Below are 68,486 nucleotides of genomic sequence, written 5' to 3' on the forward strand. Positions count from 1 at the left end.
TGGTAGACAAACTAGCGAGAGAGGAAATGGAAGAGATATTGTCGAAAAAAAGTAATACGATCATCTAAAATTTTCTACCACAACCATTTTCCCATCAAAAGGGTTTGTTGAAGGCTGGATCGTTGGTAGAATTATTTCTTCTCTTTTTTAATTTGGCACGGTGAAATTTGTTGTATAGTCTGCAAGTCTCTTGGTAGCACTAGATAGTATGTTTCCTAAATCTTCTTCATGTTGCTTTCTTTTAGTCCTTATGTGTTGTGCAATGATGTTTCCTCGAGGTTGGTGTTGCTTAGGGTGAATGAGTCTATTGCCTCTACATTATCGTGATGTTGTTAGTATAGAGGCTTGCTTGTTGTAGGCCGAGTTTTATTAGATGCTTCTGTTCAATCCTTTTCAGATCTTTACCACCACCATCACTTGGTTACTCGCATGGATTGGTCACGCTTGTCCACAACCACAACCTTATAAGCTGCAACCTTGGCCCGCCTCTAGCGAGACATCATCTAATTTTCAGGCCTTTTAGCCAAAGCAAGCTTCAAAGTCTTGAATTTTTTTTGTCACTTTTAAGATACAGTTCACACACAAGAAGGGCAGAAGGCATACTATTTGATAGAAACATCTTGTACTTGTCAATTCTTCCATTGCAAAGTGGACCTACGAAGTCAGTATCAAGCTAGAATACATAAGGGAAATAGTAATAATTTTGTGAAAAATTAGTTTATTGATGAAGAACTGATAAATTCATTCGTTTGTCCAAACTTGGCCACTCGTAGACCATCCATGAGCTTAGGCCGCCTTAATTATCAAATCAACCAAGAATAGGACGTTGCTGTCGCCGGTGGGGGAAGATCCGATCCCAGGGCATCTGCGTGCGTATAATCTAATCGAGGGAATCAATCGTATCTACAGTGAGGTAGTAAAACGCGACAACAACCTGCCATCCATCTGAGATGAGCACTCGCTCGTGTTAGTTGGGGCTCACCCATCAGATCACCCCAGGAATTCTATCGCCCTGTTTGTCTGTCCATCGTACGCTTCCTTCCCTGGCACACATGATCCACACCTGCTCCCGACTGAACACGAGCCGTATCGATGGTCGGATTGGGTTGCTTCGGCGTCGGAAAGCGTCGCGGCGTCCGCTTTACTTGAGGTTTACAGCGGCCGGCAGTAGTGCTGGGGAAGTAAAGATGCCGCCGATGCGTGGACGTGGCGGCGTGAACGTTTGCAGGCGAAGCAAGTGAGGTGAGGTGAGGTGCGGCGGGGCGACCGACCGTCGGAACTAGGAAGGTGGCTGCGATCGACCCGCCAACCGCCGCCCCACGCACTCGGCACGCCTCTAGAAATTCCAAAACGAGCACGGCCGGGCACGAGGCCGCCCTGCCAGTGCCGGTCCCTCCCTCGCTTGGCTCGGCTGGTGCTGGCCTGGACTGGATCCTCCTCCACTCCACGCCGCCGTAATCTCTCTGCTCCGCTCCGCTGCTCTCGCGTCTCGTCAGTGGTGGTGGAGTGCAGGCAGATCCGCCGGCCCGTACGCGGATTGCCTTTCGTCTTCGCCCATTGCTGTTGGTAAGCAAGCAAAAAGATCCCCGCTTGCTTTTCTTGGATGGATTGGATTCCGTTCCTTGTTCCCGGAGCTGCTCTTGTTTCCCATTCAGATCCAAATCTCTTCCCTCCCACCCTCTCCATTCAGATTGGGGATTGCTGTGGATTCGCGAGCTGCGTGTATCCATGGTTTGATTAGTTTCTTCTTCCTCTTCTCTCAAGATCAACGCCACCAGGACTTGTTGCGGGTTCGACTGAGCCCAGCTACTGGGCCACGCAGATTTAGGATGGCTAGCACCCGCCACCATTGCTGAGCTTCTCCAGTAAAGACTAAAGACTGGATTTTTCTCGCCGCCCCAACCTGTAAGTGCCTCACTGACAGCTTGGCTTTCTCGCGCCGCGCGCCATCTATTTCTGCGATTTTCGATGGTCTTTTAGAGGGAAATTGTTCGTAGTACTTATGGCGACTGCAGTTTTGGCTGTTTCTTCAAACCAAGCAAGTAGGGGGATCCGTTGGCCGGGTTAAATTTGTACTCCGAACCGACAATGTCTGCTACTGTAAATGCTCCACCTTTTAATGTTTTAAGGATTGTTGGTGAGGTATAATAATTTGTTGGATTGGTCTAGGGGGAATTTTGACTTCAATAATCTGGCTGCTTCGGTTGATGTTTTCGGTTGTGGAAATGCAATCGCTTAAAATTAATAAGGGCCCGTCACCCCTCTGAATGTACATGGAGACTTGGCAGAGGACTTTTGGTTGGTCTTCTTCTTGGCGGTTACAATGTAGCTTTCTCCTTATTAGTATGTCAGCATTATTACCTGTTCAAGGAACAGTTGCAGCGACGCCTTCACTAGGACTAGGACTGGCTCAGCCTATACCAGGGTTGCAATCATGTTAATTGTTATTTTCCGAAGAAAGTAGTTATTTCCATTTGTTCGTGACATGTTCTTATCCTCCACTTGCAGGTGCTTGATGTTCAAAAGATGTCATCAAACTCCAGTCTAACCGAATCTCTACATGAGAAAACAATTGTCTTTGGCCTCAAACTATGGGTTGTGATTGGGATTGCTGTCGGAGCGTCCCTCTTGGGTATTCTTCTCATTCTTCTCATATGCCTCACCATCCAGAGCTGTATCAGGAGGTCACGCAAGCCACTCCATGACCGTCCAATGACCCAGATACCTCCTCCTTGCAAAGATATCAAGGAAGTGAGTAATGATTTTGTTATACATGATGGGCTTCTACTCACTATTCAAAATGAGCCTGAGCCTGGTGACCCAGTCGATACAGATGCGATTCAGTTGACTCAGGAGGAGAAGTTGAAACAAGGAGAAGAGAACAATCTTTCTGGTTCTTTCCGCATTACGGATGGCTGTGATGGAATTCAGATTGTTTCCCTCGATGAACAATCTTCAACGCATGCTACTGTCGACTCTGCGCCATTAGCGGGCTTACCTGAATTTTCTTATCTTGGTTGGGGCCATTGGTTCACCCTTAGAGATCTAGAGCTCGCAACCAACCGTTTTGCAAAGGATAATGTGATTGGTGAGGGTGGATATGGTGTCGTGTATCGTGGCAGATTATCAAATGGCACCCCAGTTGCTGTCAAGAAAATCCTTAACAATTTGTGAGTTTTTCTATAGCAGTTTTGGATTGATGCAGTGGCAGTCCATGCCTTTACCCTTCTGCCTTCTTCCTTATAATAATATGACTGCTTGTTATGTGCAGAGGGCAGGCTGAGAGAGAATTCAGGGTGGAAGTTGAAGCAATTGGCCATGTCCGTCACAAGAATTTGGTCCGCCTTTTGGGTTACTGTGTTGAGGGTACTCAAAGGTAAGAACACGGAGACATCATTGACATCTTTTGCTAAAATAGGATTTCCTATGCATTGGTTCTTTTGATAATAAAAAGCAAAGGGAAGTCATAACATGAATTACTTGATGTGTATATGCAACCAGGATGCTTGTGTATGAGTATGTTAATAATGGGAATCTCGAAAGTTGGCTTCATGGGGAATTGTCCCAGTACAGCTCTCTCACTTGGTTGGCTCGTATGAAAATTCTTTTGGGCACTGCAAAGGCGTGAGTAACTCCTTGACTGAATATGATCTGATTTGTTGATTATTTTTGGTTCAGAAATGCAATTTTTGCATCATTCTCCCACTTTCAAGATTGTAACAAGTGTGACCTGACTAGATTTGTACTATTTAAGCCTAGGGCTAAGAAAATGTTCGATCTGTTTGGTACACATGTTTCAATTATCACAGCCTCTTGATTAGTTACTATTCTTACTAGTCAGTAAATATCATCATCCATACTACAACAACAACAACATAGCCTTTTTTCCCAAGCAAGTTGGGGTAGGCTAGAGATGAAACCCGAAAGAAATAAGTTCAAAGTTCAGGCACATTGATAGCTAGTCTCCAAGCGCTCCTATCCAAAGCTATCTCTTTAGAGATATTCCAATCCATAAGGTCTCTCTTAACCGACTCATCCCACGTCAGTTTAGGTCTACCTCTATCCCTCTTTACATTATCGACCCGCTCAAGAACCCCATTACGCACCGGCGCCTCAGGAGGTCTTCGTTGGACATGTCCAAACCATCTTAGCTGATGCTGGATAAGTTTCTCCTCAATTGGTGCCACCCCGACCCTATCCCGAATAACTTCGTTCCGGACTCTATCCCTCCTTATGTGCCCGCAAAACCACCGCAACATCCGCATCTCTACTACACTCAGTTGCTGGACATGTTGTCTTTTTGTAGGCCAACATTCAGCACCGTATAACATCGCCGGACAAATTGCTGTCCTATAGAATTTGTCTTTTAGCTTTTGTGGCACCCTCTTGTCACAAAGGATGCCAGAAGCTTGCCGCCATTTCAACCAGCCAACTGAAATTCTATGCCTAACATCTTCATCAATGTCGCCATCCTTTTGTAGCACCGATCCTAAATACCGAAAAGTATCCTTCTGGACCACCACTTGCCCATCTAGACTAACGTCTCCCCCCTCATGCCTAGTCGCGCTGAAATCGCACATCATGTACTCGGTCTTGGTCCTACTAAGTCTGAACCCTTTCGACTCTAACGTGTGTCTCCACAGCTCTAACTTCGTATTAACCCCTGCCCTACTCTCCTCAACTAGCACCACATCATCAGCAAAGAGCATACACCAAGGGATCTCACCTTGTATATCCCTTGTGACCTCATCCATCACTAAAGCAAATAAATAAAGGCTCAATGCTGACCCCTGGTGTAGGCCTATGTTAATAGAAAAGTCAGTGGTGTTGCCATCACATGTCCGGACAAACGTCGTCGCATCCTTGTACATATTCTTAATGAGGGTAATGTATTTAGTTGGGACTTTGTGCTTCTCCAAAGCCCACCACATGTCATTTCTCGGTACTTTGTCATATGACTTCTCAAGGTCAATGAAGACCATGTGCAAATCCTTCTTCTGCTCCCTATATCTCTCCATCAATTGTCGTATTAAGAAAATCGCCTCCATGGTTGACCTTCCAGGCATGAACCCAAATTGGTTTTGGGTCACACTTGTCACTCTTCTTAGGCGATGCTCGATAACCCTCTCCCAAAGCTTCATCGTATGGCTCATCAGCTTAATCACACGGTAGTTAGTACAACTTTGAACATCGCTCTTGTTTTTGAAGATAAGTACTAATATACTTCTCCTCCATTCTTCCGGCATCTTGTTTGACCGAAAAATGAGATTAAAAAGCTTAGTTAACCATACTATTGCTCTATCTCCTAGGCATCTCCACACCTCAATGGGAATACCATCAGGGCCCATCGCTTTACCTCCCTTCATCCTCTTCAAAGCCTTCCCGATCTCTACCTCCTGAATTCTCCTCACAAAACGTCTGTTGGTATCGTCAAAAGAGTCATCTAACTCAATGGTAGGGCTCTCACTCTCCCCCATTAAACAATTTGTCGAAGTACTCTCTCCATCTATCCATGATCTCCTCATCTTTCACTAGCAGTCGATCTATCCCATCCTTAATGCATTTGATTTGGTTGATGTCCCTTGTCTTCCGCTCGCGGATCCTAGCCATCCTATAAATGTCCTTCTCCCCTTCTTTCGTGCCTAGCCGCTGATACAGGTCCTCATACGCCTTACCCTTTGCTACACTCACAGCTCGCTTTGCAACCCTCTTCGCTAATTTATAGCCCTCGATGTTGGCTGCACTCTTGTCAAGGTGGAGGCGCTTGAAACACTCCTTCTCCTTAATAGCCATTTGCACCTCGTCGTTCCACCACCAGGTGTCTTTCCCCTCCTGTTTGCCTCCCCTACTCACGCCAAACACCTCTGAGGTCACCTTCCGAACACATGTTGCCATCTTTAGCCACATGTCATCTGCGTCTTCTCCTTCCCAAGGCCCCTCACCTAGCATCCTTTCCTTAAACGCTTGTGCCGCTTCCCCTCTAAGCTTCCACCACTTTGTTCTCGCAATCTTGGCACGTTTGTCTCGGTGGACACGTACCCGAAGACGAAAGTCCGCCACCACAAGCTATCATCATCCATACTATTGTGAAAAAAAAATAAGTTTGACTCGGATCATCTCTGATTAGATGAAAGGCTGAGACTACGAACGTTTGAAGCAGTCCTTGTCTGTCTCGTGACTCGCACAATTTTTTGGGGGCCATCTTATGATTCTTATCATTTTCTGGGACCATATTATCATTTGCATCATGATTACATTAACCATTTCTATTTTTATTTGGAATAACATAGCCATCCTCTGTTTGGCCATGATATAACCTATTTTCTTAGCTATTCTGTCACTGGTTGTAAAACATTAAAATTGATATATCTACAGCCTTGCTTATTTACATGAGGCAATCGAACCAAAAGTTGTTCACCGTGACATCAAGTCCAGCAATATCTTGATTGATGATGAGTTTAATGCCAAAATATCGGACTTTGGTTTGGCAAAGATGCTTGGTGCTGGTAAAAGTCATATTGCTACACGAGTTATGGGTACCTTTGGGTAAGTTTTTTATACCTTGGATATTTGAGGCACTTTCGCTTTGTATGTTCATCAAATATTTTCCATTGTAGTTTTGAGAATATTTGTTGCTACAACTCATTACTTTTAACTCAACATGTATTTAATTCCTTTTACAGCTATGTTGCACCTGAGTATGCTAACAGTGGACTTCTGAATGAAAAGAGTGATGTCTATAGCTTTGGGGTTGTTCTATTGGAAGCTATTACAGGTAGAGATCCAATTGACTATGAGCGTCCTCCAAATGAGGTAATACTTGTCAAATATCTTTTTCCATCTTCATCATCCTTATTGGCCATTTATCTTCTATGAATTGGCATTGTCTTCATTTCTGGAGCAAATGTTAACTATTCAATGCTAACAGCATAGAAAGTTTAGTAACATCTCTTATCAAACAAGACTGTCTGCGCATAGATCTCAATTGTTAGTGTTTCTTTTTGGGTAGAACTTGATGCAGCAGAATGCGCAACCAAAACTAAGAAAGATAAAAATAGCCGACCCCTTGGGGGGGGGGTGCTGAAATGAGTTTTGAATCATGGTTATAAGGCTTAGCGAAAAAAAACATTCTGTAGTTACATTTCATTCAAATGTCAGCTGATCTGCAGCTTTATTGTGGATGGATAATAGCTACATATGATTTTTTTTCTGCTGCTTGTTACTTTCATAAAGCATAATAGCTACTGTGTTTTGAGTTTAGGGGCACTTCTCAGCATAATGATGTGGTTCATATTGGCAAATGCATAGGGAATCTTTTCTGCCTGCAAGCATACTTCAATATTTTTTATATAAAAGTTGCATGTAGATTTTTCAGTAACAAAAATAGCATACAACTAGAATCAATCACAAATTACTGAAGAAATAAGGTGTCAATTGATAATTTGCAAACTATTTTATTGTTTATCCTGCCCCATGTTCTAATACACGGCTGCTCACCTGTAGGTAAACCTAGTTGACTGGCTTAAAATGATGGTTGCTAACAGACGTTCTGAAGAAGTGGTGGATCCAAACCTGGAAAGAAGACCCTCAACAAAGGAGCTAAAACGTGCCCTTTTGACAGCCCTGAGGTGTATCGATTTGAATGCTGAGAAGAGACCTAGCATGGATCAGGTGGTCCGGATGTTGGATTCTAACGAACCCATACCTCAAGAGGTTTGAATTTATTCATTTAATTCGGTGTGTAACTTTCATGGTCCAGGCTTGTTTTTCATGCCTCACTAAGTGTTGGTGTTGAACAGAATTTTGCATAGAAGTAGAATGCCGCTTTGGTACAATTATCTTATTTGGTTATCGTATAGACATGCTAAATCAGCTTTAGTTGAACATTGACGCTTAGCATTTACCTAGTGAATGGCTGTCTAATTAGTTTTGTATACAAGAGTGACACTAGTCTATTGGATTCAGGAAAGAAGACACCGACAAAACCGAACCCCTGAGAGTTCAGAAACCGAGCCATTGAGGGGCAAGAACAACAGTGGCAGGAGTGATGCCCCTGAGCATGAAGCAAGGCCGCCTCGACCTAAGAGTCGAACATTTTCATCCAAATGAGGGAAACCAGAAACGAAAGGAAAAGGCATAGGCGATACGATATAGTCAACTGGAGTGCTGCATGCAAAGCACACATCGTGGGAAGCAGGAAATTACGATACATAACCAATTGATGAATTTTTCATTCTTGGCTGCAATGGTTGATAATACATTTTTGTGTTCCTTGACACATGTACAGTGGTGTATGATAGTTGAAGGGTGTATAGTACTAGTAGTTTGTAAAAACTTCAAAAGAAGAATGCTTTCCTACCAAAACAAGGAAAAGGAAAAAAAAAAGATAGGTGGTCGGTGACAGTAACTGTTGTGTGGTTGCTGGTATGAACTACAAAGTGCGAGGGGAGATCAGTGTAACCTTGGATATTGTTTGTATTGTATGGTTTACTCGAAGAGTATAAAGAGAGAAAAGAAGAAGAAGAAATGACTTCATTTCCTTAGCTGCTGTGTCTCTGCATCGATGAATGGCCCTGAACTTGGTTCAGTCTCTATTGCAGAAGCTCCATCACCTGATTAACTATACGCTGAATGGTAATCATGTTTGGGAATTGTGTTGGGTTAATGCCATTGATTGTCAACGCCGTAATTGCAGCATGATCTGTCATGGCACTTGCAATGCCACAAGATTATCACAGAAGAAAAAAGGATTTGTTGAGAGAAGGCGATGCTACCATGCCTTGCCCAATCAACTCTTTCTCAATCATACTGCATGTCAAGATCATGTGCTGTGTAAATTCAGTAAACAAAATCGTGTACATAGTCTACCCGGATACTGCTAATTAATTAGTGAAACGAGATTTGCATTAACCTAGTTCGCCAAGTCTAGGATGGAGGGGTAGGCGTAAAGGCCATTCAGCCAGCCGTTGGCGATGTACTTGTAGGCGGCCTCTGTCAAGTGGATGCCGTCCCAGTGCACATACGCGGACGGGTCGCCGCAGACGGTTGCGCCAGGTGACCCACAGGCTGCCTCAGGGTTGTAGTTGTACGGCCCGCCTCCGCCGCAGCACGCACGGTCGCACGGAGAGGCTCCTCGCTGAACCCTGCAAACCAAGCCAGACCAACAGTTAACAGCCCGGTTGGCCGTGATGTAGGTGCGCAAGATTCACAGAGGAACTGAAAATGTTGCTCACTAGCAAGCCCAGCAATCTAAATGTGCATGATCTGCAAGAGAAGACTGCAAAAATATCTCAGTTCAGTAACCGTGAGGTTACAAGCATCACTGCAGAACAGCTCATGGGAAACCACCATTAGTCCCATTTTCTATACTCTGTTTCTAGTAAACAATACATGAGTGAGTACTAAAACACTAGTTCATTCACATACTTTTTTTTTAGAATCCATTCACACACATATATGACTTACCGTCAATACTTGATACCAGCTTATCTAAATAAGTGTTAAATTATACATTTCAAGGCCGTATTGCTGTCCAAAACGTATAATACTTTATATTATGATTGGAAAGAGTAATAAATCAACCGAGCAGGGCCAAGATAGCCTGCAAGGTGATAGGGTTTTAGCCTAGGCCCAATTTTCGGTCTCCATTTGTGCAAGGGGGTATGTACGTATGTTTTTTTTAAAAAAAAAAAGAGTATGTATGTATGATGTATGAGGGCATGTACAGTGCAAGGTGTTTAGACCCGAGTGCTCAAAGAAATAGAATGTTGTTGTAATATTAAGCCCACAAGGCCTTTTTTAGAACAAGGATCATGCATGCGGACTGAAGTCTGAAGCTGGATACCAGTATACCACGCAGCTGTAACTTAGACCTCAAGTTTGACCTTACAACAAGCTAGTAATTTGTTGGAGGAAATCGATAAAATCGCTACTGCTTGTGTACCTTAAGATTCCAAAATTTTCGAAGATCGCAAAACTCTTGGAACCACATTAAGCGCTGTCAATGGCCTCATTGCTTTAGATGTCATCAAAAGGTTTGACTTCGTTAATCTATACAAGTATCTACGCGCTGCGCATTGTCTTTATGGACATTGGTCGGACGATTTCACGTGCACTGCCATAATGTTTCAACGATAGATGCTTGGGTTATTAGTTTAATTTGTTGCAAACTCTACACGTCTAACAGCCTAGATAGGAGAACTGAAATTGTACGACGGGAGGAATCAACGAAACAGCAGTGATATGTCAGAGGAAAACTAGAAAGGAGCAAAATGTGATAAGAAGTGAGCTGTGTGATAGCCGCCGGCGTTTCAGTTTCAGAGCACTCACCGAACTTGCTGGGCCGCCGGACGAGCCGCGCCACCGGGCGGTAGAAGTCGGCGTAGACGAGCTTGGCGGCCGGGTACTTGGCGCGCATGCTCGCCACGGCCTCCCGCAGCATCCAGTTGTGGTACTGCGCCAGGCCGTTGAGCCGCCGCAGGCACCCCGTCCGGGGGTCGTACTCCGTCGCCGTCGCGTTCCCCGCCTCGCCGCCGTACTTGGCCAGCGCCATCGGCAGGCACCCCGCCGGCAGCGTGCCCGACACCACCAAGTACCTCGCTCCCTCCTCCACCAGCCTCTGCATGCACACAAAAGAAATCGATCGATCGTCAACAACCTGTGAACTCGAATGATTATGAATCATATGTCCCGACAATGTACAAGGGCGTGAATCGCGATGTGCCTGTGATCGTGATCCGAGGGAGGAGTAGAATGCGCGCGCACCTCGATGCCTCTGCAGATGGCTTTCACGACCTCCGGGACGAGGGACTTGGCCGCCTGGAGGCTCTTACCGCCGGCGAGGAGGTAGCCGTAGTCGTTGCTGCCGAGCTCGCCGACGACGAACAGCGAGCTCGCCACCAGGCGCTCCCCGCACCCCGCGGCCGCGGCGGTGGAGTTGCAGAGCGACCGCCTGAGCCTGCGGAACCACCCGATCTGCGCGCGCAGGGAGCTCCGGAACGGCGGCACGCTGGCCGCGTTGTGCCGGAGGAAGAAGCCCACCTCCAGCGCCGTGCCGCCGACGATGGCGAAGTTGGCGCCGCGGCTGAGGTCCTGCGGCTGCCGCGACAGGAACGGCGCCACCAGAGGAAGCTCCAGCGCCTCCGCTGCGCGCATGCCAAGAGAAGAGAGCAGACAATGCAACAATGGCGCCGGTGGGGATCAACCTCATGCGTTGGACATGCATGTACGAGAGACTGCTCCTGCTCGAGATTCATTCTACGATGCGTGTGGTATGCGTACCGATGAAGTCGATGATGAGGCGGCCGTCGGAGGGGCGGCCGGTGGGGCGGCGGAAGAAGGTCTCGCCGTAGGGGGAGTGGTTGAAGGCGACGGCGGGGAGGCCGGCGCACTGGTGGACGAAATTGCCGGTGTCCGCGTAGGAGTTGCCGAAGCTGAAGATGGAGTTGAACCGTGAAGGCGTGCCGGCGGCGGCGCCTGTGCAGTGTAGGAGGGATGAGAGGACGATGACGGCGAGCGGCAGCACCAGCGGAAGTGGCTCCATGAGTGACGACAGTTGCGGACAGTGGGGAGAGAGAGAGAGAGAGAGAGGGAGTGCAAGTGACGACGGGTCAATTTGCTTGCGGCGCAGCGCAGCTTCAGTGTGAGAAGATGGGTTCGTCACTAATGACTAATCCGAGGGACTCTGACTAGCAACTGTTGTGACCAGACTACTGTAGCAACTAGCAACGCTCAGAAAATTGCTGAACCTCACATCACATGAGTGTTCTGAACATCTTTAGCACCTGAATTGTGGTAGCCATGTTTTGAAAAAAAAAATTGCGGTGCCCTGTATGAAGATGTATGTGTTTTGATTACACCTGTTTTTTTTTCACGTCGCAGTTACTAGTTTATATAGGAATCGCGGTTACTTTAATAGCAGTAGGATTCGTTCTTCATCTCTGGGTGTGCACTTCTACTTTTGTGTGCTTGCCTGCTTGGTGTTTAGGCTGTCCGCACCGGTATCTTTAAAGGGATCTGTAAACAACATAGAGTACAAACATAGAGATTTTTTTGCTGCAGCGGCCACTCCAAATGGCTCTGTATCTTTGCGGACGGGGCGGGAGCACTCGATTTCCAGTTTCCAGCGCGGTACGGGCGGAACGCAATACTCTGTGCGCGGGCCCCCTTCGTCATTCGTGCCCGTCCCCAACCGCCCAGCTCAGCGCCGCACGCCCGCCCGCCACGGCTCGCCCTGCTCCGCCCCGCCCTGTGCTCTAGCGCCGCTCGTCGCCGGCGCCCCTGCCTCCCGCCCTGCTCCCCGCCGCACGCCCGCCCGCCACCGCGGCCTCTACTCCGGTCGAGCTCGGTGCGCCACCGCGGGAGGAGGGAGAACGACCGCCGGGAGCCGTCCGCGGCCGGCGCGCGCGCCTGAGCTCGAGCTCCGCCGCCCGTCCGGCGCGCGAGCCGCGCCTCCGCCCCGCACTGCGGCCGCCATGGCCCCCAAGGGAGGGAGCAGGAAGAAGGGAAGAGGAACTCCGCTACCGCCTCCCCTCGCTTTGCTTCGCGGAGTCGCCTCCGCCGCTCCGCTGCCCGCCACGGGCCGGCCTGCCCGCGCGCGCAAGGACGCGCGGCAGGGGGGCCGCGGCGAGGCCCCGCGCGGAGGGAAGAGGGAGGTGGAGCTCCGCCGCTGCCTCCCCTCGCCCTGCAACCCCGCAGCGCGCGGATCCGGCCGGCCGGCGGGCTTGAGGACAGAGCTGGAGCCGCCGTGTGCTGCTGCCCCTGCCGCCGCTGGGTGTGGGGCCCCGCCGCGCACAGGCCGCCGCGAGGCCTGCTGCGCGCACCCGCCCCCTGCTCCGCTCGCCCGAGGCCCCGCGGGCTGCTCCGGCCATGCGCGCTCCGCGGCAGCTCCTTCCTCCCGCTGCGGCTGGAGCATGGAGCTGTTGCCGCCGCCCGCGCGAGGCTCCGCGCCGCGCCGTCCGCTTGAGGGCCGCTGCGGCGCCGGGCCACCGAGCTCGATGGATGGAGGAGAGAGAGGGGGGTTGGACGGGCGGATGGATGGAGGGGGGTTGGACGCCGCGGCAGGGGAGCGCCGAGCTCGAGTGCCGCCGGGATTGGCCACGGACTGACGGAGTGTGGGATGGCCGGAGCTCCGGGGAGGGCTGCGCCGGCGAGGGAGGCCGGAGGAGGGCCGCCACCTGGGGCAGAGGGAGAGGGGCTCGCGCAGGCCCGCCGCCGTCACCGCCATGGTCCCACACAGGCCTCCGCCTGGATTCGACGAGGGAGAGAGGGTGGAGGAGCCGCCGCCCCAAATCAGGCCGAGCTCGACACTGCCGACGGCGAGGCCGGCGGAGCTCGCGGCGGAGGGAGGAGTTTAGGAGTGCCGGTGAGGGAGAAGAAGGGGGCGGCGTGGGGAGGGAGGAGGGAGGGGCCTGCGGGGAAGAAGCTGGGGGCGGCGTGAGAGGGAGGTGGCGTCGGTGGTGGGGTATAAAAAAATCTGATATGCGGGTCCCGCGGATGGTATTTGATATAGAGAAGAGATATAGAGAATGAATGAGCGCAGAGAAACTGGATATAGAGAAGAGAATCTTGATGACCAGGACAGAATATTCCTTTTAGAGAGTGAATTTGGAGTACCACGAGTGCGGAGAGCCTTAGGGGGCTCCCTTTCTCCGATTTCTGTGTGGAGGCTGACGTGCCATAATAAGAGTGTAAATTTAATCCATTCCTTTTGTCCTTTTTTGTCCTTAAGATTACAGTACAACTCAAACACTTATAACGTACGGACACACACTTCTATGGACACAGGTAAATAAGCATCTGTGAAAACTGAGCTGGCAATCCTCAAGATTGACTAAGTCAACGGAAACATCGTCTACCACTGAATACACAATGTCATTAATGCTAAAATATTATGGAGGAGTCGAACTCAGGATCTGAAATACTACCGAAACTCTTGTAATCACTGGACGTCTTTTTCGCTACTATATTGGGTTGCTTGCATGTTAGGATAACCCATTTAAAAAACAAGGGCCTGCTGCGGAAGGCGCAGAGGACTGTGGCGTGGCCCAAGCAAGGTTGGCACGCCCATCTCCATGTAGCCCATAAAACGGAAATCAAGCGGCTTATGTAGGCCACGCATGAAGGATTTTTTTCATTTTTATATTTTTAAAAAATTAAAATTTCAAAAATATATGGCGGTTTTGAAAAATTTCAAAACTATACCCCTGTCGCCCAGGCCTGTCGCCCTCTGGCTGGGCGACAGGACCTAAATGTAAAAAAAATTTACATTTAGGTCCTGGCGCCCGGGACGCACTAAACAGCGAACTTGTAAAATAGATATAAAATCGTAAAAAAATCGGAAAAATAAAAACTCAACTGTTCTGGATTCTATGAAACAAGATCTACAACTTTTGTTATATAAAGTTTTTAATTTTATCAATGTATCTTGCTCTATTTTAAATACTAGTTTAATGCAGTTTTATTTAAATCTCAAGATCCATCCTTTGGATTCATGTCATCTTTGGCCAGAGTGTTGCATATGGTAAGCATAGGCTTGTACAAAATTGGTAGGCCCAGAAAACATTTATAGAATAAGTTTTTAAATTAAATCTTGCAATATGTCTAGTTTAAACGAGTTATTTATCCATGCTGCTATACTGAGTTTTAGAAGCCATAACTTTTACAGTACCATTATTTTATTTCCTAAGAGCTAAAAAAAAGTTTGGTAAATTTTAGATAAGCACAACTAGGCCAAATGAATTATTTCAAATTTTTCTAGGTACAAGAACTATTTTTCTTGATTTAGTGCATTTACCTTAGTCATAATTCATTTGGTCTAGTTGTGGTTATCTAAAATTTACCAAACTTTTTTTATAACTCTTAGGAAATAAAATAATGGTACTGTAAAAGTTATGACTTCTAAAACTCAGTATAGCAGTATGGATAAATAATCCATTTAAACTAGACATATTGCAAGATTTAATTTAAAAACTTATTCTAGAAATATTTTCTGGATCTACCAATTTTGTACAAGCCTATTCTCACCATATGAAACACTCTAGCCAAAGGTAACCTGCATCCAAAGGATGGATCTTGAGATTTAAATAAAAGTGCATTAAACTAGTATTTAAAATAGAGCAAGATACATTGATCAAATGAAAAACTTTATATAACAAAAGTTGTAGATCTTGTTTCATAGAATCCAGAACAGTTGAGTTTGTATTTTTCCGGTTTTTCTACGATTTTATATCGATTTTACAAGTTCGCTGTTTAATACGTCCCGGGTGCCAGGACCTAAATGTAAATTTTTTTTACATTTAGGTTCTGTCGCCCATCCAGGGGGCGACAGGCCCCTGTCGCCCAGGCAGGGGGGCGACAGGGGTATAGTTTTGAAATTTTTCGAAACCGCCATATATTTTTGAAATTTTAATTTTTTTAAATATAAAAATGAAAAAAGTCCACGCATGAATGGATGCCGAGGCCCACTTCGTTGAGAGAGGCCCAACTCGACCCAAATCCAGGACGCGACAGAGGCTGGTGCGCATTTAACGCGGCCGCGGAGACGGCGCCGCAGAGGATGCAGGCAGGCGCGTGCGGACAGCCGCCCGCACACGTGACGGCTTGTCTCGGGGCGGCGCCGCGCACATGCGCCGCACTGTCCCCTCGGCGCGGGCGGCGACGGCGTCTCTTCTCCCCACTTCCCAGGCCGCCACCTGCGATCCTCCCTCCGGCGCGCGGCAAGGGTACGTTAGACTCGCTCGCCGCCTCGCCGGCACGGCCTTGCCGAGCATCTCATTCTCATCTGGACTTGTGGGTCTTGGCGTCACGCTGCTTGCCGGCCGGTCACCGTGGTGGTCAAGCGGCAATGATTCTGGCGTTGTTACGCCCCCAGGACTGCGCTTTTTCCAGCGCGGCTTCGCTTGCATCGCGTCACCTCCTGTCCGCTCTCCTTCCGGGCCATCGGCATATGTGCGTTGCTTGTTGCCGCAACCTGCTTGCCTCTTTCTCTCCAATCTCCTACGCCTCCGTCCCTCCCCTGCGTGCGGTTCCGTGAGCAATCTTGGAGGGATCGTACCGTATCGTGTCGGTCTGTTGTGCTGTGTTGTGTTCATCACGAACGAACGGCGCGGCACGGAAGCCTGGCGCTGAAAGCTCTTTTGTTTGTCCCCGCCGCCTGACCTATCCGTTTGCACCATCTTTCGAGCTAGCTCCATTTATCAATTGCAGGTTGCTGATCCTGAACCGTCATCAACAAAACACTAGTTTCTTCATGGCTCCGATGTACTGTATGCCCCAACAAGAAGAGTAGTGGGGTGTTACACTCGCCCGATTCGACGGAACGCGCACAAATGGCGCAGATGATAATAAAAGGAGGAAGCAGCCAAGCAGGAAAACCTAAGCACCGATCGATTTCACTTACTTATCCCAACCAAAATATACACTAACAAATGGAATGCACTCACTCACTCACATCCGTTATACCATTAGCACTCTCACTATCATCTCTTCTTCTTGCAGGCAGCAAGCGCACACACACTCGCGCGCACAGTGACACACACACGGTATCACCAGGATGGATGGATGGATGGACGGTGATCATGAGTCAGTCGACCATGTCCTCGCGGACGACGGTCGCGAGCGGCGGGTGCGCGTAGGGGCCCTTGAGCCAGGTGTTGGCGATGAAGCGGTAGGGCGCCTCCGTGAGGTGGATGCCGTCCCAGCTCACGTGCGCGTCGGGGTCCTCGCACGTCGTCGACCCGGGCAGGCCGCAGGAGGCGCTCATGTTGTAGTTGTACGGCCCGCCGCCGCCGCAGCACGCGCGGAGGGCGCCGCGCTTGTACCCTGCACGCGCACAACCATACATCGTTTTTGTTTTTGTTTTTGTTTTTGTTTTTGTTCAACAAACACAGGACGATCGACAGGATCATCAATGGCAAGTTAAGCAATCAGCAGCTAGCGATGGATGATGGAGAGAGCGAGCAGTCGATGCGCGGCGTACGGGCACAGGCTGTGCCAGTGCCAGTGCCGGTGCCAGGCGAGGCAAGAACCCCCCCCCCCCCCCCCCCCCCCCCTCTCCCGGTCCCCTGCAGCTCTGCTGGTAGGTGAGCTCGATTCGATCACAACGATGTTGCCCTGCCCACCCCTGAGGCCCTGACCGAGCCGATCGAGTACCGTACCGACCAGCAGAGGAGCAGCATCAAATCGACGGGGCAGGCTCCTGGCCTGTTGTGTGGTTGCCTACCGAACCAAACAAGCATGCCAAGGACGGCGCCGCAGCGCGGCCCCAGCCCTGGCTGCTGACTGCTCGGAAACCACCACCTCCCTCTCCAATCTCCATAAAGGAGACGCCCCCCACTGCTCTCTGCTCGCGCCAGAGCAGAGAGCAGAGCCGACAGATATTCCCCTGTCCCCTCCCTCTCCCTCGAGATCGAGAGCTGCTGCCTGAACAGTGACTGAGCACATGAACAAATAAACCAGAAGGCGATCGAGGACTGACCGTAGAGATGCGGCGTGCGCGCGAACTGGATGTAGGGCGTGTAGTAGTCGGCGTAGACGACGCGCGCCTCTGGGCGGCGGCGCTGCAGGCGGTCGAGGGCGATCCGGAGCATGGCGTTGTGGTAGAGCGCGACGCTGTTGTAGCGCTTGAGGCAGCCCGTGCGGGGGTCGTACTCGGACCGGTCCTCGGAGGGGTACATGGTGAGCGTGATGGGGATGCACCCGGCGGGGAGGTTCCCCGGCACCACCACGTGCCGGGCGCCCTCGTCCAGCAGCCGCTCCACGCCGCGCACCAGCGACGCCACCACCGCCGGCACCATCGTCTTCACCTTCTCCAGCGACCACTCCGCCTTCCACGCGAAGCTGTAGTCGTTGCCGCCGAACTCGCCGAACACGAACAGGGACTTGGAGAAGAAGGCGCGGCACTCTGCTGGGTCCGAGCAGATGGTCTGCTTCACCTCGTCGAACCACTGCAGCTGCACGTTCATGGAGGTGTTGAAGGGCGGGATGCTCCACACGTTGTTGTCCTTGAAGTACTTGAGGTCCAGCGCAGTCGCGCCCATCACCGCGAAGTTGGCGCCCTGGCTGAAGTTGGTGCCCTTGTTCGCCGACGGAGGGAGCAGCGGCAGACCGAACGCCTCGGCTGTAATTAGCCGGATGCGCCATCGGATCAAATTCAGTCAAACCGAGTTGCCTTTTACTATCGAATTCAATCAAATTAATCGACTTCGTCGATCCACCGGCCAACCAATCGACTCACCCAGGAAGTCGATGACGAGGCGCCCGTTGGAGCAGCGCGCGTACGGCGGCGGGAACTTGGGCATGTTGGGCAGCTTGCCGGAGTTGATGATCACGAAGTTGCCCGTGTCGGAGAAGGAGTCGCCGAAGCTGAAGATGGCATTGTAGTACTGCGGCAGGGGCTCGCCGGACGCCGACAGGCACCGCAGCAGGACAACAACCAGGCACGCCGCCGCCACCGGCAAGGAGAAGACCCTCCTCCTACTCGCTGCCATGGCCACGAGGACCTCGCCTCGCCTCGCCTCGCCAATGAGAAACCAGCAGTGGCCTGGATGGTGTGGAAGGAAAGAGGAAGAGGAAGAGGAAGAAGAGAAGCGGGGGGCAGCGGAAAGAGGGCGGGCACGGCGGCGAGGGGCCTGCACCTGCTACACTGCACCACGCTGCTTAGGGGATTGGGGATCGCATTGTTATATAGCAGGGGCACATGGATTACACCTTGCAAAGGGTGCTGCTAATTATGTCTCTGTTTGGTTGCTTATGGGCCCCTTTTTCTACTTTTTTTGTTTTCCTCTCTCTCTGCAGTCTATACCCTTTGATTTGATTTGTTTTTGGATGGCCTATGGTGGATGGTCTCTGAACTGTAACGGCGCATGGTGGATGATGGACGGTGATGAGGAATGGAAGTTTTGTTTGGTGACTTTGATGGGAAGGTAGCAGCTGGAGTAGTGGGGTGCTGGACTGGGCATGCCACACATGCCTTGCTCGCTCGCTCGCTTGGTGACTCTGTCTGTGCAGGCCTGCAGGGCGGCCTCCTGTGTCATCTCAGCTGGGACACCCATCACTGCCAACCCGAATGAATTAGTACCATATCTATTTTTTTTAAAAAAAAATAACATCCATGATCCCTCTATCCTGTGCTGATAGCAATCAGCTAGCCGTTGAGGTGACAGGGAAATCATTCATGTCAGACCGGTTGCAAAAAAAAGGTATAAATAAAATGACACAGGGACTGTATATATGTATATATGTAACTTTTATTTAAAGGTAGTTATTTTTATAATATTATTGGGTAAAGATGAAAATATCTGACTTTAATCAAATTTAAGATTATTATATTTTTGAGACCGATGTAGTGGCCAATGCGGAGACGCTAAGAAAGGAAGTGTGTGATCTCTCAATCTCACTATTTCTGGCCAGCAAAGGTGGCACCCTAGAAACAAAGACACACGTACTCGATCCGCGCCCCAGATAGCATGCATGCTCCCGGCCCCCAGATAGCCGCGCGAAATTGTATGGCAGCTCAGCCGGGAGATCCGACAGATTCCGGCCGTCGCCAATCCATCAGCAAGCACAGGCCGGCACATACGGTACGATCGCGTAACGCAACGGATCGAGAGCGAGCAGCAGCAGCCCGCTGTACATGTACCCCCGGCCGCCTAACCGCCTTTGGCCTGCACAAGCCAACAAACACGCCCGCGCAAGGAAAAGGCTGCGTGCGCATCCTTTCCGGTCCGGCCGCTGGCTTTTCCACTGTGGTCTCGGCGCTTTTTCCTGCCGGAGTCAGGCCGGAGCTCGGCGGCCACCAGCCCACCACCGCAAGGCTCGCCGGGGAGATTCCGGTTGGTGGAAGCGGACAAGGGAGAGAGGGGAGGGGGGGAGGGGGGGGCACGCAAAGGTGACCGCCCCCGTATGATTCCGGCGGGGCCGTCGTCCTCCGGGCTCAACGGCTCGCTAACTGCAACTTCGCGTGAGGTGAGAATGAGATCACTGCCGCCGGGACGACGTCGACCGGGAATATATATTCTGTTTGCTGCTGATGCGCCGCCTGATCGGACGATGACCGGCATGTGCGCCGCACCGGCGGTGGCTGGGGAGCGAGCGAGTGGATTGGGATCAGAACGTTAGTGTGTCTTTAGAGCATCTCCAATAGGTAGCAAAAAAAAAGTTAGTGGTGTCAGCCTGTCAGGTTGATCTTTTATAAAACCTACGTAGTATGGAGTAAATTGTTTGGAAGGCGATAACTGTCACAATTCGTGCTGGAAACATGCTATACTGTACCACTGTTTAGTGACCGTTAGTAATGCTGGTCTTGGCGCGTGACAAGAAGCTCGATCACAAGCTAGAAGCAATCTTCAAAAAAGAAGAAGAAGAAAAAAAAATAGGGCCATGGTAACCAATGAGCTTGATATTCTGACATGATGCAGTCAAGCCATCACCGATCAGATTAAACTAGAGGATCAATGGCGCCGATCCACGGCGATCAGTTTTCGTTTTCTCGCATAGTCGCATCCCCCTAGGACAGGCGCATGGACTTTGGCGAGAATCGGCATTTGATTTGGAGCCCCGAGCCCTCGGTTCCCGCGCGCGCGGCCACCATCGCGTTCATCGCCGGCCGCTACTAGCCCCGCATTCCGTGGCGATCGCATCGTCGGGGAGGTTTTTTTTTTAATGGTCACCGGGGGTATCTCCACCAATAGTATTCAAAAGGTATGGCAGACCACATATCAAAGACCTCATTTTTAGGAAAAATAAGACAAAACCCACATTACTCGGTTAATTTGAAAAAACCGGGCTAAAACCTCAACAACCACCTAGCTAAACTAGGTCTAAACCAACTCCAGAGCCCAAGCACATGTGCAAATTTGTGGCATAACCAGGCGAGGTGGGAGGCGAGGAGGAGGACGACGGCGGGAGTGGCGCCCGCGCTGCACAGCGGAGGGAGCGGGCCAGGACCTTGGAGTCGCGGAGCCTCGCGAGGGCGCCCGGGCGGAGGAACCATGCCCGGCACCGCCACGAGCCCGCCGGGGGGGGGGGGGGGAGCCACCGCCGCATCGCGTAGATCAGCCCCCGGGGCCGCCGGATCCGGTCCCCAGGATGCCGGATCCGCAGCCCCGAGCCGCCGCCACCGAGCCCGGCACCCGGCGCTGCTCGTCGTGCGCGGCTGTGCTTGCTCGCTGTACAGGAGAGGCCCCGCCGCCGCTTTCCCCGCAGGTGCACGGCTTCCGGCGCCCTGCTCCGGCGGCGGCGAGGTGGAGGGGGTGGGCGCCGCCTGAGTCGCCTCCGAGGGAGACGACGCGGGGGCGAGTTTCAAAACCGTGCCACAGCGTGGACCTGAGTACTCCATCGCCGGGGAGAGTTGATCGAGCTCATTACCGCGTCGTCCTAGATTTGATTAATGTGCGCCGCTGACTGACTCTGACGGATTGCTCTCGCGAGGGCAGCCAGCCTTTGGTTAGATGCTTCCCAGAAGAAACTTACTACTGTTTCTTTTTTTACAGTACATGCCTTCTTCAGTTCTTCTTCCTGGATGGGTGCTCGCTGTGTGGGTAGGGGATCGGTTTTAATTACCCAGATGAAATGAAACTCGTTGTTCATAGGCTGTTGACCTCGCATTGCATTGGCAGGCTACGGTGTAGCTCTGCTCAAATGGAGGTCTCTACATCCAGGCTCTCGAATGGTGCGGTGGTGCGGTGGCATCCTCAGAAAACCAACACAACTTTGGGCGTGGAGGCACGCTGAGGATTCAACGCCCACCGGAAGTAGTGCGGCGCAACAACGGACGTGTCAGGCGCCTGCAGTTACAGTGCTTCAGAATGTTTTGATGCGCGCACACGCAGAGCGAGCTTGATCCGAACATGTTCCACCATTTCGCTGTCTACACCCGCGATGGTTGTGCTCTGTTCAGCACTGAACCACCTGCCGTGCTTGAACACGGTTTCAGAGCATGTTGCCCTGCAGCGGCTATCTCGCGCTGCTCGAACCTTGACGCGACGGGATGGGGATGGGATCGTATCAGCTGCGCGCTGGAGCTGGAGCGTGCCCACTCCGCGTCTCCGTCCCCCCGATGCGCGGCGAGGCCGGAGGAATGGTGCTGGTGGTGGGCAGCCCGCCGCAACTTGCGTCCCGGCCGTTTTGTGCGCCATGTACCTGTTGCTATCGCAATCAAAAGCGGGCATGTGCCTCCTCACTCTCTATGTCCACCTGATCTACATCCAACCACGCACCAACGTTCTTTCACTTTAGTGTGTTTTTTTTTTTAAAGTCTGTTACTCTCCACATTCTAGAAAATCTTTTTGAAATCCTAATACGCCAACAAAAAACGAAATGATCGAACAGAGAGAGTATACTAGGCTGAACCCTGTTCCACAGGAGTAACGTGAGCGTTTGCAGTAACAGGTTGACTAGTTGCTGACGATGGCCGCATCAGGCCAATCCAATCGGTGGAAGCTTTTTTGTTCTTAGGCTCTGTTATGATAGCTGCTCATGTCATGATGTCCTCCTCCTCCTCCGTGAGCGGAACGTACGCGATCCGTTCTCCAAGGGGGAAAAGGTGGCTAATGATGCGACTCCTTTGGCCCTCGCTAACTAACACCCATGATGATGATAAGGCTAAGTGCGTCGTCGCGGTAACACGCGCTAAGAAGGATCGGAAGGAAAAGGCGGTGTGGGTGGTGCCGTGGTGGCCAGCAGCGGCTAAAGCTGGGGCGGCCGGGCGGGTGATGAAAAGGCGCCAACCAACCGTGGTCACTGCTGTTAGTGGAGGATCGAACGGTGTGGTGTCCGAGTGTCTCTTCCTGCTGTCTCCCGCATCATCATCGTAGTGTAAAAAATCTTTCAGATGAAGGAAGAAAGCTTTAACGATAAAGTCTGGGTCCAAGATCGATCTGCAGAACAAGCCGCCATAAAACACGAAACCTTTTTCGTTGCCATGGCGCAGAGGATTGATTTCGAGACAGTGTTAACCGAACATCATCCTATTTGAACCAAGAGAACGTTAGCAAGATTTTTCCTGTCCCGTAGTCATCGCTCTGCTGCTGCTGCTGCTGCTTATTAGCTGTAATCATGGGGCCAACCAAACGCCCCCAAAAGGAAGCGAAGCGACGCTGATGATGCTCTGCTCTCGGATGGATCACCGGTTTGGACGTGCGCTGAAATCAAGCGCGCCGCATTGGCCGATCCCGGAGCAGCAGCAGGGGTTGGCGTTGCCCGATGGGGCAATGCCATTGCCATGAATCCATCCATGATGGTTCCGGCCGCGGCCGTCTGGTGAGGCCACTGACGAGCATAGTTGCGTTCTGCGGGTGTCAGTTGGGCAGTTGCATGTATGCTCTGGTTCTCTTGGAGCACTCCTACATGCCATCCAAGCATGGGCGCATGGGTCGGAGCTGGCCCCCTGCACAGCCCGCTCCAAAGTCCAAACGCACGCCCCAACCGATTTTGAACCCCGTGCAACGAAGTGACACGAGGTACTGCAGGAGAAAGTTCCAAAACGGGAGGCGTGCAGAGATTCCTTGTGTCAGACAGAGCATCCTGCTGACAAGCCGGCTGGCGCGGCCGCAAGTGAAGCGCGCGAGCGGCAGCCTCGAACGGGAAAAAAAAAGCCGCGAGAGGCAGCCGGGTTCCCGTACGTGAACGCGTACATGGTGCCGGCGTGTACGCGATCGGCAACAGATGAGCTGGACGAGTCAGGTGATCTGGGCAGATGAGATCCCCCAAGAGAAGGAAGCAGGCAGCGGGCAGGTTGGCGATCCAGCTCGCGTACGTGCGAGGAGCTAGCGATCTGGCCAGGGGATCCGTCGGACGACTCCCTGGCGCAGTCAGGCGCGCACGTACACTGCAGGCTTCAACTACGTAGCTTGCTAGCTCGTCGGCGCCCTCGCCAGCTCGATCTGCACGTACTAGTATGGCCGACGACTGGTCCCCCTGGTCGTCTTGTTGTTGATTTGGAGAGGGGACGGACGGGGCACTGCGGCGGGTGGTGGCCAGCCAACGGCCCTGCCGGCCGGCAGGGGCAGAGCGGCATGGCGACCACCTGGCCGGCTTGGCCGCCTGCCCGTGCCCCGGATTGCCGCCGTGCATGAGGACGCTAGGACGTGCGGGGGAAGATGCCTGGGCTGCCAAAGGTCTGCTCATCCGTGAGCGTGCGCTCCAACCGCTATGGCTATCTCTATCTGGGTCTGGGTGGGCGGCACGCGGGCCGTGGAATGATGGGGCGCGACGCGGTGAGCCCCCCATGGTGGTGGTCAGGTCGGTCCGTCGTGCCCGTGCCTGCGGTGCCAAAGGTTGCCCCGCCCATGCACCAGCCAGCCGGCCCCGCTGCTGAGGCTGAGCTGACAAGCCTGCAGCGCAACCCGGGGGCTACTAAAACTGCTTGCCGTGAGCCCGTGAGTGTACATCAAACATCCGTTACACACACACACACACACACACACACACACACACACACACACACACACACACACACACACACACACACACTTACTGTACAACACTCTGCCGCCTAACAATAATCAGTTAATCACGGGTAGGGAGTATCCAGTAGATCGCGGCATGCATGCACGATCTCCTCTTCCCTGCTTGCATCCAGACTACTAAGTTTTGGCACCGACAGACGCACGACCACGTCCAACTAGTACTCCTACCTGCTAGTTTCCCCTGCAAAAAAAAAGGTCAGAGAGAGAGAGAGAGAGAGAGAGAGAGAGAGAGAGAGAGAGAGAGAGAGAGAGAGAGAGAGAGAGAGAGAGAGAGAGAGAGAGAGAGAGGCAACGTCGTCAACATGCTGCTCCCAGTTTCAATGCAACCATGGCATCGGTTTGCATTGCATTGATCGACTAGCTACCAAGTTTAGTTTAGTTTAGTTTAGTTTAGTTTAGTTTAGTGCCCCCAAGAAATTGGATCCATGGTAAACGGATGCTAAGCTTGGGCTGGGACCTTGTTGTTGGAGAGGGCGATCTGAGATCTCCTGCCCCTGCCGCGCTGACTCTCTCAATTATTATCGCGAGAGATTCTCCTTCCTAGATGCACGATGATACACTGCACAATCTGATTACTACAAAACAAGTAGTCGTGCACCCTGGTTTTCTCCACAATTATAAATTAAATTAATTTTATTATTAGTGGTCAGGAACCATGGCTAACAAGGGCATATAATCAAAGTAGTATTGATCTCCATCTCATGAGCATCGATATTTGACTCAACAAAATGGAGTCAAAGCACTCCGCTTTGTGGTAAGCACGTCGCTAGGTAGCCCCTCTGACGATGGAACCAACGAAATATGGTCCGAATCGGGTGATTATATGCAACCAAAACCCGGCAGCTGGCATGCTCATTCATGGCAGCATTGACAACAGCACGCTGACACTTCATGCATGATCACAGGACTAGAAAAAGGACTAGTCCTGCATCCTGGCTTAATTTATCCGCAATTGACAATTGCAAATTTTATTTCATTATTAGTGGTCAGGGGCCATGGCAAACAAGGATAATCAAAGTGTATACATCGAACTCCATCTCATGAGCATCGACGACCTTCTTTGATCCAACAAAACGGAGTCAAAGCACTCAGCTTTGTGGTAAGCACGTCGCTAGCCCCCTCTGATGGAGCGAAATATAGTCAAAATCGGGACCAAAAGCCCGGCAGCTGGCATGCTCATAAGCTCATTCATGGCTGCATCGCATTGGCAACACCACGTTGACATTTCATCCTACATAGTATTCCTGAAACTTTCCTCCTTCCTTCCTCTTTCGAATCCAAATAGCCTTTTCACTATTTTCCCAAGCTATCTGTTCTGTACCTGTCACTCCTGAACAACACTATCGTTTTCTTTTTTCTTTCAGTTTATTCAGGCATACAAGGAGAACACTCCTGCAACTCCGTTTACAGTTTCTGTATGTAAAGACCGAGTCGATAAAGACGCTTTACCTTTCTTCTCCAAAGGACGCAGCATTGTATTGCTGCCTGTGAGCTGTGATTAACTTTTGACCACCACGAGTTAATCACAGAAAAGGGCGTTGAGTTTTGCATGTACTGTACGCGGTTTCAGAGCTGTCTAGTACTGCACACCTAGTACATGTTTGGCACCAACTACCAAACTAGTATTATACAGTACTCATCGCAGTGGCCACTCACACACACAGTGACACCCACATGGCTGTGCATGTACAGTACAGTACAGTTTACAAGAGTATCTGTACACACGCTTGGTACCAGCATGACCGGCGCAGAACTGCAGTCCAGAGGATTGGGATTCAGGACTCGCAGGGACCCCGTCTGAATCGCTGGATATCGATACCGGGCTGCCCTGAATCGGCCTTGTCCTGCCGCTGCTCATCACCAACCGATGGAGCCTTTCGACCCTTTCACTGTTTGGCCCCAAACAGCTGCGCTCGTGCATGCCACAGAATCTAATTTACCTTCGCTTCTACGCAACTCCAGCCGAACGGCCATGATCATTCATTCCACGGCCTATGTTGTACTAGCGCTAGCTCGGCAGTGGCGCAGCAAGCCAGCAGCAATAACGAATAACTGTCTCATGTGCCTAGGCCAATCAAATGAGTGATCAACCCTGACTATCTGATTCTCATAACAAAAAAAAACTGAGGGTGTGTTTAGTTGGTGAAAAAATTTGGATTTTAATATTGTAGCACATTTTATTGTTATTTGATAAATAATATCCAATTATAAACTAATTAGGCTTAAATTAGTCTATCAACCCGTGCTCTCGCACGGGCTAGTTAGAGACATCTAATAATTATCTATCTCACACTCTTTTTAAACAATTAAATATTCTAATCCAGTACTGTAAAGATATATATATTTATCATTCTATAATTGTAATAAATGTGATAGGTTTAGTTACTAACAATTTTTTTCTCACTTCACATCACATTTAATTGAACACTTTGTTTGATCTATGTGAACAACATGAAAATTGGTATTCTTATCTTACAATGTCATAAGTGGGTAATTTACATGAAGATTAGGGGGTTATTTGATATTATTTTACAATGGTATAAGTGGGTAATTTACATGAAGATTAGGGGGTTACTTTAGATTAGTTCTTTATAATGGCATGGGTGGGTAATTTAGATACATATTTAGGGGGTTACTTTAGTCTATTTTCATAATGACAAAGGTGGGTAATTTATTAAAAAAGATAATATATCTAATGGCTATTATGATTAAAGTTGCCCAATTGATGGCCGGATGTTTCTGATTTTTGTGAAAATTTGTAGGATTTCTCTATTTTTTCAGACTGTCCACTTAGGATCCTAGGTGGCTTCACCTGAAGGCTTCAAAAGGAGCCTCCAATTAGTAATAGTAAAAAGATTCATCTCGTGCTAATCAGTTAGACTGTATAATTAGTTATTTTTTCAACTGTATTTAATGCTCCATGCATGTGTCTGAAGATTCGATGTGACAGTTACTGTAGGAAATTTTTTGAAAACTAAACATGGCCTGACTATCTGATACTCCCTCCATGTTGTCTTTTGCAGGGCTGCATGTTGTGCAACTGGCGGGCTGGCAGTGATAAGGATGGAACAGTTTGTGCCAGTCAGGTCGCTAACGATGAACATGTCCTCCCCTAAAAGCTCATAACTCACCTTTCTGGAGATAAATTCTTCTGAACAGACGAACAATTTAGCATCATGCGAAAATCCCGTTTGATCGAGAATTGTGGGTTCATTAAGTGTCAGTTGTCACTGTCTGATCAAGATCGCTCTCCGATCCAATCGCCATAAGAATCTGGGTTTATCGAGGAGAAAAATAAGCTACAGCATCGGGACTGTCTTCATTCTCTGCTTTCCCCCACTGTACCTCCCCCCCCCCCCCCCCCCCCCCCCCCCCCGTGCCAAGTGCCAACTCGTGTACTGTTTGTCCGGCAATGCCGTCGCTTGCTGGCTTTGCAAGATAGCAGCTCTCCATCTTTGAAGCAAGGAATTAGCAGGAGGGGCCGGCTGTGGCCGCGCAAGCACGGATCCAACCACCAGAGTGGCCAAAGTTGCGGCCAAAGTTGCTGCGATACTGTTACTGTCTTTATTACTTTAATGATGCGACAGATTGTTGCCCACTACAGCTGTTTTTCTCCGGTCATTTCTTATTAGCGTTTTCATCGGATCAAGTGTCTCATTTACCTTCGTATTCGAGCCAGTACAGGCGCGCTGCAGGCCCCACCCCACCTAGGCAGCACCAGTACTGAAGAGTTGGTTGGAGATCATCAGGATGTGACGATTCTCTGTCGACAAGGATCGCGTGTCGCCGCAACGATTGATCTTGTCCCGTTCGAGTGACTTCGCAGCGCCTTTCTTCCGCAGGCTTCCTGCCATAGAACGCGGCTCCATTTTACAGAAGGTCACACAAATTCAGAGGAAACGGTTCAATTCCCATGAATGAATAGGAAAAAAACGCGCATTCATCTGGTTACCGTTTCTTCCGTTGCAATCCTGATGGAGACCGAGAGATGGGCACCAAGCTGAGCTCTCCAAATCCCTCGTAACATGGGTTGGGTAGCGAAGCGGTCACATGGCTACCTTTATGGCAGACGCTAACCATCACGCGACCTTGCATTATCCAACCAGAAGGGCCATCACGTCAATCGGATCCATCTAATCCGCCGAACCGTAACCGTATCTTAACTGAAGCACCATAAATGTCGGCTCTTTACTCTGACAGCAGCAGTTAGCTAGCCTCCGGTTTTCAAGTATCTGACGATCCACAAGCGTGGCCGCCCTTCACTCGCAGCAGACATTTCCTGGATGCATTAGCATGTGCAGCACATCACACAGTCTGATTCCATGGGATCTACTTGAATCTGACTTGTCAAGCAGTAAGTACCAATCCAGCTCAAGTGCTCAACTCACATGAGCTGCTACTTACTAGTAAGTGAGCTCACCTCGCGGCCTTTGTGCCCAATAATCCTATGCTGTCTGATCTAGAAGCAACAGCACTCATCACATGCATTTGCTTCTAAATTCAAGCTCTAGTAAGCTAATGGATGCCCCGGCACGAGCAGCGTTTTGTTCGCACCCTCCACATGACATGGGCACCGGCTGACCGGCGGCCGGCAGAGACAAGCCAGCAATGATCATGCGTGGCGAACCTTCAGCGAGTTGCCGAGGCGAGCATGTGCTCCTGCGCGCGCGGCGGCGTTTTCTCCTGCAACCGTGCGACATGGACGTGTGTTTTCTTCTCGGCTGATCTGGCTTTGGAGGCATCGATCGTCGCTGCGCATGAATTGGGGGGCAATGGCATTGGCATGGCGCCTTTGTGATGATTGAGGTGAGGTGGGAAGGGTTTGGCATGGCGCACTTGCACTCGGGCATGTTGCTCTACGGGTGTTCTGCTTCTGCAGGACCATTGGGACCCCGCGGAGGGATTTGCAAGTTTACGGGCGACCGTAGGGAGCGCTCCCTTTGGTCGCTCTCCGACCAAATGTATTTCCACTTTTAGCTATCTTAACCACCCTCTGTCATTTCCTTTATGAACTCTCACCGCGTCCAGCGTCCCGTCCAATCCGTCTCATCGCTACACAGCGCACCCCACGCACTACCAACCAGCGCCCACCAATTACCGTGCATCGTGTTTTTTTTTCTCGAGACACCGGTGCACACGTAAATTATATAGAAATATTTATACACATGAAGTTTGTACTATAATTTATTTAAAGATTTTGTTGAAAAAGACAAACTTTGTGCACGAGAAATTTATAAGAAAAGATATATAAAAAACTTAGGAACAAAAAATATTTGGAGAAACTTGGATCAGAAAATTTTGGGGACAAAAATTTTGAAAAAAAAAAACTTAGAAATCAAATTCAGGTGACACTAAAATCACGGAAAAAATTTTACGAACAAAAAAAGTCAAAGAAAATTGTTAATAAAATTTCAGCTAGAAAAAGTATTTTGTGACAAAAATTTTATAAAAATTTTTGGAGAAAAAGTTTCGCAACGTTGGAGACAAAATTCTACTAATTTGGAGAAAAAAGTCCAAGAAAATTTTTGGAGAGAAAACTTCTACTAAGAAAAAGAAAAATATTAAAAAAATAAACTGCATACGCAGCTGTGGTCCGTCCACACCCTTTTGCAGCATGGAACGGTGACTCCTGCGGGGTAGAGGAGCTCCTTCTGCCCTATGAGTGGGCGTGTTGCTACACGGCGTGTGGCCAGCCGGCGCAAAGCTCCGCCACACTGCTCTAGTAGCCACGCGCATAATCTTGCATCTAGGCCATCCGAGCTTGGAGTTAGGAGGACAAATGATGCATGTGTGTGCAGCGAATTAGAATTTAGGCGGAGGTTGAGTGAGATAGCGGCAAGGGAAGGGGAAAGAGAAAGAGAAAGAGAAAGAGAAAGGGATAAGTTTGGAGACAAAAAAAAGGAATGGGCGGAGCAGCTAAGGGCTAGCATGTGGATATGCTGTGGGATCCATCCCAACAGCGCATCGACCGCTGTTAAAGCTGTGCACAGTCGACCGCAGAATCAACTTCGAGCCCCGGGGATTGCAGCGACGACGTATCCTGTGCTGTTTGTGCCCATCTGAAAATCTAGATTTTCTAGTTATAGTATTTTTTTAATAAAGAAGAAATAAGACAATAAAACACAGCAGTCAGGTCACCTGGTTTCTGTTTCCTTTTCTTTTAATTGGCCCAGCCCACACCTCCACGGGCTAACCAGCAGCTGGGCTTTGTTTCAATTTTCGATCATCGGCCCATTACAGCCCACTCTCCCCCGCTGGTTAGCCCGGCCTGTTCTTTTTGCCCTTTTTTCATTGGCCCATAACTTCGCGTGCATTCTATTGTATTGATGAATGAAACAAAAATATAAATTGTTCGGCTCAAATTCAAAGGAAACCATGTTTAAAACGCATCGACATATCCATGCCACGCTTATTCGATCAAGAGCTCGCTGCTGTCTCGATCAGGACTCGGCGCTGAGCGCGTCGCAGAAGGGGCGGCCATGGATGGCGGTCAGGCCGCACTCCGCCTCCGTGACGACGGCGGGGGCGAACTCGGCCTGCGCGTGCCAGCAGACCTGGCCCCTCAGCCCCGCCGACGGGGACGTGCCCTCCATCATCACCCGCAGCGCCTTGCACCAGCACTCCGCCGGGACGGCCTCCAGCTGCCGGCAGCACATCGCCTTCATCGCCTCCGCCGGCAGCCGCGGCACCACGCCGCCGCAGGTCCGGCTGGCCACGTACCAGCGGCAGCCCCGGAGCGGGCGGAGGGGGATGGCCTGCCCCGGCACGCAGCAACTCGGGGACCTGACGGCTTCGGCGGCGGCGGCGAGGACGGCGAGCAGGACCGCGGCCGAGAGGACGAGGTGATTTCTGGATGGCATTCTTGATTACTACTTTAAATTACAATTTCTTGGAATGGAGCTTGGCTAGATGCTCATAGGTGCTGTGTATATATTCCTGCACTGGGAGAAATTAAAGTTGAAGGGGCAAGCCGCCATTGCCAAAGTGTTCACTGATGTACGTGCTTGCGAAACTGAATTTGGAGGAAACCGATGATGATCAACTAACTAAGAATCTGTTGGAACAGAACTTGGGGGTACACTAAAACTTTGCGCTTTGCCTGGCATCATGTGAAAACTTTACAGCCATTAAAGGTTTAACTTTTTAACCATCCTTCAATTTGTCTAATCATGTAGTATGTGCTTGGCATCATGGATATTCAGTGTGTGTTTCTTTCGACATCATTTGATCGGCACTGCACCTGCGCACAAATGTACACTGCACTTAAAAATGAACTTTTGATCAAGTGCTCAGCCCAAGAACTACTCAACCAAATTATTGCTCAGCCCAACAAGTATAGCGCCTACCCCCCACACAACTAGAAACACCAGCTGGACCTTATTACACGAGCAGCTTAATTAGTGAGGATGTATGCAAGGTTTGCAAGAGCAATTGAACTGGAAATGAGCAGCCGGACTTCCCATGCACTGTCACCAACATTTCGTTTCCATTTTCCCCTTTGAACTGAACATGAACTCGATCATTGTTCTCACTGCAGCTAATTGCAAATAGGAAATGCACAACACCTTTATTCATCCTGCCCCAGCACACCCCAATTAAACAACCTATATTAAGCCCCATGAATAATCAACAACCGAATCAAACACACCGATCACTTAGCTATGAATCTAGGATATTATAAATGAAGCACATGGAGATTTTCCCTAAGCAGACGACAGTACGACACACACACACACACACACACCGATGACCAATGCAACTGGTTCTCATACGGATCATCAGTGCTGGATGGGAGGGTTGCAGTAGGGGCCCTTGAGCCAGCCGTCGGCGATGGAGCGGTAGGCCGCCTCCGTGAGGTGGATGCCGTCCCAGATAAGGTAGTTGCCGGGGTCGGCGCAGGCGCTGGCGCCGGACATGCCGCACCGCGCCTTGTTGTTGTAGTTGTACTTGCCCTGACCGCCGGCGCCGCAGCACACCTTCAGGCCGTACTTGAGCCCTGCGGCAGCAAGTGTGTCACTAGCTATAATCAGCAGGCTTAACACCAGCAAATTGTAAATAAACCGGCCTTGTAATGCGTGCTCATCACGTGAGGCAGTAAGCACTAATGACCTTTGTTTGAGGGTAACATGCATGATCAAGGTGGTATATCAAACAGTGCATAGAAAGAAGGGACTACTGTAATTGTTATGAACATGTGGCATGTATTTATTGTTATAATAACAATTTTGCTCATGAGCTTTTGCTTTTGGCATCTTTGCTGATTATTAATTGCAGGCAGCTTGGCACAAATACTATAATATACTGTATTGTGATTTTTTTTAGAATATGCCACCAGGCTTTCACTCTATTTTATATCACACCCTTACTACCTCATCAGACTAGTCGAGTAGTACTAGTTGGTTGTATGATATGATTGTAGATAAATAATGTGACAACTGGATTTGAAGGAGGTATTGATTCCCAAATTATTTGGACAGAGGTCCCCGCAGCATGATTGACCACACTAATTAGGAGGCGACGCTTAAACATGCTAACTATGCATGCACGTAGCTTTCTTTACATCCATCCATCAGCATGCACAGTGGAGTGCTTTGGATCTATCCCTGACGTAGACACTGACCCGTGGGCCCCGTCCCAGCGGCTGCCTGTGCTACGCATTCCGTGATCACCGAGACTTCAACTCGCTCACGCCAACTGGATTCGAACTAGTATAGCTAGGACACAAAGCTAAAGGTCTGCTGACCTATAAAAAAAAGGGGAGCTAAAGATGTGCAAAGGGATGATTTTTATGATCTTTGCCTTGCTGCGTGCTCGATCTGGACTGCTTTCAGGGATGTCAGAAAAAATGGAGCATTGTTCCTACTCCAACCAGATGGTTTTAGCACACTAGCTAGTGACAGAAGATTTTAGTATGAGACTGTCATGAAACTTTGGTATGGTCTCCCGTCTAATAAAACTTAGTACAGCAAAGCTCTTGCTGCTGTTAACTTATTTTAAAAAAAAAGAAGAAGAAGAAACTTTAGCCTCTCAAGAAATGAATAAAGACAGAGCAGGGATCGATAGACCAAGTGAATGAAAAAAAATGCAGCATGGGATTGGGATAGAAATCAAATTTTAGCTACTCACCGAAGTTCTGAGGGGCCCTGATCATGTGGGTGACCTGGGAGTAGAAGTCGGCGTACATGATCCTGGCGTGGGGGTAGGTCCTCTGCAGGCTGGCGAGGCTCCGCTTGAGCAGGGCGTTGTGGTAGGAGGAGAGGCCGTTGTAGCTCTTGAGGCAGCCGTCGCCGTCGTAGTCGGCGCCGTTGGAGGTGCCGTAGAGGGTGAGGTAGATGGGGAAGCAGCCGATGGGCAGCACCCCGGGCACCACCACGTCCACCGCCCCGGCCCTGACGATCGTCTCCAGGCCGCGGATGAGCTTGCTGACGACCCGGGGCACGTAGCCCCTCACCTCGGACATGGTCCGCCCGGAGAAGAGCGCGGCGTTGTAGTCGTTGCCGCCGAACTCGCCGACGACGAACAGGGACTTGGACATGTAGTTCTTGCAATCTTCATATATACGAACAGCAAGCACAAATGCAATTGATTAATTGATTACTAGTTTACTACGAACAGCAATCAAGGGCCTTTAATTTCACGGATCGTACCTTTGCCGCAGACGGATGGGAGGAGCTGGCGGAACCACTGGATTTGGGTGTCGAGCGGGCCGTTGTTCCAAATCTTGTCGCTGAGGCCGATGGAGTTGAAGAAGTCGAAGTTCATGGTGGTGGCGCCGATGATGGCCATGTTGGCGCCCTTCTTGAAGTCGCCGCCGGCCTTGGACGCCGGCGGCAGCGGCAGCCCAAAGTGCTCGGCTGTGGATCATCATCATCAGCATCGATCACGAATTCCATGGCGCATGCCAACTCTCTAGCTACAAAGCTTGGTCGTTACGTACCCAGGAAGTCGATGATGACGCGGCCGTCGGAGCACCGCCCGGTGGGGCGGCCGAAGAAGGTCTCCCCGTAGGGCGGCTGCCCCGTGGTGAGCCACGACGGGCACCCGCCCACGCAGAGGTTGCCGGTGTCGGAGATGGAGTCGCCGAAGCTCCAGATGGCGTTGTACCGCTGCGCCGCCGCCTCCTGCCGGAGCGCGCACAGCACCAACACCACCAGCGCCGCCGCCCTGCCGATCGCCATCTCGCCGTCAGCCGTCACCTCTCTACCTACCTACCTAGCCAGCAGCCAGGGAATGAATCCACGCTACGTGTGCCGCGCCCGGGACGGCGACGCTACCAGTAGTAGTGTGTGCGGCAGGGCAGGGCAGGGCAGCCAGAGTTAAGGCGCCAGGCCGTGCGTGCTCTCGCGCGACCCGTGTCTTGGCGGTGCGGCCATCTGGACGGCCGCACACGGGGGATTTATAGGCGCCGCGGGACGGCGGTTGCGGCGGCATCGCTCATCGCTGCCACATTCCTCTTCCCTTCACTGACGCCGAGGATGGCCCTTCTCATCCTCACGGACCGTGAAATTGGTTAAAGCTAGCTCTTCCAAAGTACCGTATTGATTTCTGCTGTGGCATCTTCAGTTCAGAGTCAAGATTTAACTTTTCACCGGTGCATGCAAGGTTTGGATATCGATTTGTAGCAGATTGGAGAATGAGAAGGGTGATTGTTGGAGATGGAATCTTCAGACACTTGCATTACATTGAGACGACAGTTGATTGGTTTCTTGACTAACGAATGGAATCGATCATCATGATATGCAGTAAGCAGTATGCACATGAACAAGCAGCTCAGGCTGTCTGTCAGGGCTGAACCACATGCATGATGTGTCCGTCCAGGTCATTCATCATCCAGAGGGACTGATGGAGAAAGAACAAAATGCTAGCTTGCATTAGGCAAAAGCTACTATGGGGTTGTTTGGTTCCAGGGGCTAAACTTAGTCTATGTCACATCAAAAATAATCTTAATATTTAGAAGGATTAAATAAAAGTTAATTATAAAATTAACTGGAGAACCCTGGGGCTAAATTGCGAGACGAATCTAATGAGGTATATTAATCTATGATTAGTGGATGGTCACTGTAGCATCACTATAGCAAATTATGGCTTAATTAAGCTTGTTAGATTCATCTCGCGAATTAGCACTCAGCTGTCAAAAAAATTTATAAACAGATTTTATTTGATACTCTAAAATAGTAAGATTTTTTTTGATGTGATAGAGACTAAAAAAAGTCTGTAAAAACAAACAAAGTCTATATATGCCGAGCGAGGGAGATTGACGACCTCTACACGTCTCTAGCTAGCTACTTTCTGAGCTGCAAACAGGAGATCCAAGTTGAGTAGTCGGTGACTCAGATTACATATATATTGTGTGTGCTGAAACGTGTTGTTCAGAGTGAATTGCGATTATCGTGTACTACGAACGAAATCTTACTATTACTAATTGGAGGCTCTTTTTGAAGCTTTCAGATGAAGCCACCTAGGATCCTAAGTGGACAGTCTAAAAAATAGAGAAATTCTACAAATTTTCACAAAAATCAGAAACATCCGGCCATCAATTCAACAACTGTAATCCTAATAGTCATTAGATTTGTTATCTTTTTTTAATAAATTACCCACCTTTGCCATTATAAAAATAGATTAAAGTAATCTTCTAAAATATATCTAAATTACCCACCTCTGCCATTATAAAAAATAATCTAAATTAACCCCCTAATATTCGTGTAAATTACCCACTTATGCCATTATAAAATAATATCAAATAACCCCCTAAATTTATATATATTATATATATATATAATCCAATGATAACATAATAAAAATTAAAATCAACCCCAAATATGAAACAAAATTATGTTATTATAATAAAATCTAAATTACTATTCTTATCATTATTAAAATATTATTTCTGTTAGTATTTATATAAACATATATATACTAACCATAAGGTGTTTGTCACCATATATTCATGTACAAGAGAAGAGATAAGAATACCAATTTTCATATTATTTACATAGCTCAAACAAAATGTTCAATTAAACACATATCAAACATATATGGAGGTGTGATGCAAAGTGAGAAAAAATTGTTAGTAACTAAACCTATCACATTTATTATAATTATATAATGATAAATATGTATCTTTGCAGTACTGAATTAGAATATTTAATTGGTTAAAGAGTGGTTAAAGAGAGCGTGAGATATAGATAATTATTAGATATATCTAATTAGCCCGTGCAGGAGCACAGGTTGATAGACTAATTGACCAAATTTGGTGAGAAGCAGTTGCGCTCAGATTCTTACCTCCGATCTGTTACTGGCACGTTGCTATTCATGTCACTGTTCAAAACTTCATCCATACACGGCCGTGAAAAGGATGTCGGAGAAAATACGGTTCCTACGCTACGCCCGTACGCCGACCCATTTTGGATAAGGGCGAATTCATTTTGACGTGGATGTCAGGTGTAAGAAATTTTCAGCGGCGATAGGAAAAAATGAAGCTTCAGACGGTGCTTTTTCTTTTTTAGTTTTTTTTTTTTGTGTGCGACACAAAGTACACTCAGAGCTATCATGCTACTGTTAATGTTGGAACTAGTGGCCAAGCTACTAGATTGTGCACGCACTCATGTAGCGGGAAACATATGGTATCTTATTTTTGCAACTATTTTTAACTTTCTTCAACTGGGCGCTTAGAAATGCTGCAATAATTTATTCAGAAACCAAGCATCTGCAGAAGTGTGGCACTAAACAATTCGTCCATTTCTGCAGAAACATTGCCCACAAATCAGGGCCAAATAAAGAACCTTCCTTGCAATCTAAATCATGCATGTAGCCTCAAACAAATTAAAAAAGCAATTTCTTTTTTTTTGGCGACGAACTTGTAAAAACAAGATTGATAAGAACCCAAGTCACCATCGACAATACATAATTCAGAAATCAAGCATCTGCGGAAGTATGGCACTAAACAAGTCTTCCATTTCTGCAGAAACACTGCCCACGAATCTGTACCAAAGAACCTTCCTTGCTATCTCAATCATGCATTGCAGCCACAACCAAAAGCAATTTCTTCTATTTTATTTTATTTTTTGCGACGAACATGCAAAAGCAAGATTGATAGGAACCCAACCCAGGTCACCTTCAGTTCAACAATGCACACACACACACACACACATGTGCGTGCATCCAATTATTTCATCCAGATGGCATATTCTGCATAGATATCACACATGGACTGTCCATCGCCACGGGAGATAAACAACGAAACAGAGTGATAGCAAAGCCATTGGGTGACCTCAAACTCTTTACCTCTTCCAGTGAACTGTAGGTTGCGAGCTCACATCATCTTTCTTGAAGTAGCTCTAGCGTGCACCCGTGTTAGGCATAGTGGCGTGGTTCACAGCACCTTGCAGCAGGTAGCTTTTCATGCAGACATCCCCTTGCATGTATGCCTGGACCAAAAGCTTTTCTTGACAGGAACTTCGGCAGGCTTAGCGCTGGCCAGAATAGGTTGATTGAAGCATGAAAAGTCCCGGGCATACAAGAATTGTGAAAACAGAGTAAAAGGTAAGCAAAAGCTACAAATCACATTGTTACGACATTTCGTTAAAAAAAAACATTATTATGTCATCACTGGACCAAAAACCTGTGAATGAGTACTAAGAAGTATGATCACTTAGTTCCACCACATGACTACAATAGATATACACAATAATAGGTGAATATAAAGGTCAGTAATCATATATACATCTCATATCAAATTAGTATTACTAGTCTGTCAACCCGTGGCCCCGCACGGGCTAGTTAGCGATATCTAATAATTATCTATCTCACGCTCTTTTTAACCAATTAAATATTCTAATCTAGTGCTGTAAAGATACATATTTATCATTATGTAATTGTAACAAATGTGATAGGTTTAGTTACTAACATTTTTTTCTCACTTTGCATCACACATCCATATGTATTTGATATGTATTCAATTGAACACTTTATTTGAGTTATGATGATGACACACACATTATGGTTAGTATTTTATATAAATAATAACATAAATAATATATTAACAATGACAAAAATAGTAATTTAGAATTTTATATTGATACACATTAAAATTTTATTATAATAATATAATTTTGATTCAGATTTTTGGGTTTATTTTAACTTTTATTATGTCATCATTGGATAATATGTATAAAAATTTAAGGGGTTATTTGATATTATTTTATAATGGCATAAGTGGGTAATTTATATGAAGATTAGGGGGTTACTTTAGATTATTTTTTATAATGGCAAAGGTGGGTAATTTAGTTACATGTTCAGGGGTTACTTTAGTCTATTTTCATAATGGCAAGGTGGGTAATTTATTAGAGAAAAATAACAGATCTAATGGCTATTATGATTAGAGTTGCCGAATTGATGGCCGGATGTTTCTGATTTTTGTAAGAATTTGTATGATTTCTCTATTTTTTTTAGACTGTCCACCTAGGATCGTAGGTGGCTTCACCTAGAGGCTTCAAAAGGAGCCTCCAATTAGTAATAGTAAGATAAGAATCATCTTTATTCCTTGACAACCACAAAGAAAAGCAGGACTCCGAGATCAAAGTAGGGAGGTAATCTTGAAGTCATGCATTAGATTAACAATGACAGCTAAGGAGTTCATTATATCAACCAAAAAGTCTTGGCACATTCACACTAAATCAAGGTTATTAACTTAAGGGAACGTTTTGTCAAATAAAATGGAACATATTTGTTGGAAGCTTGGAAGATAGGCATACTGGTGCAGTACTGCAGTGTGCCGTGCCCCCCTCCTTTTTCAAACCTTGATGCCACTCAAATCAGGACCAATATCAGTTAGACAGACAAAAAGATGATCAAAACCAAAACAGTTTGGTGATAACAACACGCGAACAACCACTGGTACTTTACCAACTAGTGGATGCCCAGGGCACTGTACCAGTTAAGCTTGGACATACCCCTTTGTCTGGGCTCTCTTTGGTGCTTTGGTAGTAGGCTAGTAGCTTCACAATTAATCTTACTCCTTTTTTGCAGTGTGAAGCTCTTGGAGGTTCTGTGTGCTTGTAGTCTGTCATTTGGTCCCCTCACATTGCTTGGAAGCTAGATTAGAGCACTAGAACATGCATGGGTGAACATGTTCTTTCCTTCGTTCTCTCATGTCTCCGTGTCGTTATCGTTGGAGATTCTAATCTTCTGCCTGCATGCCACGGTGCTAGCATGAGCTTTAGTGACCTCTTGAAGCATTTCAAAGCTAGGGCCTAGGGTTGGTGACAGTGACACTCAACTCAAGCCTCCATCCAGGGCCACGTATGGATAGCTAGCCTTTGTCCCCTACAAAATTGGGGGAAATAACTAAGCCATTGTTGTCTTGCAAATTCCAAGGTCCTCTCTGCTCAGCAGACCTCTAATCTTCTGTCAAAAATTAACAAGCAGGCAAAATACTCCATTATGAATTTTGTATTTTTCTTTTCTACGCAAGCACATGACCTTTTTGAAGAAAATAAATAATGCTAAGATGATGGATCTCTAGATCCAAAATTCTAGATCATGGAATTTTACCATTTAGGAGTATTAAATAAAGTCTAATTATAAAACTAATTGCAGAACCCTAGTGCTACTTTGCAAGATGATTCTAATGAGGTATATTAATCCACGATTAGTGAATGGTTGCTGTAGCATCACTATAGCAAATTATGGCTTAATTAGGCTCATTAGATTCATCGCGTCAAATTACACTCATTTGTGAAAAGATTTTGTAAATAAACTTTATTTGATATACCATGCATGCAAGATTCCTTTGGCGAAAATTTTGGATCTAGTGATCCAAACAGGGCCTAGTATTGCATGGCTGCCCATGGATGAGGATCGTCCTCGTCTTGCATGGCTCCACCGTGCCATCCATCCAATCAATGCAGCAGACATGATCATTTGACGGCAAGAACGAACCCCACGCAACCCAGCCCAGCAATCGAATCCAAAGGTTAGGTTCCTATTGCAGGTTCACGCACGTATGGGTATGGCATTGGAAGAAAGCGGATGGATGCAGCTTGCCGAGCAGCCAACTTGGACGCTGACACCTCCAGCTCCAGGACACATGCTTTGCAAACGTTTCATGGAGTAGTATATATTATTGTTATTCCGCGTCCGCCGGATCCGCCGCCGGTGAGCATGCAGGACCAGTCCCGGCGGCTCTCCGGCTCCGTTTGGGCCTTTGCAGAGGCAGAGTCCGACACGGCAGCCAACCAAGCTTCCAAGTCGATTCCTGCACGAGCTGTAGGCATTCATGCAGCTTCAGTCCCGAGGGAGGGCTCCACTCTTCATGATCACAGCTGCATTTCCAACATCATCTGCAGTCTGCTGCTGAACCTGGTTTCCAACTACTCATCATCTGATTCTTCTTCAAGTTATTCAGGAAACGTGTCAAAAAAAAAGTTATTCAGGAAAGTGAATAGATCGATACAACCTGCCACTGTGTGTAGCAGCTTCAGAGCCGCACGAGAGCTTAAAGCTAGCTACTGTACTGCCTACAGAGGCAGCATGTCTGTAAATGTATCCTGTGACATGCAGCTGCATGCTGGAGTGGGGAAAGAAAATCACCATCAGGTTCAGACATCGATCGATAAACAAGTTTTCTTCTGCACAGGTCTCCTGCAAGTACAGCTCAGGCGCACTCTCTCAGAAGGATTAGAGGTCATTCAGCTATCCTTCCATAATATAAATGATTGAATATACAACTAGCAGTAGTACATTCACACTGTTGTCATGATAAGGTGGCGGCTACTGAAAGGTCCTTGGAACAGGGAATATAAGCCTTTGGCGAAAGCCGCCTCAACTCTGCAACTGAAAGCCAACCGTGGACGCCGGAAAGGCGTCGCCCCAACCGGAGAACAGCAATCAATCAAAGTCAGGCACAGGTGGTATGGTGGCTTGGCTCTTGATCTTGTGATCATGACAAACAAGGAAGAATCGTTGGGAGGAAAAAAAAGAAAGAAAAGAGGGTAGATGCATGAGTTTGTGGATCCGATGGAGGGACAGTTAGTAGTCTGCTTAACAAAAGTTCGATCATAATGAGCGTGATTGGTTGGAGAATCGTGAGCATCAGGATTACTCCGTAGACCGGTCGAGCGAATAAAGCTTGTCCAAGCTGGTACACTCATTGGCCACTGGCACAAGCATAGAATAGAACAGGTTGAATTTGCCACTCTGACTACTCTCAATTGGATTTTTATTTTTATTGATTATGTTGTCATGTCAGCACTTTGTGATGATGGGCCAAAGAAAATTATGCAGTGTTTTTTGTCCTGGGCCAGAAAACAAGGCCGAAGCGAGCCGGTCCGTCCAAATAACTTGGCCAAAAGACTGGGATGAGATTTAGATAAATCCAAAACAAGTTTCAAAAAACAAGCCCTTTTTTTATACTAAAAAAACAAGCCCTTTTGAAATCATGCCATTATGCAATTCCTGTGCAAATTTGTAACCGCATGTATGAAGCTCTTTTTTCTTTTGCAAGACGCCCAATATAAAGTACGTGAGGAGAAATTTAAAATTTGTAGACAGGTGTTGACGCGATGAATTTATTCAATGGGGGTGTTTCCTTGCTTCTTCTTTTTAAGCTTCCACGTGAAGCCACCTAAGATTTTAGATGGACACTCTAAAAAAATAAAGAAATCATAGAAATTCTCACACAAATTAGAAACATCCGCCATCAATCCGACAACTCTAATCATAATAGTCACTGGATCTGTTATCTTTTCTAATAAATTACCCACCTCTGCCATTATAAAAATAGACTAAAGTAACCATCTAAATATATATCTAAATTACCTATCTTTGCCATTATTAAAAAAATCTAAAGCAGCCCCCTAATCTTCATGTAAATTATCCACCTACACCATTATAAAAATAATACAAATAACTTCCTAAATTTTCATATAAATTATCAATTATGTTATGACTAAAATTTAAAGTATTCCCAGAGTCTGAATCTAAATTATATAATTAAAACAAATATTAAAGTGCACTAATATAATATTCTAAATTACTATTTTTATCATCATTGGTATATTATTTATATAAAAATACTACTCATGATATATACCATGTATGACGGAAGAGATAAGAATACCAACTCACAAACAAATGGTTTAACTAAATATATATATCAAACGGAAGAGATAAGAATACCAACTCACAAACAAATGGTTTAACTAAATATATATATCAAACATATATGTATGTGTGATGCAAAATGAAATTCATTGCAACTATATAATGATAAATATGTATTTTAGAGTATGTGTTAGAATATTTAATAGATGAAGAGGGCATAAGCTAGATAATTATAATTACTGGCTTATATAATTCAAATTAGTGGGAGCATAGGTTGATAGGCCAGTTATGAACAATGCAAGTTGCCCCCACCCCACCCCCACCCAAAATGCACAAACCCTTTAGAAGGTATTGAGGAATTAGAAGCAGCATTGGAGGAATCATAATTCCCCTGAATTAGGGTACCAAAAAGATTACACTGAAAAGAGCCATCACCAAGGAATGTTACGGGAGTCCATAAGAATTAGGCGTTTGAGATCCCCTGCAACGTGTTGAAGGTTGCCTAAATTCATTCGTCCCTACCTAGCTACCGCCCGCCGGGTTTCCAACTTGGATCAGCAGTGTTGGCACGAGCCACCGACAGCGACCTGTGACTGATCGACTACCTTGGCGGCTATGTTCCTGCCTCTGAATTTTCGCGGAAATGGAATCGCCACCATGAAAAAAAATACCTACCAGTAAGAAGAACAGGCACGAGAAACCACTCCATCTCATAGTCGAATCAACCCACGAGGAAACAGAAGAACAGACACATGATCATCGATCAGTAGTCACAGGCTCACAGCCCGATTTGCATAATAACAAAAACAAATCATCCTGGTCTGCCCTCCCTGTCCCTGACCCCATCATCTTTTTTTTTACATGAATGAAGGAACACATGACATGAACGGCTAGCAGGGGATCTTGGAGGTGAACCAGGTCATGACGTGCAGCGGCGCCTTGATGAGCTCCACCGCCGCCTCCAGCACCAGCGTCACGCACAGGCAGCACGGGCAGATGCACGAGATGGGCAGCCTGCACCACCGCCAAGGCCTCAGAATTACTAATTTCACATGGAACCAGAGCAGACAATACAAAGGCGTCGACGTCGAACAAGTAGGGAGGGCGCGTACCCGATGATCCAGATGATGGCGCCGACGATGGAGACGAGGACGGCGAGCAGCGCGAAGGGCAGGCCCAGCAGCCACCCCAGCGGCCGGCACTCGCCGCCGTCGCCGCCGTCGCCGCCGCAGCAGCACATCGCCGCCGGCCGCTCTGCCTTTCCCCACTCCCTGACTCCCTTGCTTGCTTGCTTGGTTAGTTTGGTGATCGATTCCTGCTACTAATTCTTGGATGGCGATCTGGCCTCCCTAATGCTACTCTGAATCTGCCAGGGCGCCCTCCTCTCCTCCCTTTTGCAATATTCTTCTCTATGGTGGGTTGAGACTTGGCTTGTTGAGTGTGCCAATTGCTGCGTGCGTTAGTGGGAGGAAGTGAGCTGCTTCCAAGTCGCTTTCAGTGAGGACCCTCCGTGTCAACGAACGGGACAGTTGCCCGTTTCCATTGACTGATTGCCATAGCCGCCAGGCAAAACAATTGAGAAAGGCATGAGGAATAACTTTTTTTGTACGATGAACTGCTACTAGTTCATCTTTGCATTGGCAGGCTTCACTTTCAACTTTCAACAATGAAAATCCGAGCAGTTCGCAAAAGGAAATGCAGCTGTTCAACTAAACAATGACTACCCTTAGATCTGGGAGGGTCACTTGGTGGAAGAGGAAGCGTGGAGAAAAATAAATTACCATATTTTCTGTCATAATAGAAATATAGGAAGTGTGGAAAATAAATTGACATATTTTTCTAGAGTTTATGATACATTCCTTTGTCACAAAGTGCAGTGGCCCTCCTCTTCCACCAAGGGGTCATTACCCCAAAATAAGATGGGGCAAATGTGCCAGTAATATTTCGTGTCTGCTATACATGAAAATACAATTCAAATCTATATTGGAATGTACAAACAAATTTTGGTAACTTTGCCAGCCAACATGTGGAGGGAAAGAAAGATAATTCTACAACCAAACGACCCCTGACAATATTATCATAAAACATCAGCCATCAGGGTTTTGTCTCATCAGTGCCGGCTATGGGTGTGCTTTTGGGTCTTGGTAGTTCCACAAACGATGGTTGCCTCTGTAAAACGACTGCTGCCGCCCGGGTCAAGATGTGTGCAGTTAGGCCCCAAATCACAAACTTTTTGCCATCTGCCTCGTAGTCGAAAAACTGGACAGGAATATCTATGCCCATCCAATTCATTTGTTTTGTTCTCCGGTGGTCGTCCTGTTGATGCAATACAATGTTCAAACTCACACCATATGAAGAATCTAACCGGCCAAAAGAAACATTTATGGAATCGTTACATTAAGATGACTGGTAGAGAAGCAACACCTTTAGAAACATCTCCAGTGGTGCGTCAAAGATGTCCTCCACTTCAGCTTTGTTTAAGACAGGCTTGAATAATGCTCTATCTGAAACCATGCCAATTACAGGAACAACATTGAGGCCATTCTGCAAAAAGGAAGGTTGAAGCATAAGTTGCGGCCAATCTGCATTCCCACTGAATCAGTAGAAAGCATGTTCTACATCATAAATATATGAAACTACTGATGTATAAAAGATCCATATTCATGGAGCGATTTATGCATGATTTTGAATCTTTGACTGAAAATTTCTCCCTTTTAACGATTCCAGACGGCCAAAATAAACTGACTTAGTTCATTTTGGTTGTCCAAACATCTTTTTTTTTTGAATGAAGGGAGTACTGGATTTCTAATAGCTATGTGGCCAAAACCTTTTGCTCAGCCCTGATTATCATCAATTTAAACAGGTAAACTCATAACATATACCACCAGAACCTTCCATCAAATTCGTAGGCCCTTATTAATATGCATTAAATATTTCTGATCATTAACCTAATAACTCAGTGGCATGCCATCTTGGCAGGGCAGAGAAAAAAATAAATAAATGATGTGCAGTCTATGGATGAATCCACAAGATGGATTTGAAGTTAAACAGACCATAGGAAGCACCAAAAAAAAAATCCACTCCACTGCATAAAGTCAATCCATTCCCAGACCAACAGTTTTAGTAAACTTTAAGAGTTTAAGTTCATTTTTATGCCACACGAAATGTTTTCGAGTTAGAACTTTCATATTCATTTTAAATTTTAGCTAATAGGTTAAATAACAAATTTGTTGTTATCTTACAAAATTATCATACTTCAAATTGCCAATTTTTCATAAAAATGCCTTAAATTGTCACATAACCCAAGATCAATAGATCTGGTCTCATCAACCAATAGTCTTACACTGTTCCACAAAACAACATTTATAAGAAAATGTCAATCAAGTAAAAGAGGGTTTAGAGCCTGTAAATCCAGTGAGCCAAGAGATACATACTAGCAAGTTTTGAGAGGTAAGAATTCATTCTGCATATTTTGGGTCCTAAGTGATCCAAGTTCAGGTATGAGCAAATATGTGGTTTTCTCCTCAAGGTTTCCCCAAAAATTCATTTTGGAGCATAAATATCATCATTTTGTCCCAGTGGACATGCATGAATTCTCAGAAGTTGATTATAGAAAAATGCTTAGCTTGAACAATGTGGCTAGAAAGGATTTGCAACACATTGAGCAGAAGATACTGAACGAGCAGAATATATCAAATCAACCAATAAGATTATTACATATATTTATCTAGAGTTATTGTCACTAAATGCATTACGGTCAAGCATTTAACAGTGATTGTCGTATTGGGCCTAGTTTTGTTATCGATAGTTTACAGTAAACCTGGAAAATAACCATGAATAGAGCAGCTATCCTCTGGCGAGAAGGAACTCAAATTGTTCCCACTGAAGCTATTTTGCTCCCTTCGTTCAGAAGAACTGGTATTTAGCTCCCAGCCTCTCAGGCTCTCACACATCTCAAACCACAGGACTAGAAGATGCAACATAATGATGTGTCTGTAAACTTTTGCTCCAGCAATTATGCACTATGATCTCTTACGCGTTTTTTTCATCAAGAAGTGGTTGGTAAAATCTAACAGTTGTTGCATTAGGTTATGTTTCATAGCAGAATTTTGATTTACCTTGGACAGGAAGGGCTCAAGAACTGTCACAACAGAGACAAGGGCCGGGTCCAGCCCAATCTCCTCCTTCGCCTCCCGCAGAGCCGTGGCCTTTGCGTCCGCGTCCCCCTCGTCCACCTTCCCCCCGGGTAACGACACCTCCCCTAACAATTCCCAAGAAATTCAAGAACTCTATGGACGATTTGGCCAACATGGAACGGAAAATGTTTCAGATTTAGCCAATAAGGCAAGAATCGTAGCGTCCCCTTACCGGAGTGCGAGTTGAGGGAGGAAGCGCGCTTGGTGAGGAGGATCCGGGGCGCGCCGCTGGGGTCCTCGAAGAAGCAGACAAGCACGGCGGCGTGGACCTTGGAGGCGGCCGGACGCGGGCTTTTCGCGGGGACGGCGTCGGCGGCTGCGGCAGGGGCGCCTACTGAGGAGAGGTCGCCGGAAGAGGAGGCGAGATGGCGTCGGAGATGGGCCAACCGCCTAGACGGAGAGGAAGAGAAGGAGGCCATGGCAATGTGCGTGGAGGTGAAGAGGCGGGTAAGGAGAGGCCTCATGGCTGCGACGGTGATAACGGCGCCGCGGTGGCGATACCGAGGTGGGGTTGGAGGTGTCGCCGCCGTCCGCCGTCCCAACTCCCAAGGATTGTGACCTTGCCACCGCCATTTGGGTCAAGGGTCCGGTCACTATCCAATCGAAGCGATCTACTGTAGCTCCTTTTTTTTAAAAAAAAACAGATTTTCCAACGAAAATGTCAAAAGGGAACAAAGTTATATTTACTCCCTGGAGTATCGCTTAATGCACGTAACCATGTTTTTTTAAAAAAAATAACCATGCTATTTTGGTTTATTTGACCTACAAACTATCGTACCCAGTTGAAGGAAAATTTAAGAGTAAAATGCACTAGAGGTCCTTAAACTAGGTGACATGTTCTGTTTAGGTCCATAAACTTCAAAAGTGCATTTTTAGGTCCACGATATATTCAAGTGTCACTTGAGGTCCAAAATGTCTTTGACCAGCGTTGATCGCCTACGTGGACCGCCACGTCCGATCCAACGTGGTCGCTTGCGCGTGCCTCGCTCGCTCCTGCGCGCGCAGCCATGCTGCGCCGGCGTCCTGCCGAGTGCGAACCACCTCCGGCGGCCCCCACTCCCCTCCCTCCTTTATATGCCAACCACCTCCGGCGGCCCCTGCTCCCGCTCCTCCACCTCCGGCATCCTGCCGAGTGCGCTCCACCTCTGCCGGCTGTCAGCGCGTGGAGTGGCACGCCGGTGCTGAACCAGCGGCGACGAGCGGCGAGGCGGCAAAGGAGGCGAGCAGGGGCAGGGATGGCGCGTGCGTGGGCTGTGCGGGGGTGCGGCGAACCTCACCGGTCGGGCGCAGGGCGGGTAACGGCGGCGAGGAGGCGGCCCGGCGGAGGATGGTGGTGGCGGGTGGAGCTTTGACGCCAAGAGCTCGGCACGACGAGGCAAATGGCCGGGTGAGGGCTCAAACGGGTAGAGGGGAGGGAGGAGGAGTTGTGGGTGCGAGGAATCGACGAATGGCTCACCGAAGAGGATGAATCGACGGCGGCTGGCGTCGGGGAAGGAGCTCATGGCGGCGGCAATGGAGGAATGGAAGGAACACGGATTCGGCCGTCGCTGCCATGGCCACCGTGCAAACTCACCGCTATGGCCCTGCGCACAGCAGCTCGCCGCCGCTGCCGCTCGGCGCGACGCCACGGCCGCGCACGAGGGAGAGGGATAAGGGGGAGGAAGCTGCCGCCCGACGAGGACTCCGCGCCGCCCGAGCCTAGAGTCGCGGCCACCACCTGGGGTCCGTGCGGTGCCGCCAGAGCTCTGGGAGCTGCTCGGGTCTGCGCCGAGCCACGCGCTGCCCACGTCGGGGCAGGGGCTCACCCACCGCCCCGACGATACGAGCGGCGGAGGGAGCCGGGGATGGTGGCGCGGCCCCGCAACGCGCGTGGTCGGAGGAGGGCGCGCCGGAGAAGGGAGGAGGACGGAGGCCGGCGCAGCTCACCGTCGTAGTCGCCGCCGCGGAGCTTGAGGGGCGCGGAGCCGAGGAGAGCTCGGCTGGGGCCTGTGCTCCTCCGATACGCCGCCGTCCGGGTGGGAGAAGGCATGGGGAGGGAGGGGCTGGCGCCGCCAGGGGCGGGGCCTGCTCTTCCGCCTCCGCAAGGCCCACCGTCGGGCCCCCCTCTCCTCCGCAACCACCTGTGCTCTCCCGGCGCCGCTCCGCCGGTGGCCACCTGTGCTGGGGCGTGGGAGATGTCAGCCGGCTTGGGCGAGCTCAGCCATGGCGCGGGCCACCCGGAGCTTGAGCCCTCGCCAGCGCACAGAGAAGAGGGAGCAGCGGAGCTCGAGCCCTCCACCGTCGTCGTGCGCTCCGCCGGCCGCCCCTACTCCGCCGCCTCCGCGCCGCGCCGCACTGTGTGGATCCTCCGCCTCCGCGCCGGCTGCCCTCGCCCTGGCCGCCCGCAGCACCGCGCCGGCCGCTCGTAGCGCCGCCCACCCGCCGCCGCCGCACCGGCCGCCCACCCCGCTGCGCGCGGATCCAGCCGGCGAGTCGGAGCATGAAGGGGAGAAGGGGGCGAGCCAGTGGAGCACGCGTGACGGCCAACGGCCACGTTTGATCAGACGTGGCGGTCCACGTAGGCAGTCAACGCTGGTCAGAGGCGTTTTGGACCTCAAGTGACACACTTAATAGATTGTGGACCTAAAAATGCACTTTTGAAGTTCATGGATCTAAACAGAATAGGTCAACTAGTTTAAAGACCCCAAGTGCATTTTACTCAAAATTTAAATATTTGCTATTTTTATGGACGACACTCCTCCGTTTTTACCACCAGAACAATGTTTGGTGCTTCATTTTTGCTATTTTTGGCGACGTGACACGCCAACTCACCCCACAAACATGGAAAAGGTGTAGGAAATGACCATCTTGCCCCGGTCTCCTCCTTCTCTAGCCCTCTCTGTCAGTTGGACCCCACTTGTCAGATCCATCCCCAACCTCTAGCCAGCCCCGTCTCTCCCTTTGAGCATGTCGGCGCGGCACAGCAGGCACGTCGCCCGCCCAAGGTTGATCCATCGATCGATGAAGCCGTGGTGAAAGGCGTGGGCGCAGCTGCCCAGCCGCCATACCTCGTCCGCAGCATCCAACGGCTCCAGGCACACGATGCACGTCGCCGACACTGCGGCCTCTACCTCGCCCTTGCCGTCGTGGCACGGAACGTGGCTCCCGCTGCTGCTGGGGACGACGACGACGCCGACCGCCGCCGCTCGGCCACGAGCTGGCCGTCCTCCACGGCGGGCAGCTACTCCATCACCTCCTCGGGCTGCGGGCCCTCCCCCGAGCCCAAGCCGCCGCCCACGTCGTCGAGCGGGAGGCAACACAGCCCCACGACCGCGAGCATCAGCAGGACGACCTCCCGGATGGCGCTGAGCAGCCTGCAGAAGGGCAAGTCAGAGCGAGCTGCAGCCGGTGCGCTGGATACGGTGGGAAGGGAGAGATGGGGCTGACTGGAAGTTGGGGATGGCAGGTGGGGTCCATCAGTCAGCTGGTGAGAGAAAGTGAAGCGGGTGGGGTCCACCTGATAGAGAGGGCTAGAGAGAGGTGACAGGGGCAAGGTGGTCATTTCCCCCATCTTTTCCACGCTGGCAGGGTGAGTTAGTGTGACACGTCGCCAAAAGTGGCAAAAATAAAGCATTAGAGACTGTTCGGGTGGCAAATATGTTATCTCTATTTTAAAAGTGGCAAACGGAGGAGTGTCATCCATAAGGATGACAAATATTTAAATTTCTCAATCTATTCAATCATATTGCTTACGTGTTCAGACAAGGTCACGAAAAAAATTATTGTTTTGTCATGACAATGTATACAAAGCCACGTCACTCGACCTTTTGCTATAATTTCACTGGTTGCTTCCAACACTGATTTAGATCTAAAGATACATTAGTGTCAAATTTATTCTTGTAAAAACATACAATCACCGTACACTAATATGTAAAAACATGAAGCTAGCTCTGGAGGACTTTGCTCGTTCTAGGTAGTTGACTGGGTTTCTCCTTTAATGCATAGTATGCAAATAACCTATATTCCTTGCACTATTTCATTGAGCCATTTTATTTTTGTTTAAATTCAACACAAAAATGATTTAAACCACGCAATTTTTCTCAAGGGGACTATGGACGATCGTGATGGTAAAGTAATGATGCCAGGGCCGTCTCCGGGATTTGGAGGCCCGTGTGCAAAACACAAATGGGGGCCCTAAAATATATGAAATCGTATCTAATAGAAACAAGGCATGTAATTTCACTAAATAATAGAACTTCAATATATATGATTCATATAGTATTTAGCAGTCTATCGAATGATTATTGATAAACAAGTCAACATAATACCGACCTCACATTCCATGAAAAAGCATCATCCTTCTAGTGTTTGTTGAAATGAAAGCCTCAATTATATCTTCATAATTAATCTTCTCCAAGACATCAATTTCAAGTGCTATCGTCACTAGCCCATTGAGTCGTTTTTGTGTCATAGTTGAACACAAGTAAGACTTCAACAACTTCAGTTTAGAAAAACTTCTTTCCGCAGATGCAACAGTCACAGGAATGGTTAACAAAATTCTATATGCAATAGTAGCATTAGGATAAAAGGTCATAATTTTTAACGGAATAATCAATTAATCAAACAAACTAGGAAACCTACTGGATAGGAATTTGGAAATTGGAAAGCAACAACAAAACTAGGTTAAAAGTTTAAAGCTCGGTGCCATGTGCTCACCTCAAATGTCTAATGCGGCGATGACGTGCAGCGGTGACCGATGAGCGGTGCAGGTCAGCAGGTGCAGGCGTGGCGTGGCGACCGGCGACCCGGCGACGGAGCGGCGACGGCGTGACGCGGCGAGCCGGTGACGGCGCTGCGCGGCAAGCTAGTGACGGTGCGGTTGGTCGCTGGCGGCACGGCGACCTGCGACGGCACGGACGGACGTCGAGCGGAGGGAGGGACGAGCGCTGCGGTCACGTTCAGGCGATCGGTCGAAGGAAACTAGGAAAGGAAGCATCGGCGACAGCGACGATTCGTGTTCTCGTGGAAGCAGGCCTGCATGGAAAGAAGCCAGGAAGGCAAGTCAATGGGCCACTCTTCATTGGCCGACGGTTCGTGACTTCGTGTGCTGCTATGGGCCTTGACACTATCGATTTGGGGGCCCTCAGTTTTTGGAGGCCCTGTGCAGCTGCTCACCTTGCACATGGCCTTCGACGGGCCTGAATGATGCAGTATCTTAGGCATTATTGCACAGATTCCACTCTAAAAAATTCTATAGCCACCATATCCAAACTATGGTTATTGCACAGATTCAACTCTAAAAAATTCTATAGCCACCGTATCCAAACTACTTCTAGAAATAGCTAGCTAGAGCTGTGAATACATGAAAGGTATTTCATTCTAGAAATTTTGTTATTAGACCACTTCATTTTATCATCCATACAAACTCAAAATCATATATGGAATCTCGAGTCCACAGCTGTACTAAACATGTTCTTTTTTTTGTGTGTGTGGGTGGGGGGGGGGGGGTTCCTTATTCAACCTAACTTCTATGCTCAATCTGAGATTATCATGATTCTTTCTTTCAATCTTATTTCTGAAAAAACTCAAGACAAAGGCACAAGTTGTGTGAAGATTCTACAAAGATATAAGGGGAAATGTAAAGGGAATATATCATGTGCAAATCAATCCCTTCGTGCAAATTTTAATCTGAGTCATCGAATCAACATTCAAGGAGCATGAGGAGATTGAATAATTTTACAATTAACCGCCGTCTCTAATCACACTTGATTCTAGAAAGAAAGTAGGGAACTCAAGTGAAACTGACTGTGAATAAAACCAGCGGAATGAAAAGAGAAACTGAAATAAGATCCGGAGAATGGAAGAAAGAGACTGATGAAACGTACACGGCAGGAGCAGGCAGGCTATTCTTGTCAAATGGGTTCGCCGTGGCGGTCACGGTCAGCGGCAGCGCGCGTCTCTCCTCTCCCCACCCCAAAGACCAAGAGAGAAGCCTTCTCCCCCGCACTTCCCTCGCGCCACCCACACACTCGCCATGGCATGCAACCAACACCTTCAAAAGCTCCTGTGCCCGCGCATGCACCGACTCCTATTGACGACGACCCCACGCGCCCGTCCGCCCGCCCGCAATGCCGTCGCGACCACCGTCGACCTCGTCGTCGTCGCTGTTCCCGTCTTCTTCCCCTTCTCCCGGAGCGGCCGCCGCCCACGCTCCCGGCGCCGCGGGTTGCCTCCCCGCCGACCAGCCTTGCTTCGCGGTCGCCGTCTCCGTCGGCGCGCCCTACGCCTCGCGCCACGACTCCGCCGCCGCCACGCCCGCGCGCCCCTGCTGCACCACCACCTCCTACATCGCCGTCCTCGGCATCAGCTTCGGCTCCCTCCTCGCCATCCTGCTCATCCTCTGCGCCATCCGGTGGTACCTCGTGCGGCGCTCCGCCACCCGGAACGCGGCGGCCGCCGCCGCCGCCGCGGAGCCGGACAAGAAGCGGTCCACGGGGCTGGACGCCGACGCCATCGCCGCGCTGCCGGAGTTCGTGTACCGCAAGCAGGAGGCCGCCGACGAGGCCGAGGAGCGCGAGTGCGCCGTCTGCCTGGGCGCCCTGGCGGACGGCGACGCGGCGCGGCTGCTGCCCCTGTGCATGCACGTCTTCCACCGGGACTGCGTCGACGTCTGGCTCAGGGAGCACTCCACGTGCCCCGTCTGCCGCGCCGAGGCGGTGGCCGTAAGGCCGGCCAGTGAGGGCGCCGCCGGCAAGGAGCAGGAGGCCGCCGGCGGCACGTCTCGAGCGTCCACGTCGGCGGCGTGGCCGCCGCCGCAGGACAGCCTGCTGGCGCTGGACGACGGGGAAAGGGACATGGAGGCACAGCTCTAGACGTACCCCCTCTAGTAGTGTGTGTATCGATCAGAGGTACATGGTAGGAGTAGCCTTAATCATGCTGTTCTTTTTTCTCTCTCACTTTTGGTTAGGGAATTAAGCGACTTAATTAGCAATTTGGATGGTTTGGTTGGAAGAACTTGGAGGATAGACGGATGTACGTAGTGTGCTATCTGAATGTACGTTGCACATATAGCACTGCTCTGGGTGAAGTGGTGAGAATAATCAAGCAGAGATTAAAAAAAAAAGAGATGAAGCTCAAGACTTTCACATCGCATTTCGTGTCGTATGATCTTAGTTGTTTCACTAAAATTCATTGAAACTAGCAAGGCGCGGGTAGCTAGTTTTTTTCCCCTCTCAATTTGAAAATTTTAAATTATATTTAGTTTTTTAAATAATTTTGTTATTAGTTTTGTTTATTATTTTCCGATTATTAATGTATTAAAATATTTTGTCGTAAATATATGTTTCTTTAACTATAGAGTTTTTTTTTTAATATTGGGCTTGAATGTATGTAACGTCGTTGTTTGCATCCCATCTTAATATTTTTTTAGGCCCATCTATTATTTTTGGCCCATATTTCTCGCTGGGTTAATTTGACTGGAATCTGCACTTTGATTTGTGTTTGCTAATATGACGGAATGACGATGACGGCAAGAAAGTCGTAGGCGTTCCCCATTCTTATTCGGCCACGGCCTCCCCAGATGCCTGCGAGCAGATCGAGCAGGGGGCCGGCGAGCAGGGCGTGCGGCGCGCAGCGGGTGTGTGCGGCTTGTCGGGTTGGCGATCCAAGCAGGGGAGACGGGGTTGGCGGCTTGGAGAGCGGGCCTCGTCGGGGACGGCAGCGGCGGCGCGAACAGCTGGCCTCCTCGCGGCGGCCTGGGCGGAGACTGCGGGCGCGCGCGGCGGGTGGTGTCCGCGCGATGGCGCCGGCGCTGCGTGGCAGAGGAGGCCCGCCGCTGCCCCCACGCGCGTCTCCGTCCACGACGCTCGCCGGCACCTCCGCATCTGCTCGCTGCGCCATTTCCGCATCTGCTCGCCGCGTCATCTCTGCATCTGCTCACCGCCGTTGGTCGCATCGAGGCAGGCTCCCTCTTCCAGTACGCAGGCGGGGATGGGGCGGAGGCGGAGGGGTGGAGGCGATGGGTCGGAGGTGGCGGGGTGGATGTCTCCTTGATTCCACCTGCCCCCTTGGCCGGCCTCCTCGAGCTTCGCCAGGCATGCACGTCCCATGGCATTGCCTGAGATTTGCGCCTCCCTCCTTCGTAAATTTTTTAGGTATGCAATTTAACAGTGCACATTACATTTCACGTTTATGCACCGTATGTTTAAGTACTTTGTATTAGAATATATTTTTTTTGCAAGGAGTTGTTTATTTCGAATTGTACATTTATTTGAGATGGTGACTTTTGAAACATCAAATTCATATCCGTACATTATATTTCCTTAATTGATTAGAAGATCTCCTTGTACACAATGTTTTTGGCTTTACTCTGTCCGTGGCATTCAGAGTCATCGATGAGCACCTTCAGCCCTTTCCTGTTTGTGACCCTAGATAATGCCATATATAACTGACCATGGCGGTAAACCTGTTTGGACAAATATAATCCGACTGTTTTTAGAGATTGGCCCTGGCTCTTATTGATTGTCATTGCGAAACACACCGTTAGGGGATACTGTCTTCTTTTCAGCATAAACAGCCACTTAGATTCACTTGGCGACATGTTGATTTGAGGTATGCATACTTTTTGGCCCAATTGTGTTCCTGTAATAATTTTAGCCTTGATATATTTGTTTCCAAGTTGAGTTATTGTCATTGTTGTGCCATTACATAAACCTGCTGACTGGTTGATGTTTTGAAGGAGCATCACCGGAAGGCCGACTTTCAGTCTAAGCTCATGGTTTGGGATTCCAGGGAACTTCAAGCTGTTGAGGAATTCCGTTGGGTATATATGCTCTATGCTTTTGCTTGTAGTTGCTTTGCACACACTGTCTGAGCTAAGATATGTTACTTCTTCACCTTCTATTTGGCTCATTATGTACTCATTTATCTCTTCTACCGTTTTGTTTTCTGGGCATTGTATAGCTCTTTCCTCGAGGAATTTTGGGTCTCGGTAGTTGTTGAAAAGGTCTGGATAGGTGCTTTTTACGATTGTTTCTTTGGGTTCATCTCCCGTGTCTAGCATCAGATCACTTGGGATTTAGATCCACTCGTCTCCTTCATCTGATGTTGTGATCCCATCACCTATATTCAGTATCCACTCAGCGAATTCCTTGTTCTCCTGTTGCTGTTTTGTATCGTTAGATATACAGCTGAGCCTCATGTTCTCTGTGAGCTCGTAAATTTCAAAGTGGTTCCAGAGATATGATCGCTTGATAGATGTGTTCACTATGTGTTCTCTCCTCCCTTTTGGAATGAACGGAAGGATTTGTCGGAAGTCTCCTCCTAGCACAACGGTCATCCCACCAAATGGTTTTTTTATCGCTTTTGTCATTGTTAAATATGAGTATTTCCCTGAGGCTTTTGTCTAGTGCCTCGAAGCATTTTCTGTTAGCCATTGGAGCTTCGTCCCACAAAATTAGAGGTCTTTTTCAGCAGCTCTGCAAGATGAGTTCCTTGCTTGATTTCGCATGTTGATTCATCTGTTATGTTAATTGGAATTCTGAAACTCGAGATTTAGAGGTCTTCCTTTCGTCGTTGCTGAATCCTTTTCTATAGATCCACTTGTATCATTGTTGATTTGTTCGCCATCACAATCTTTGTCTGAGTCATCTTCCACAATCAGTGCTCTACGTCTTCTTTTATTTAAAGTATTGAGTTTCTTCGTTGTTGAATCTTCTTCTTTAGATCCACTTGAATAATTGCTGATTTGTTTGCCATCCTCTAATTCTTCAATATTTGCAACCATGCCTGATAACGTTTTGATAGATGAACCACTTGTGACATGTTCCTGCAGAAGATAATTATCATAGTATCAAATACATAAAAAGATTATTATTTTAGGATAAAGATATAGAAAAATGTGTTTACCTCAGCTTGATCATCAAAATGTTTCATCTCAAGCTTATCATTTAGCTCAAATGTTCTTTAACTAAATAGTATTCCTTTCCTTCTGTCAAGTTATGGTCACTAAGCTTGAATCGAAAGATAAGTGTTTTTCCACAAAGCTGTTGTATGCTCTTAGGAACCTCTTCATAATTTCCATTAAGTGAATCTAGCATGTTAGTGATTGTTGTCTTGAGCATTCTTTGTGCTTCGTCGTCAAATATACTGCAGGTAGTGCTTGTTGTGTGGTCACTAATTTGGATCCGAATCCAATATCTGTCATATCAAAGTTGTCAATGTAATGTCACGATAATAAATAATAAATGTAAAATATTATTTGGCACAATGTTATTACCTAGGAGTTGTTGCTTCAGGACATGTATTGCACTTATTGCAATGATATTTGTTGGCTATTTTAGTGCACATTTTATTGCAAACATTGCATGACATGTACCACCACATATCATTGTCTAGTCGAACAATTGTGGCCCTTGATGTAAAAACAAAATCCTGCAATGTAAAATGCCATGGAAAAGTTTTGAACAACAAAAGGTTATTTAACAATCAAGAAATAAAAAAAATGAAATTCATGAATTACTTGATTTGTTGGGTTCTCGTGCCTCATTTGGGTAATTTCCTGTAAAGTTCTCCTATTATAAAACATTTGATCCTCTAATGTACCTTGTGTACTTTTGTCTACCTCCATTAGTTTTGGTACATTTTCTTCATATGGAACACTAAAATATATGTGGTATTAGGACAAGAAGAATAAATAAGCATAAGAAATAAAAACAATAAAAGGACAACATCTTCATTACCTAGCAATAAATTTCCAAGTTTCAGGGATATCCAAATCCTTATATAATCTTGTGCCGTTGGTAGTTTTTAGAGACAGCATACCTATTATATGATCATTAACACGTTAGCTTTCATAAATTAGTAGCATCTTTATGATGTCTTGTGTTGAAAGAACTAACCTTGCAAACCTTCTACCATTGTTGAAGTAACAATTACAACTGTGTGCTTGCCAATAACATCTTCACTTAAAGAATGAGCTAAATCTCCCCACAATGTTACTTTAACTTTTTGATCCCTGAAATATTGCGTGTCATAGAATTCAATCATTAGTCCAAATTAAGTTAAAGTAACAACGTTTCAGAAAACAATGGCTATGTACTGTGTAATTTTACCTTGATATGAGAAGTTCAATTTCGCGAATATCTTTTTGGCGTGGATTAGCTGTATTTTTCAATATCATTCTAGATTCTATTTGTTTAATCTTTGTCAATAATCCCATAACATCTGCAAATTAGTGATTAAATTATGATACTTTATTTATTATCATAATGCACATGAATATTAAAAATAATAAATAAATAAAAATACACATACCTAAGCATTGCTTATCTATATTTTTCCTTGCAAGCAGTGTATCTTTAGAGGCAAACTCAAAGTAATAGTCTGGAAATTTATCTGAACAATCTTCCACTTCTTTGACATTGGTATTAAAAATGAAAACTACTTTCAAAGCATTATTAACTGGATGATATCTGGTATCTTCTTGGATTTTAAAATTGCTTAGCTCATAGATAGAATCCTCATTGATCTTGGCTTTATAATTATTGATTAGATTTTTCCAAATAGTAGCATGAATAGTCTCGCCCTGTAACAATTTCAAATTTGTGTTCAGTAATTAAACATGATGATGATTGTTAAGATGCATGTATAAAAAGACAAAAAATTACTTGATGATAAAATTATAACAGGAAAGATGTACCTGTTCATTCATAAGAATCATATCTAGGCTCATAAGTTCATCGGTTGCAAAATTGATTGATTCCCACATTCTTATTACTTTAACTTTAATGTTCCCTGCTTGTCCACTTGTTGTCAACTGTTTAATTATTTTGTATGCCATAATGATATATCCTGTATAAAAAGAATTTGATGGTCAGCTCATGTTCAGGTCTAAATAGTTGCAAATTACTTACTTTGTACAGAATCTGACAGGAACAAACTTCTGTAGCAGTGTGCTGGATCCAGGTAATAAATTTGATGCCCTAGTCTTGGTCCAAATTGTTTGTGCTAGCTGATTAACGCTCTCCAAATACTTGCGATTTAGATGACAAATCCTTGACAAACTAGCCAAGGAAAGGCGTCCCTGCAATCTGACTAAAAGAAGGCGATTTGGTCGAGAGAAGATGGACTAATCCTTTCGGGCTAGATCTGGCTAAAAGATGTCTGCGCAAGACAAAAAGTTGATTGTATTGGTGTTATATTTATATATTATAAGCTTGAGAATACGTGTTAGACTTGGTCCCGACACCTGAGCAACAAAAAGTTTTATTTCCATAAAAATACGTGTTATGATGTGATGTTTCCTTATTTTCTTATTCTAGACACAAACGGTGCACAAACTTTAGCCACAAACCGTAATAAAACTTTGTTGTAACTATAAACGGACATGCATGTACTTATTTTGTGATGTTTCCTTAATGGAGTCAGAGTCTAATTGATGTGATGTTTTCTTAACGGCGACCGAGTTTAATAGGAAATATATAATTTTTTATCCAATATTATTGATTTTTATGTGATATAAATTTTTTAGAATAATATAGACCGTTAGATTTTCATAAAATCCAATGGTGTAGGTTTTTCTCTTTTTTAGTTTAACGTGGGAATTTCTAGATCCTTTCGCGAACAATAAAACACAGCTAGGGTTCTTAGGCGTCCCCCTCCTTTGTTTATATAGCCCTTTAGGTGGGTTGCCTTAGGCCCCACCTTGGGCGCCCCCTTCTGGGCCGAAAATGCCCATTAGTGCACCTAAATCCAGTCTAATTCGGATTTCATCTTTATCAGACTTCTTTCCCTTAAGTGTGTGACCCTATGGGCTCATATGCGAATAGACATGGCCCGAGTACTCTTACTCGGCCTAATAGTAGACAGTGGCCTTTAGCAAGACATGTCAACTCCTATACGCACACAAAGATCATATCAGACGAGCCGCCACAATATCCTATACATGCTGTTCCCTTTGCCTCACGATATTTGGTCTAGTTTAAAGCCGACCACTCTTTCTCGATCTTATGATTCGGAATACTTGGTTAACTCTTAACCCCAGCATGGCCATGCATTTCCTGATCTGAATCACTCGAGGGGCCCAGAGATATCTCTCTTGTAGAGAGGGGCAAATCTCATCTTAACCGACTATGTCTCACAGCATGCTTCTTGACAGACCCGAAAACCACCTTTATGACTACCCTGTTACGGTGCAGCGTTTGATGGCTCCTAAGTAAGTCGATTCACATCTTGAGTACATACGACGATATCAGGTCTTAGGACACAGCGTACATATTGTGTAATGAGAAATCACCATCTCTCGTGTTGGGTCAGTTCAGACTCATGTCCCACATGAGCCCACATTATTAGTTTGACATCTACATGTCCATGACTTGTGAAATATAGTCATCAACTAATACATGTGCTAGTCTAATATCCATGTGTGTCCTCACATGAACTCCGACTAGGAACAGCTTTAGAATAACCATACAAGTAAAGAGTCTCACAGACAATTCACATAATTGTCAATCAATACAAGTTGACTTTCATGGATATTCAAGGAACACTTCATTAATCATGAATACAAGAAAATATGATCATCTCTATGATTGCCTCTAAGGCATATTTCCAATAGATAATAGATGTCCCCGCTGAAGAAAGACGCTAAAATGAAACCTCGGACGATGTTCCTTGAAGTCAGCTAGGTAAACATGCAAGTTTTTTCTTTCATTGTTTTAGAACAAATAAGAATTTTTCTTTTCTTTACTGTTACTGGAATTCATATGCATTTGATTCCCTGTTGTGTTTACCAGACTTTTTTAATGGAAAGTTGGCAAGAAATCAAGATGGATTTGCACATCCTTGAGTGGAAGTTTCTCTAATTTCGAAATGATTACTTCCTTAATTATAATGTGATAGTTAGATGTAATTTTTCCTGATATAATGTCAAAAGTGAATCAACTTGAACATTTTGAATTATTTATTTTCTAGTTAGTTTATCTCAAAATGGAAGCTTGTTATTGTTTTATGCTTGCACCTAAAATTTGAAATGAGCTTATATATGCATTACATATATTTGCAAGAGTATGGGAGAAAAAAGTTGGTAAGAATGCATAATTAGAAATTTCGTTAATTAACCACATTACAATGGCCAATTTCATGAAAAGAAAATTATATATATGCTATCGTCAGCATTTGAACAAAAGAATAAGCAACATTAAGTCAAAGCTATGAGCTGAGTTGACCGGTTTCTCACCATCCAACTTTCGTTGACTTTGGGCAATAAAAAAATTAGAAAAATATCAAGTGCCTGCACATTGCAATTGTTAATAACTATGATACAAGAAATAAGATAAATTCAAATAAAACCATATCTATCTGAAAATGCAAAACTTGGATCTGTTACCACTAAAAGATGCAAGTATGAACTATGAAAAAATACCATAAAAATGCTCCATTATAGAGAAACTACACTTTATTGCCTTATTGCACTCTCAGGTTCCATTTGAGCAGCCTGTTGATTCTCGTTCCACGTTCCAGCAACATAACAGCTACACTCAGGGGCGGACCCAGGGCTCGGCAACCCTGGTCGCCGGCCCGGGCTCCTATGCTATAGCTGCATGAGGCTAGCAATTTAATTCATGGTCACAACCCTTTTTGCTGAAGTGGTAAAGAAATATTCCTGGCTTGGCCCATGCTCCATGCCTCCATTGGATTGTTGGGTCCGCCATTGGCTACACTTGAGCCCCATTTCCAGCAACATTTGCCCCATGTTCGGTTAGGGGTTTGTGCGGAATGCATGCGTGCATGCGTGAGTTTGGCCAGCGGTGAGTTTTTTTAGAGAAAGGCTCCACCCAGCTTTTATAGAAAGCATATAAAGTTAGAGACAACGCAGCGAAAAGAAAGAGAGAAAAGCACTGGGGATACCAGTTTGTCTAGGATAGTTCAAAAAAACAAGGCAGCTACAGATTACATAAAGTCTTCTAGCGCCATGTTTCTTGGCCGACATGCGAAGCCCCTCAGCCAGCTCGACATCTGCTGCAATTGTCCGTCCAGCTTCTCGCGGTCATGCTCCTTCAACGCCAAACGCCATCTCTGCAGGTAGGATAGGATTTTAAACAAAGGTTCAGATGGTGATTTTGGAAAAACACCCTCAATAGAACACTTGTTCCTCACATTCCAAAGCCCCCAGAAAACGAAAGCAAAAGTGAACAGTTTGTATTGGTACTCCCTCGCCCCCAGCGGGAGCCAAACCTCGGTGAAGTCCCCCTAGTTTGCTGGTATTCTATCCCAGCCAAAGGCTTCTTTGAGGCGCGTCCAGGTGAAACGTTCCACAATGCATGAGAACATATATAGTTGGGGGTTTCCGGCTCCCCACATATCGCGCAACCTTGTCCCCCCTTCCATTTTCTCTCTTTCATTTTTGTTTTTGTAGGGAGCCTGTCTTGAATTGTTAGCCATAGGAACACTTTCAGTTTCATTGGGAGTTTGCTCCTCCAGATTTCCTCCGCTCTCTTGTTTTTCATGCCTTTAAAGCTCATCCACCTGTAAAGTGACCTAATGGTAAAGTGTCCCGATCTCTCCAACTTCCAAATTACAATCTTTCTCCACCCCCAAGGTGACATCCTTCAGCTTGTCCAAAAGTCCCCCCATTCTTGCATTTCTTCAGAGCCAAAAGTTCTAGTAAAATCAAATTTCCAGTGACCATTTGTGTTGCATTCACTTACCAAGCTATTTTTATTCCTGCAGTAGTCGCACACTTTGGGAAAAATAGTTTTTAGGGGTGTTTCTGCCAACCAAACATCTTTCCAAAACCTAATTTCTTTACCATTTCTCACCACAAAAGCCGACCCTCAGTTGAAAAGGTGTTTGACTTTTTGAAGTCCTTACTAGAATTGGGACCCCTCCCCCCTCCTAGCTGTGCTAGTAACAAAATATTTTGAGGCCAAATATTTCCTTCTGAGCAGCTGAACACATGGATCACTCTCTCTATTTTCCAGGATCCTTCAAACCCATTTTGTGAGGAGATCTTCATTCATTCTTCCAGTGTTAATTACTCCCAACCCACTATAATCCTTTGGGAAGCACACATTCTCCCACCTGACCATATGATATTTGAACTTAGTTTCATCTCCTCTTGATAGGAACTTGCTTCTCACACTGTCCATTTGCTGGTGAGTTGTCTCAGGCAGCAAGAACATCCCCATAATATATATAGGCATATTGCTCAAAGAGGAATTAGTTAGGACCAGTCTACCCCCAGAAGACAGATGTTTTCCTTTCCAGGGTTGAAGTTTCTTCCTCATCTTTTCCACTATCTTGCTAAAATGTGCAACCCCCAGGTTCTTGTCACTGACGGGGAAACCTAAGTAATTCAAAGGAAACTCCCCTAGTTTGCAATTCAGCATGTTTGCTATTTCCTATTGTCTCTCCTCCTCCACTACAAAGACCACTACTTCACTTTTATGGTAATTTATCTTTAAGTCCGACATCCATTCGAAGCAGTAGAGGATAAATTTCATGTTTCTTATCAACTCGTTGTCACACCCCATCATCAGCAAGGTGTCATCAGCATACTGCAGGTGAGTCAGGCCCCCATTGATCAAGTGTGGTACTACCCCCTTATGTATCCATGCTCTTTTGCTTTGTCCAATAGATGTGCCAATGAATCTGCAGCCATGTTGAAAAGAAGAGGTGATAGAGGATCATCTTGTCTCTGCCCCCTGTGGGTTCTAAAGTATCCTCCATTTTCGCCATTTATATTGATGCACACTCCCCCCTCACAGTGCTCATTATCCACCGGATCAGCCTGTCATCAAAACCTTTTCTTTGGAGTACTTTTTCCACGAAGTCCCATCTAATACTATCATGTGCTTTCTCAAAGTCTATCTTTAGCAGCACCCCCTGCATTTTCTTCACTTCGTGTAACATAACCGCCCCATCATAGATGTATCTTCCCTTAATGAAGGTTGTTTGACTCGGGCTGATGAGTTTTTCAGCCACACTGGATAATCTCCCCATCAACAGTTTGGTGAAAATCTTGAAGCTCATGTTTAGCAAGCATATTGGTCTGAATTGCTTGACATCTTTGGCATCAGTAACTTTCGAGACCAATGTGATCACTCCGTAGTTCAGTCTAGCTATATCTAATTGTCCCAGAAAGAAGTCATTCATCATTTCCAGCAGATTCCCCTTTATGATTCGGGCTGGGCATTCGGTTCTAACCGAACCGATCGGTTCAGTTCTTCGGTACCTACACAAATTTGGTTCTAAAAAAATAGGGACCGATCGATTCTTTCTAGGAGTGGGAACCGAGGAAATTCGGTTTCGGTTCTTTCGGTTCGGTTCCGGTTATAACCGAATTAACCGAGCCACCTCAACATGGGTTCACGAAATCAAAAAAAAAAAACAGTCCGCCGACCAGTGCCGCCGTTTGCCTCCTTGCCCGTTGCTGGCGCCACCACCACCGCCCTCACGCAAGTGCTGGCTGCCGCCCGCCGGAGTGACCGTCGCCGTCCTCCCCCGGCCTGCTGGATCCGCGCGCCGAGACCGCTGTTGTCGTCGATGCGCCGCCGCCGTCGATCCACCGCCGTCGCGCACTCCCGCGGCCGCGCGGTGCCACCGCCACCCCGTCCCGCGGCCGCGCGCCAGCACCGTCGCCCCGCCGGGAGGAAGGAAGGGAGGCGGTGGCCGGGCGTGGCGCCGCCGCGCTGGGAGGGAGGGAGGGAGCCGAGGGCTCTGGCGAAGGCCGAAGCAGCGGCGCGGGCCGCCGGCGGAGCGGGCGGAGGCGGACACAGCAGCGCCGGCCGCTGGCGGAACGGGCGTAGGGCAAGCGGTGGCCGGTGGGGGTCGGCGGAGTGGGGACTGTGGAGGGGGCGGCGGCTGGCGGGGTCAGGGTGGGGGATCTCGGGAGGGACTGAGGGAGCCTGGTGCAGTGGCGCCTGGCGGGGTGGGGTTGGGGTGGGCTAGGGTTAGTTATGGGCCAACGGCTTGGGCCATTTTGGGCTTCATGGGGCTAATGGCATATGGGCTCGGTTCCTCGGTTAACCGAGTTCAAGAACCGAACCGAACCGAAAATTTTGGTTCCTCAGAATTAGGAACCGAACAGAGAACCGAAATTGTCGGTTTCGGTTCTTTCAGTTTTGGTTCTCGGTTAATTCGGTTCGGTCCTCGGTTCTTGGTTAAATTTGCCCAGCCCTATTTATGATATGCCAGAATCTTTTATAGAAGGTGACAGTGAAACCATCAGGGCCTGGCACCGTATCTTCTTTCATCCCAAAAATGGTTTCTTTCAGTTCCTCCTCCGTAATGGGCTTGAGTAGGCTAGCATTATCATGTGAGTCTAATTTGCCGTGCTCTATCCAGGCTCCGTCCCCCAAAGTTACTTTGGTTTCTGGCTGCACCCCAAAGAGCTTCCTGTAATAGGTGTAAATGGCCTCCCGAATTTCATTCTGATCAGTAATAGTCACCCCCTCTAATTCCAACATAGTTATAGTTTTCTTCCTCCTACTCCCATTGGCAACTAAATGAAAGAATTGTGTATTGGCATCCCCCACACAGACCCATCCCCCCCTCTCTATCTCCAATAAAGTTCCTCAACCTCCATAATTTTTTCTAACTCCCCCTCCAACCTGTGTCTCTCTATGATGAGTTCTGTGTCACTGGAATGTTGCAATTTCTCATCAATTGATAGGATTCTGCTCATTAGGTCTGCTTTTTACCTCCTATACTCCCCTCTAGTATTTGACCCCCACCCTTTTAGAAATTGCCTTAAGCTGCTCAACAAACCATGCATTTTATCTAAAGAGTATGATGCAGGTGGGATTCTTCCCTTTGTCTCAGCCTATTTGTCCTCCACCTTTGTCACAAAGCCTTCCATTTGCCTCCATCACGGTACAACTCTCTCAATTATAATTTCTCAATGAAGTTGTTGAAGGCAGTCATCAGCCCTGCACTCCCCAAGCCTGATCTTTTCTCAGAAGTTGACCGGATTAGATTAAAGGGTCAGTTGGATCCATGCCACTACAACTTCTTGAAATTGGATTTCATGTTGAAATCCATGCCATTGAGTGGCATGATTTTCAACGTAAAACCCAATTTCACGGAGTTGTGGTGGCATGAATCTAATTTTCTCTAGATTAACCCCCCCCCCCCCCAATGATACTTGGCAATAGGCATCTGACACATTTTTTGTCTATTTCCTCCAAGAACTGCAAAGACATATCATGATTTGCTGGGCCACACACAGTAATTAATTCCCATCTCAAATTAGTCCTCCTGTTTCTGATGGTAGCACTCACAAAAAAAGTCCCCAACTCCCAGCCTTCTATTTCCAAGATATCATTCTTCACCCCCAACCAAAATGCCTCCAGAATGCCCCACAGCTGGTATCCAGTTCCATACAAAATGTTTCCCTGGAGTGAGCCTTTTCTTGGGCCAGAAGCTCCTTCAATTGTCGTATTCTTGCCCCATTCCCCTTATATTCCAGAAGAGAATTCTCATTGATAACTAATCCTTTTGAGTTCACTGCTCAGCCTATCCCCCCCCCCTCTCTTTTCTTCTTGGGTGTTTTTCTGATGGAGCCTTGAGTTGTCTCCAGTTTTTTTTTGTTGGTTGTCAACATATTTTAGTTCTAAATTCTCCCCCTCCAAAGTATGCATGTCCTTCATCAATTTTTCCTTTTTTTCTGTATATTGCTTCAGCAATGACTGTCCGAGCCATTTCCTCCAGTTTTATTGCACTCAAGGTTTCCACAACCTCCTACTCAGACCCCCATGATGAATGTCACAATTTACAGCAAAATCCCCCAGAAATTCATGATCCATTGAGTTCAAAATACTAAAAGAATTGCCTGAGATAGCATTCATACCTGAGTTTATATTGGTCGAGGCTTGACTGAAAATGGTAGGATGTTGGGGGAGCGGTGAGTTTTTCTTTTCCTTTTTTTTCAATTAGCAGTGTCTTCTTAACGTCAATGCTCAAAATCAACTACCGATCTTCCTTTTCATACTACAATTCTAAAACTCAATCTTTTCCTGGTAATTTTGTAAAGTATGGACATTTTAACATTACAGCTGTTATTTTTCCGTCCTCCGTACATATCAACAATACATAATTTCTTCTAAATCTAGATATACAGTGAAATTCTAATTAAAGAGCAGTTATACAAATAGGAGCAGACATACTCACACATGTTACTCGAAGAAAAAAAAATTCTCATACATGTTGCAAAGTATAGATTTGTGATGTGTTGGAAGTTGAAGTAAACAGTCAACACTGGAAACGGCGAACCGGACAGGCGGACATCCAACCCAACCCACCCCTTTCTCACTCCCCCCTCTCTCCCCGTCTGCCCCGCGTCAAGCTCCTCCCTCTCACCCCCACCCGGATCTCGCGCGCCGCAGGCAGACCCCGCCACCCTCCAGAAGCTTCTAGAAGGCCCTCCCCGGCGCCACCCCGCTCCCGCGCGGATGAGCGGCGGTTCGGGCCCCCTCCCCTACTCGATGCGTGATGTGGGCGCCGGCGGCGCCTACAACAACGCCAAGTTCCGCCACCGTTCCCGCCTCAAGGTGCCGCACCTGCGCCTCCCTCCCGATCCAAGCCCCCATTGTTTTGTCCCAAAAATAGGAGTTTTTTTCGCCCTAGACTAGAGAGGTAGCTCTACTTGGGGGTTGAAGCTTGATCTCTGTGGCGATTGCAGCGGCGACCTGAATCGTTGGTGCGATTGGTCGGTTGCGTCGTTGGGGAGGTCGAAAGGTGTCGCGACTTGCGATTTTGGGTGGAATGAGGGTTCCGTGGCATTGGATGTGCGGTAGTCACTGTTGAAATTGCCTCTGGTTGGCTGTTCCGATGTCTAAGGCGCTGCTGGCCTGCTGCACTAGGTTGTTTCGATCTGCTTGAGGTCATCTCCTAGATCAAATGGTTGTTTTCATCAGGAGGTTTGTGTATGCTCGTCAGCGTTTGGCTTGGTTTACCTTGAGGGTTCAAGAAGTTGGCGTGGTCTCATATAATTTCTCTTTCTCGCGCATGTGCTTCAACAATTGTACCTCGTCCATTGCTTGTAGTTTAGATACAGCTAATGAAATAAATGTAATGATCATCTCAGATCATGGATCGAAGAATTTGTAGACCATGTTACATTATATATCTGCAATATTTGAGCATGTTTGGCGCCAAAATTCGGAATATGTTATTAGGTCGTAACGCTCGTTTGGATATTATAAATTGTAGTAACGCTCGTTTCGGTACTTTACATTTGGTTGCTGTTTGTCTTACTTCACTTTTGGAAACTTCAGTACTACAGTTGTCATGTCTGAGAAAAACTGATCTCTGTCAATCCTCTAGAGATGATGGAGCAACATCCCTTTGCATAAATTGTTTTTCGATTCTTGCATATAGGGACTTGTATTCGAGACTGTTATGGTATCGTTAGTTGGTATTCTCTCTAAATGTTTTTTTATTCTCATATGTAGATGTTTGTACAGTCCCTGGCTACTAACAGCAGCAAGTACCGTTGTGGAAAGTTCACTGTTGGTAAATTCTTGAGCCTGTTGATGGTTTCTGGCCTATTATACTTATTTCTGCACAAAAGCCCAGAGGGTCTTGTACCTGATGAGCTACATGGCAAAGAAGTAAATAATAACAATGTCAGGAGAGCTCCCAGTATTCGCACATTTTGGAGAAAAGCACCAAGGCTGCCCCCACGTCTCCCACCAAATGAAATCTACAAAAATAATTCTCTGCTTCAGCAGTCTCCATCTGA

At 47.5% G+C, this 68,486-nt stretch overlaps 8 protein-coding genes, 1 long non-coding RNA gene and 1 pseudogene across 12 annotated transcripts in view; 4 read left to right on the forward strand and 6 right to left on the reverse strand.

Annotated features, from left to right (window-relative positions):
• Positions 1-1,319: 1,319 nt before the first annotated feature.
• Positions 1,320-8,535, forward strand: LOC120697110 (probable receptor-like protein kinase At5g18500). Of its 4 annotated transcripts, none has more exons than XM_039980245.1 (9): positions 1,320-1,566; positions 1,765-1,905; positions 2,509-3,170; positions 3,272-3,376; positions 3,502-3,624; positions 6,376-6,546; positions 6,684-6,813; positions 7,504-7,713; positions 7,966-8,535. In XM_039980245.1, the coding sequence occupies exons 3-9, from the start codon at positions 2,527-2,529 to the stop codon at positions 8,107-8,109; spliced, it is 1,527 nt and encodes a 508-aa protein (XP_039836179.1). In that variant the 5' UTR covers positions 1,320-1,566; positions 1,765-1,905; positions 2,509-2,526; the 3' UTR covers positions 8,110-8,535. The 4 variants fall into 4 exon arrangements, with proteins under 4 accessions (XP_039836179.1, XP_039836177.1, XP_039836178.1 ...); XM_039980243.1 differs by having other exon boundaries at positions 1,350-1,566; positions 1,656-1,905; XM_039980244.1 differs by having other exon boundaries at positions 1,350-1,566; positions 1,691-1,905.
• Positions 8,376-12,153, reverse strand: LOC120697115 (annotated as a pseudogene).
• Positions 12,154-16,362: 4,209 nt separating this feature from the next.
• Positions 16,363-18,688, reverse strand: LOC120697112 (GDSL esterase/lipase At5g45910-like). Its single transcript, XM_039980247.1, has 3 exons — positions 18,236-18,688; positions 17,477-18,118; positions 16,363-16,821 (listed from the first exon to the last, which is right to left on the reverse strand). The coding sequence occupies exons 1-3, from the start codon at positions 18,486-18,488 to the stop codon at positions 16,583-16,585; spliced, it is 1,134 nt and encodes a 377-aa protein (XP_039836181.1). The 5' UTR covers positions 18,489-18,688; the 3' UTR covers positions 16,363-16,582.
• A 12,143-nt stretch (positions 18,689-30,831) lies between these two features.
• On the reverse strand, positions 30,832-31,795 carry LOC120697114 (alpha-amylase/trypsin inhibitor-like). The gene has a single exon (XM_039980249.1). The coding sequence runs from the start codon at positions 31,325-31,327 to the stop codon at positions 30,908-30,910; it is 420 nt and encodes a 139-aa protein (XP_039836183.1). The 5' UTR covers positions 31,328-31,795; the 3' UTR covers positions 30,832-30,907.
• Positions 31,796-31,934: 139 nt separating this feature from the next.
• On the reverse strand, positions 31,935-34,849 carry LOC120697113 (GDSL esterase/lipase At5g45910-like). The gene is made up of 4 exons (XM_039980248.1): positions 34,405-34,849; positions 34,115-34,321; positions 33,594-34,016; positions 31,935-32,463 (listed from the first exon to the last, which is right to left on the reverse strand). The coding sequence occupies exons 1-4, from the start codon at positions 34,643-34,645 to the stop codon at positions 32,246-32,248; spliced, it is 1,089 nt and encodes a 362-aa protein (XP_039836182.1). The 5' UTR covers positions 34,646-34,849; the 3' UTR covers positions 31,935-32,245.
• An 8,415-nt stretch (positions 34,850-43,264) lies between these two features.
• LOC120697121 (signaling peptide TAXIMIN 1-like) lies at positions 43,265-44,101 on the reverse strand. Its single transcript, XM_039980251.1, has 2 exons — positions 43,682-44,101; positions 43,265-43,583 (listed from the first exon to the last, which is right to left on the reverse strand). The coding sequence occupies exons 1-2, from the start codon at positions 43,807-43,809 to the stop codon at positions 43,460-43,462; spliced, it is 252 nt and encodes an 83-aa protein (XP_039836185.1). The 5' UTR covers positions 43,810-44,101; the 3' UTR covers positions 43,265-43,459.
• A 272-nt stretch (positions 44,102-44,373) lies between these two features.
• On the reverse strand, positions 44,374-47,340 carry LOC120697120 (nudix hydrolase 15, mitochondrial-like). Its single transcript, XM_039980250.1, has 4 exons — positions 46,938-47,340; positions 46,688-46,830; positions 44,994-45,113; positions 44,374-44,885 (listed from the first exon to the last, which is right to left on the reverse strand). Exons 1-4 carry the CDS (start codon positions 47,227-47,229, stop codon positions 44,664-44,666), a joined length of 777 nt encoding a protein of 258 aa, XP_039836184.1. The 5' UTR covers positions 47,230-47,340; the 3' UTR covers positions 44,374-44,663.
• A 5,532-nt stretch (positions 47,341-52,872) lies between these two features.
• LOC120700534 (probable E3 ubiquitin-protein ligase ATL44) lies at positions 52,873-53,616 on the forward strand. Its single transcript, XM_039984791.1, has one exon. The coding sequence runs from the start codon at positions 52,873-52,875 to the stop codon at positions 53,614-53,616; it is 744 nt and encodes a 247-aa protein (XP_039840725.1).
• A 649-nt stretch (positions 53,617-54,265) lies between these two features.
• LOC120697122 lies at positions 54,266-59,186 on the forward strand. Its single transcript, XR_005684373.1, has 2 exons — positions 54,266-58,708; positions 58,788-59,186. It is a non-coding gene; the product is annotated as an uncharacterized LOC120697122 (long non-coding RNA).
• Positions 59,187-66,998: 7,812 nt separating this feature from the next.
• The window catches only part of LOC120697123 (mannosyl-oligosaccharide 1,2-alpha-mannosidase MNS3-like), a 3,805-nt gene continuing 2,317 nt past the window's right edge, over positions 66,999-68,486 (forward strand). The window contains exons 1-2 of the mRNA XM_039980253.1: positions 66,999-67,293; positions 68,197-68,486. The exon at positions 68,197-68,486 is cut by the window's right edge and continues 660 nt beyond it. Of these exons, the coding sequence (XP_039836187.1) occupies positions 67,195-67,293; positions 68,197-68,486 (389 nt within the window). The 5' untranslated portion in view covers positions 66,999-67,194. The remainder of the gene's footprint in view (positions 67,294-68,196) is intronic.

This window comes from Panicum virgatum, chromosome 3K (genome assembly GCF_016808335.1).
Source record: "Panicum virgatum strain AP13 chromosome 3K, P.virgatum_v5, whole genome shotgun sequence".
Lineage (NCBI taxonomy): Eukaryota > Viridiplantae > Streptophyta > Magnoliopsida > Poales > Poaceae > Panicum > Panicum virgatum.

Excerpts from the sequence above, each read along its gene's own strand:
- LOC120697110 (XM_039980245.1), top strand. The coding sequence starts at position 2,527 with ATGTCATCAAACTCCAGTCTAACCGAATCTCTACATGAGAAAACAATT. Across the intron at positions 6,547-6,683 it reads CGAGTTATGGGTACCTTTGG|CTATGTTGCACCTGAGTATG; the intron begins GTAAGTTTTTTA and ends TTCCTTTTACAG. Across the intron at positions 6,814-7,503 it reads ATGAGCGTCCTCCAAATGAG|GTAAACCTAGTTGACTGGCT; the intron begins GTAATACTTGTC and ends GCTCACCTGTAG.
- LOC120697112 (XM_039980247.1), bottom strand. The coding sequence starts at position 18,488 with ATGGCAGCGAGTAGGAGGAGGGTCTTCTCCTTGCCGGTGGCGGCGGCG. Across the intron at positions 18,119-18,235 it reads CCTCGTCATCGACTTCCTGG|CCGAGGCGTTCGGTCTGCCG; the intron begins GTGAGTCGATTG and ends GGCTAATTACAG. Across the intron at positions 16,822-17,476 it reads GCGCACGCCGCATCTCTACG|GGTACAAGCGCGGCGCCCTC; the intron begins GTCAGTCCTCGA and ends GTGCGCGTGCAG.
- LOC120697114 (XM_039980249.1), bottom strand. The coding sequence starts at position 31,327 with ATGCCATCCAGAAATCACCTCGTCCTCTCGGCCGCGGTCCTGCTCGCC.
- LOC120697113 (XM_039980248.1), bottom strand. The coding sequence starts at position 34,645 with ATGGCGATCGGCAGGGCGGCGGCGCTGGTGGTGTTGGTGCTGTGCGCG. Across the intron at positions 34,017-34,114 it reads CCCATCCGTCTGCGGCAAAG|ATTGCAAGAACTACATGTCC; the intron begins GTACGATCCGTG and ends GTATATATGAAG. Across the intron at positions 32,464-33,593 it reads CAGGGCCCCTCAGAACTTCG|GGCTCAAGTACGGCCTGAAG; the intron begins GTGAGTAGCTAA and ends TTGCTGCCGCAG.
- LOC120697121 (XM_039980251.1), bottom strand. The coding sequence starts at position 43,809 with ATGTGCTGCTGCGGCGGCGACGGCGGCGACGGCGGCGAGTGCCGGCCG. Across the intron at positions 43,584-43,681 it reads GCCATCATCTGGATCATCGG|GCTGCCCATCTCGTGCATCT; the intron begins GTACGCGCCCTC and ends GCGGTGGTGCAG.
- LOC120697120 (XM_039980250.1), bottom strand. The coding sequence starts at position 47,229 with ATGAGGCCTCTCCTTACCCGCCTCTTCACCTCCACGCACATTGCCATG. Across the intron at positions 45,114-46,687 it reads TTGAGCCCTTCCTGTCCAAG|AATGGCCTCAATGTTGTTCC; the intron begins GTAAATCAAAAT and ends TCCTTTTTGCAG. Across the intron at positions 44,886-44,993 it reads CACTGGAGATGTTTCTAAAG|GACGACCACCGGAGAACAAA; the intron begins GTGTTGCTTCTC and ends TTGCATCAACAG.
- LOC120700534 (XM_039984791.1), top strand. The coding sequence starts at position 52,873 with ATGCCGTCGCGACCACCGTCGACCTCGTCGTCGTCGCTGTTCCCGTCT.